Source organism: Rosa rugosa, chromosome 5 (assembly GCF_958449725.1).
Source record: "Rosa rugosa chromosome 5, drRosRugo1.1, whole genome shotgun sequence".
Classification (NCBI taxonomy): Eukaryota; Viridiplantae; Streptophyta; class Magnoliopsida; order Rosales; family Rosaceae; genus Rosa; species Rosa rugosa.
Window position 1 is genome coordinate 17,396,016 of NC_084824.1, and position 72,089 is coordinate 17,468,104.

The 72,089-nt window shown below is 39.0% G+C and overlaps 3 protein-coding genes and 1 long non-coding RNA gene across 7 annotated transcripts in view; 1 reads left to right on the forward strand and 3 right to left on the reverse strand.

The window, feature by feature from the left end:
* Positions 1–3,252: 3,252 nt before the first annotated feature.
* LOC133710096 (uncharacterized) lies at positions 3,253–42,352 on the reverse strand. The gene is given in 14 exon segments (XM_062136081.1): positions 3,253–4,075; positions 4,310–4,342; positions 4,344–4,488; positions 4,567–4,865; positions 4,959–5,046; positions 5,143–5,249; positions 5,709–5,816; positions 5,818–6,037; positions 7,539–7,582; positions 34,292–34,420; positions 35,008–35,235; positions 35,237–35,684; positions 37,441–38,153; positions 41,529–42,352. Coding segments are annotated over 14 exon segments (4,065 nt in total). The 5' UTR covers positions 42,330–42,352; the 3' UTR covers positions 3,253–3,373.
* Positions 38,848–41,150, reverse strand: LOC133710097 (uncharacterized). Its single transcript, XR_009846515.1, has 3 exons — positions 40,856–41,150; positions 40,332–40,703; positions 38,848–39,227 (listed from the first exon to the last, which is right to left on the reverse strand). It is a non-coding gene; the product is annotated as an uncharacterized LOC133710097 (long non-coding RNA).
* A 3,009-nt stretch (positions 42,353–45,361) lies between the features above and the next one.
* On the reverse strand, positions 45,362–60,246 carry LOC133708281 (uncharacterized). 4 transcript variants are annotated; one of them, XM_062133738.1, is made up of 7 exons: positions 59,810–60,246; positions 55,840–58,576; positions 53,338–53,501; positions 46,810–46,838; positions 46,270–46,295; positions 45,871–46,174; positions 45,362–45,690 (listed from the first exon to the last, which is right to left on the reverse strand). In XM_062133738.1, exons 2-7 carry the CDS (start codon positions 55,940–55,942, stop codon positions 45,573–45,575), a joined length of 744 nt encoding a protein of 247 aa, XP_061989722.1. In that variant the 5' UTR covers positions 55,943–58,576; positions 59,810–60,246; the 3' UTR covers positions 45,362–45,572. The 4 variants fall into 4 exon arrangements, with proteins under 4 accessions (XP_061989722.1, XP_061989723.1, XP_061989721.1 ...); XM_062133739.1 differs by lacking the exon at positions 55,840–58,576; XM_062133737.1 differs by lacking the exons at positions 55,840–58,576; positions 59,810–60,246 and adding an exon at positions 53,652–54,562.
* Positions 60,247–70,659: 10,413 nt separating this feature from the next.
* The window catches only part of LOC133712025 (translationally-controlled tumor protein homolog), a 1,909-nt gene continuing 479 nt past the window's right edge, over positions 70,660–72,089 (forward strand). Inside the window, exons 1-4 of the mRNA XM_062138106.1 lie at positions 70,660–70,817; positions 71,464–71,537; positions 71,756–71,884; positions 71,995–72,089. The exon at positions 71,995–72,089 is cut by the window's right edge and continues 63 nt beyond it. Of these exons, the coding sequence (XP_061994090.1) occupies positions 70,790–70,817; positions 71,464–71,537; positions 71,756–71,884; positions 71,995–72,089 (326 nt within the window). The 5' untranslated portion in view covers positions 70,660–70,789. The remainder of the gene's footprint in view (positions 70,818–71,463; positions 71,538–71,755; positions 71,885–71,994) is intronic.

Genomic DNA, 72,089 nt, shown 5'->3' on the forward strand with positions numbered 1-72,089 from the left:
AAAATGCCTAGGACTTCAATACCATGATTTTTTCAGTTAGAAATATCTTTAAAAACGTAATTAAATAAAACCCAAAACTTACTTCCCAAAAACGGACTCCCGATGGAACTGACTACTGACTCAAGGATTGCAACATGTGTTGCAATCCCATGCTTATGCAGATGCATTTACCTGAGATTCTCCGAGATCAGTAAATGAATTTTGTCACAGATTTGTATGGGAATGCCAACACGACATGTACCTACAAAGTCAGACCGAAAAAAAAAAAAAAAAAAAAAAAAGAAGAAGAAGAAGAAGAAGAAGAGAGAGAGAGACAACTGAGAAGAGACCCTGCAACAGAACCAATCGAAAAGTTAATTATGTGAGGTGGCAATATGAAAAACAATGAAACTTCTCCAGACAGTAGAAGAACTCTTGGAAAGAGCAAAGAAAAACAAAAAAAAATCTGTTCTTCTTAATTACGTAAAGAATCCGTCCAGTAATTTAGGAGCCAATCTTTTCAAAAGAAGTGCGTATAATGCTTTTGTGTTTACAAGCTAAAATTTTAACACAGGAAAGCCGAAGTATATATTTTATTCGATACAAACTCTTTGATCCAAAAATGTCTGCAATCAAGTCAATAGCTCTACGAACGAATGGATTGGATAGAATCGGAAAATGAAAAGATTTGAACAAGTTATACCTTTCATCGCCAGTTTGCGGAAAATCGTTAGGTATAAATATGTTAAGACACATGTAACTCAATTGGTGAAATAGTGTCTCTCTCCAAACTAGCATTTTATTTATTATTTTTTTTTTTTACCGTTGTGCAAAGTAAATATTTTGTTGCGAATGAACAAGATATTGAGGAATATGGACGAGTAATCAATGGAATTACAAATCGGAGTAGGTATTGCGAATTTTTTCATTACAAAGGATATCAAATATATAGGGGACTAAGGGGAGGTCAAATTTCTTCTTATCAAAAAAATGTTAACCGAAAAAATCTCCACAACTCTGGTTTATTGCATTAAAATACATGAATTTAACCCCTCCACTTGTTTTTTTTTTTTCTTTTTTTTTGGATGAGAAATGTGAAAGACCGTTCTGATTTCAACTTGATCACTGCGAGTACGGGCTAGTGTTTTAGGATGATTGTGTTACTCTTTACGTTTAGCCTACTTCCATTCTTTTTACTTAATAATTGGATACTGTGAGCTGTATCCCCGGATGGAGGGGGCTAAAATCATGTATACAGCCCCTTTCAATCTTTATGGCTCCGAGCTTGGAATGTAAATAAATTGATACTGTGTGCTCTAGCTCAGGGTGATCTATGCATAGCTCCACCAATATTGTAAGAATAGAAGTCAATACGTAGACTCGGAGGTAGTGGCAGACTAGCTTTGGTTTTTAAAGTCATTGCAACTGAAATATCAGAAATTTCAAAAATTTCTTATGATATTATCTTGGTAAGTCAAAAATATATCGAGATCCTAAAAAAACGAAAATATCGCCTAAGGGCAACTCCAACCATTGGGTGCCAAACAAAATTTTTGCCAATTATAAGACTTTACTTCTCCAACCATGGGTTTTTGGTGGCTCTGGTCCTATAAATATGAGACTTGGGCTCATTTGTAGTCTCATATTTGAGACAATTCCAAGACCAAGACTCGGCACAGTGGCCCGGGACCACACTTTCTGCTTACCCAGCCCAACATCGACAGGGACGCGCTGGAGGAGTTCGGTGGGCAGCACGCGCAGAAGGGAGAACGGGGGAGGAGGAAGACACGCCCAATTGCACTGGAGAGAGAAAAAGCAGCTGCAGTGGTCTGCTCCAGTGGGCCCCGCAAGGCTGGGTTTGTCTGCTGCCGACCGTTGGGACACGCAACGGTCACATAATCCACGGCTGAGATCGCTCCATTTTGAATATGGATGGTCCGATGTGCCTTTATTATTATTTTATTTTTTACTCAAACTTATCTATTTTCAATGTGATGGCTCAGATTTGAGGGAAAAAAAAAACTTATCAACGGCTCTTATTAAATGAAGGGTTATTATTTCCTTTTTGTTCCAAAAAAAAATTAAAAAATTACCGGAAAATTGAGGGAAAAAAATATACCCGTTGGAACAGTAAATTGTAGGAAATTCTATAAATATCAACCCATTCTTTTCTATTTCCTCACACCAAATATTTAATTAAATTAACATATTTTTAATATAATATTTATCAACATTATACTCATATTATATTTTAATCAGGAATGATTTTCACTACCCCCATATAGCACCTCATTGTTGGAGATGAGAATTGAGTATTATATGAATAGCGCAACAAGGGGGTGCTAAAATGAGAATAGCACCCCCAAATAGAGCCAATGGTTGGAGTTGCCTTAAATTTCAGGGATATTTTCAATTTTTCAGTCCTTGATTTAGGGTTTAGAGACAAAATAACTGTAATCCGCTCCCGCAATCTCAGGGAAGGAATGTTCTTCTGTCGTCTAAAATTCGAGCCCAATGGCTATGATGAACGTCTGAGCTCCTTCCTCCAGGCACATGTATCGTAATATTAATGACATTAACCTCAAATGTAACAAAATAAAGACCAAAAGAAAGTGAGCATAATTCAACAAGAACTATTAACAATATTTACTTGTTAATCCAATTCAGTATGTTTACATATGACATAATCACCACTGGAACCTCCTTCATGACTGATGATTCCTATGTATTGGTCAAAAACTAGGCAGCCGCCTAAGCAATAAATATTAGGTCTCTCCCCACCGCCCGTCTACCACCTAGCAACTTTAGAACATTGTTAAAAATTGATAATCAAAAGGTATAAAGTGATAATTATGTGTTATATGAGTTATTAATCAATCAGATCTTAGTTTATATTAACATTAAGGTGTAAATTAATGAACAAGCTAGTACACAAAATCAGCTTGTTTCATGAAGTAGGAAACCTAAACCACTGCAAGTGGCCTAGTGGTTCTTGCCTAGTTGGGTGTGCTCCCCAACCTAGGTTCGAACCCCGAAGCTGTCAAAGTGGCCAGGCACTGTGCTGCAATGCACAGTTGGAGCATTTCACATGCGCCGAAGGGGTTTATCTTGGGCCTAGGAAGCCTTTGGGTTCCCCTTGACAAAGTCAAAAAAAAAAAAAAATGAAGTAGGAAACCTTTTTCTGTTTCCGAGTTTATTTTAGTTCTCATCAACAAAGTCAAAATTCTGTCTCCTTACAGATTCAAAGTGATAATTATGTGTTATATATGAGTTATTAATCAATCAGATCTTAGTTTATATTTATATTACGGTGTAAATAAACACCAAACAAGCATACAAAATCAGCTTGTTTCACGGTGAAGCTAGGAAACTTTTTTCTGTTTCCGGCTTTATTTTAGTTCTCCTCAACAAAGTCAAAATTCTGTCTTCTTCTTACAGATTCCAATACATCCAAGGGCACACCACTTCGAGAGCTCTGCCCTCCCTCGCAGGTCTTGAGCTTAGGCACGCTTAAAGAGCTGAGAGGTGGTGTCTGTCTCCCCTTGTTCATGTCCTTGAGCACTGACCTTGCTATGGCTTCAGCAGCTACATCTCCCATTGCCGAAGCTAATCTCACGTCGCCTTGCAATCTGCCAATGGATTTGTTATGCGCCTGTCTCACGCTTGCAATCTTGGATATACCGGGAGAGTTGAAGCTAACTGTTCTTTGATGGTTGGCAACAGTCTCGGCAGCTGTAGACTTGACCTTTGCCTTTTCATACTTCTGCATGTCATATATCAGCTCTTTCTGGAGCTGCTTATCAGCAACTAATATGTCTTCGATCTCATTTTTGTAATCCTTGAGGATGATGCGGAGGCATTCCATGAGGGAGCCTACAAGGGGGCTGTTTTTGCTTTCCAATAGCCGCTTCAGCTCTATAAAGATGGGTATTGTGCTTTGGATGAGGCCCTTTTTGAGTGCTTGAGTTATTGCCCTTCCCTTAGCAGCTGCTCCACCATTATCACCACCTTCTTCATCAATATCTCCAGTGTCAGATGATAACCCACGGTTGGATGGTATTCGGATTTCTTTGCAGGCAATAATTTGGAAAGCATCCTGCAACACGTACAATCATGAATAACATATTTCAATAAGGCAAGTAGCAAACAGAAACTCAAAAATAACTAGCCAAGAAACATGCTATAAACACTGAAAAAGAAATATGAATGAAAGGCACAGATATCTAAAAATAAGTTCTATAGGGTACACAAACTTGTCAATTTAATGGACAGTAGTTCTGCAAACAGACAGAAACAATACGGTATTTGTGAACATCATGAGGCAAATTACCTGCAGAACAGCCTGCCCAGTAATATCATCGATCTATATTGAGCATGCCATCAGATGCTGCAGCAAGGATCTCTGTACATAACTTTACAAACGTTTGCAATAAGTGCTCTGGAGCCATTTGTTTCAGCAAAGAAACATAGATGTACATTCTTCTAGACCTCGAAGCTTCATCATTTCCCCTGGAGACACGATAAACTAGATATAAAAGCTGGTCCCATTTGCAAAGCTGCTTAACCTTTCACGGTAGACACACCTACCTAATGGAAAAAAGGCGGCTCTCTGCTCGTGAACCCTGAGCACCAGTATGTCCCTTGTGGGCACGGCAGTCATTCAGAACAAAAATTGCTTCTACAAAAAAAAAAAAAAGATTCACGGTCACATATCGAAGACAAAAACCAACTTCACAATATTAAATGCGATAGCAAGAGAAAAGCTTGTAACCTTTCAAGATATTGCTGAAAAGAAAGGTGGCGAGCTGCTTTATCTTTTCTGACTCATCAACAAGTGACAAGAGAAATCTCAGGAAAAGAACTCCTCTCCACTTCACATAATCCCTCTGAAAATGATAGATTAGATTGAAAGATAGAATTAGTTGTCTGCCTGGTTTGAACATCAAAATGGAAATGTATCGTGTTAGACCAACATATACCTGCAACAATCTTGAGAGCAGTATAAATGTCTGCCTTCTTACAAGTTCGCATGGATCACGGAGGCATTTTGTGATCCTTGGTATATAACTGTTGACATTGACAGAAGCTATTTAGAAACTTATAAAGCAAAGAGTATAATTCACCTTGATTCTTCGTTCTAAATTACAGTATTACTATTCTTACCTATCAACTAAAGAAGTATGACGAATGCAAAAATCTGCCATCACAACTACCAGATTGTTGCGAAGGGCTGCACAATCACTCTTTTCAAGTTAATTCCTATAAAAATCCTGAAAGATTAGGAACTCAAATAGTAACTAGACACAAGAAGCAAAGTATTTAAAGAACAAATAAATAAATAAATTTGAACCGGCTGACATGCAAGTGTCACAGATGTAAAACTAGCTTCCTCTTAATGATCTTTGATTTTTTATTTTCCAATTTTAACTTTGGATTTGATACTCTAATCCTTAAGGTGAGTATTATATGAAAAACATTTGCAAAGCTGGTCCAATGTGTGAAAGTTTTGTGGACCATTTTGTCAAGTGCAGTGACAATGCGTATGAAAAACATTTATAAAAGTGAACATTGTTAGAGAAAATCACTCTCCTATATTGATTTCCTCTCCACAATCAAAACTGATTGTGTAACTGTAGATTAGTTTTGAATATTTGTAACTGGAGAGGAAATCAATATAGGAGAGTGATTTTCACTAACAAACATGATAAATGCCAAGTCCAAGACCAAACCTGCACAAAGAGAGGATTAATATACGTCTTTGCAATTTTTTCATCTGTAAGGCAAATCTTCCCCATAGTCAACCATGCTGGAATGTACAAAGAAGGTGCTGTCTGCTTTAGAGATCCTATATATAGAGCCTGCTAGTTTATTGACTTTTGGATCAGAATTCCCAGAAGTGATGATGGTATATAGTAGTGGAATGGTGGTGCTCATATCAGCAGATGGACAAATAATAACCAAAGACCCAATTGTATAGACTGCTGTTACTACTTTTGACAAAGACTTGGACATGGTTATGGCTCTCTTGCCCATTCTACTCCCACTTATAGGTGGCGTAAAGAAGTGTTGTGAAATTTTAATTAAAACTCGCAAGCGCACGAATCGTCGTTAGTATAGTGTGCAAGTACGAGGTCGTTCTAATTGAGGATTGATAATCAATTTAAATCCAAACTCAATTAATCCAAACACAAAAACACATAAACAATCAAACTAAAGAAGATATGGTTTTAATGTTTTTGACTAAACAAATAATGTGAAAATTAAAGAAAGAAAGAAAGAAACAAATAACGATAAAACCTAGGGTTTCGGAATCAACCACTAACAATCCTATTTATGTTTCAATGCAATTAACGATTCTTTTGTTTCTCTAGATGATAATTCTCGTATCTAAGTCATTCTCAGGTACTCTAGACCATAGTTTTCCTTAAGTGTATGATGCTCTCCCTCTCGGGTAAAGATCTTATATCCTAACTATGCAGTTTATCCTTCTCAGGTATAAATTTAACATGCAAGACTCATTACGCTTTAGAAAATAAGGGAATCAAGCAAACCATTAGTCTTTCTCAAGTAATAATGTAATTTACCACACTTAATCACAAGAAGCTAATCAAATTATATTGCATCTCTGCTTCAAATTTGTCTTCCAATTACTATATGCAAAGCCCTAAGGTGATCAATCAAAGAACTTAAACATAAAGCATCAATTCAAATAGTGATTAAGCATTCATCATAAAGAAACTATAAATCCATCAATAAAACATCAAAGTGCATAAACAATCATGATAAGACATCATCCTAACCCTAGAAAAGGTTTAACAAAAGATAACTAAGAAAACCATAAAAAAAAAACATAAAAAGAATGGAAGGGAAAAAGAAGGGGAAAGATGGATGAGTCGTCTCTGCTCCTTAGGCGTCTACATTGTGCTCTCGAGACTCTCCTTCATGTAAAATTCGTGCTCCCTTATATAGGGAAGATTTCTGCTCATCTTTGGCTTCATGTTTCCTTGTAAAACTTGGGTTTAGATTCCTTTTTTCATTTGGAATGGGAAAACCTTGAAATATCTCTTGTAGAAGTAGGAATAAGTTCATCAATGAATCTTCATCTGAATTAACTTCTTTGAAACATTAGGATTGACGATCTTATGCTACGGAACTTGAGTTCTCCACGAATGGTTGTAAATTCCCGAGCAGATTTCCTGTCCGACCTATCTTCACTCAAATAATCATAACTTTCTCCATAAGTATCGAAATCGAGATCCGTAAAATTCTACAGAAAATAGACATCCGCAGCTTTCCATGCATATAAGGCTCATTGTCTGATTCGATCCGAGCATTTCTCAGTAATTCGGCGAAGTTGAATGTTCTGCACAGACAGATTCTGGAACTTGAGATTGCAGAGCATGTTTCAATCTTAGTTAGCTTATTTTAGCTTCTTTTCTTCTCTTTATGAGACAAACCTACAAAAACACTATAACAACATAAATGACTCGAAATAAGGAGGGCTAAGCATAAATACTAAGATTAAGAGGCAAAGAAATATAGGAAAATATGAGCACATCAAGAAGCCACCTTTTCGGGTTGTATTTGACTCCTTGGATATATACTTATCTGTTGTAAAACTAACATAGAAAGTGTTTCAGAAAATGGAGAGAGCTTTGCTTCTAAGAACTTGAGAGAGAGAGAGTTTAGATGCAGATAATAAGTGTAGTATTTTCTGTTTTTCTCCTCATAACATGGATGAGAAATGGACTACATATAGTGGAAGATAGGGAACATGTAGCCTAAAGTCCTCCATAAAACAAGGACCCCTAAAGTCCTCCATAAAACAAGGATTCCTAAAGTCATCCATAAAACATGGAAAGGGTAAGCCTATAACAACATAATGATTTACCCTATATCTATTTACATGATATAGCCATAATGATTTACAACACTCCCCCTTGGATATTTCATGTCAATAGTGTTGCATGGGTTGTGCGCTTCTAAGTTGTCTCATCAAAAACCTTGCCAAGTAATAAAAACCCTGTGGGAAAAAAACTGTCACGCCCCGGATTTTGAATGATAAATTCAAATCCGAAACCTGAATAATTACAATCACAAAAAAACCAAATCTCGAAACTTCGAGTTCATTATTACAATTCAATCTCACAATATATTATAAAGCTCAAATGAGCATAACACACCTCACAACTTACAATTGTTGTAAAACTCTAACAATTGCTCTAACCGCACGATCACCGTCCTGGTTCTCCTGTCCTGTAGGATTACCCGCTACACAATTTGAATAGTGTACCGGGAGTTGCAACAACACAAAACCCGGTAAGCTTTTTACAGCCAGTATGAGTAAACAAGAAAGAACTGTTGATTTATTAGATTTCAAGACTACCACAAACCCACGTTACTTTCTCACTCTCATATATATATATAGACACTTATGAGTTACTCTCAATTTAGCTCATAAGATCACTCACTCTCATATATATATGTAGACACTTATGAGTTACTCTCAATTTAGCTCATAAGATCCCTCACTCTCATATATATATATAGACACTTATGAGTTACTCTCAAATTCGCTCATAAGATTTCCCAACATTTGGTAGACAGACTCATATATATATATAGACCCTTATGAGTTACTCTCAATTTCCCTCATAAGGTTACCATATATATATTGACACTTATGAGTTACTCTCAATTTCACTCATAAGGTCACTCCACATTTGGCAGACAGACTAGAGCTCTAACTGAACGTAACCACTCGTCCGGCCACAGACGTGATTACGATTTAATACTATTAATAACCACCAGCCCGGTACGAGAGCGTGATTCACTAATAGATGCCATGGTCACCTCGTGACCTAGTGATCTCCACAGATCACAACAATTTATTGTTCCTCAACAATAAAACTCAACACCTCTCACAATATATTGTTTCTCAACAATAAACTCAATACCTCTCACAATATATTGTTTCTCAACAATAAACTCAACACAACTCCAACAATACATATTATTTCACGTAATAATATATATACAGACATTCACACAGGAATGTCTAGTAATACCAACAATAGTTCATATGATTGCAACAAAATAAGCAATTAATTGTATTGGGTTCGTAATATGAACCACGTGAGGTTTACTCACCTCGATAATCCCGCTGCGTCTTCAATTCAGCTCAAAATACGATCCACAATCGTCCACCAACTCAAACCGTCAATCACCTAGTCAGATACGATCTTAACTTAGCAATCATTCATAAACAACACATATACGGAAATCCAACGGTCGGATTCTAATTTAATGATGATCCAACGGTCAGATCGAATTTATACGATGATCCAACGGTCGGATCCTAATTATACGATGATCCAACGGTCGGATCCTCACGGATCGCCCTTAGGATCATCCTCCAAAATTATCACAAAGATCCAATGGTCAGATCTTCTTGAATCACTCTAACAAACATCTCCATAAAATTATACGAAAATCTGACGGTCGGATTCTCACGAATCGCCTTCCGAATCATTGTTTTACATTTATACGAAGATCCAACGGTCGGATCTTCGCCCATGACCACACAAAGCCACTGGGACAGTCATAAGATCATCATATCCAAATTTGAAGTAAAACCGATGGTCAGATCCTCACAGATCGTAAACCGAAGATAAAACGTAAAAACGTTAAATAGTAACGTCAAAACATAAATTCACTATTTATCAACGTTTTCTAAAATGACCTTGTAATATATCAAAACGCTCGTAAGGATGCGTAGATCATCACCTAGATAATAAAAACTCAAAATATGGTCGAATACGCCGCCACAAGCGGCGGTCAGTGGGCGGTCAACGGCGGTCAACGCGGCGGTCAACCACCTCCTCTGGCCACCAAATTTCATCCACAGCATCATCTCAACATTTCCAATCACTTTCTCAACTGTGACAAAGTCAGAAAATACCTTGAAGTAGCCGAACAATTAAGCACTCCGATGTACAGTGAAATTTTCCAATTATGCTTTCTTCCTCCATGCTTCGATCTGGGTTATGAGACTTGGCGAGCATGAAGAGCGGCTTAAGGCGCTTCTAATGGACCTGGGTTTATGACTGGAGGTGGCCGGAAATCGGCGTTGACTAATTTGCTACAGTAAAAATGTTGGCTTCGATCTCCACATTTCCGGCCAAATCGTCGTAAACAACTCCCACATGCGTGATAAGGAGGAAGAGACGAGTCTATCGATGCTCGCAGCTCGCCATTTGGTGGTCTAGAGGTGGTGAAAGAGGAGGTTGCAGAAGAGAGAAAGAGAGAGTTGCAGAAGAGAGAGACTGAGAGAGCACGGGGGAAGGATTTAGAAAAGAAAGAAAAGTTACCTGGCTACAGTAACATTTCAAATTTATACCAATCTACCATAAACAGTAACTTTCATATTTTGCTTATAACTTTCGCATACGAACTCCGATTTTTACGTACCACATATGCACGCACTCGGTTTAATGTCCTCTACAACTTTCATGAAGGAAGTTTTCCCAAATTCCCAATGTATAAAAAGTCACTTTTTGAGACCCCCTAAATAACGTTCGTTTTTCGAAAATTAATCGTTCGAACTAATTCCACAATTCCTCCGAGCCTCGTACTCGCTCCCACTATCGTGAAATCATTTCTAAAAATCCACAGAATTTAATTTGGATTTTCCAGGGTATTACAGTCTACCCTCCTTAAAGAAATTTCGTCCCGAAATTTGAGCGTAAGTCAATTCCTCTCGATTAAGGTTGACCTAACCATCGAATCTCCATCTTTCCCAAAGCTGTAGTAATCTACAAAGCCTCAACCCTTGTATAAAAATACATTCCTATGGCCACTAAATCCTTTCATCACAAACTTAAACTCACAACACAACTGCTCAACATCACTCCACATCAATTACACAAAATCATCACATGGATCATCACATAGATCATTACTTAGATCTTCACAGAGATTATCTCATAGATCCTCACATAGATCTTCACCCTGTACTGGCATACAAGCACAGTAAACACTCCCACAAAGCGTTTCGCTACTCAATTAGCATCACTCAAAACAAATCATTCTCCAAAGCACGCCAATAAAACATGTGACCCAGTGATGATGACTTGGGCTTGCTCAATCCTTGGGCTAAGCATTAAGGCTGGCCAATTGAGCCGAAGAAACCGAACCATCCACATTTCGAACCGGCCCAAACCACTTTGGGTTTAACATTTGGGCCTACTATTCGGGCCGAACGATTGGGCTTAACATTTGGGCCTACCATTTGGGCCTACCATTCGGGCCGAACAATTGGGCCTACCAATCGGGCCGAACAATTGGGCTTACTATTTGGGCCTACCAATCGGCCCACCAACTTCCAGCTCGGCTACGGTATGAAATTGTACATACCGTATATACGTATGCATACCGTACAGACCGTATATACGTATGCATACCGTACAACTGTATATACGTATGTATACCGTACAGACCGTATATACGTATGCATACTGTACAACTGTATATACGTATACATACCGTACAGACCGTATATACGTATGTATACCGTACATACCGTATACACGTCCGTATATCAAGCATATACGAGATCCAAAAATATTTGTAAGAGGTAAGGTTCGAACTCCCGACCTCGAACACGAAGGTTTGGCTCCCAACCACTGAAGCAAGAGCTGCCTTCATTAATATATGCTCACGTGTTATATTTATTATGTCATAAGCGACATAAATAAAATAACGGGGAAGGCAAGGTTCGAAACCTCAACCTGCCGCACGAAACCTTTGTCCCCCAACCACTAGAGCACAAGCTGTGCTTAATATAATGTGTACAAATTTTATACTTATTATGTCATAACGAACATAATAAAAATAAACGAGAGGCGAGGTTCGAACCTCAGACCTCTTGTACACGAACTGTACACTCAACCACTCGAGCACGGCTGCTCACGTTATTATCCATACAAATCCTTTTATTTAAACCAACTGTTTCAACTGTTTAAACAATTCGGCCCAAAACATCCAAGACTGTTGCAGAAACCCAGCCCAACGTATCCAAAACTGTTACAGAAATCCGGCCCAACTCATCCAAAACTGTTTCAGAAACTCGGCCCATCATGTCCAAAACTGTTTCTGAAACTCGGCCCATCAGGCCTCCACCCACAGCTACAGTGATGCCTTGATCCGAGACAGGCCCAAGTACGGCCCACTTGTGTCACGGCTTATCCCTTCCGTGATTTACGGCAGTCAAATCTGCTTTCGGCTACAGCTGTCTGCCACAGCGCCTCGAGATTCCCTCGGTCCCCTTACACGCTCTCCACGCGCCAACAGCTTTTCCGGGTTTCGGGGCGACTTTAATCCAACGCGTGGATTGAATCTCAGAGATCGTCCATCCAACGGTGGAGATCTGCTCACCTCGTTCTATAAATAGGTGCATCCTGGAGAAAAACTGTTCACACCAAAGAAAAGAAATTTTCCCCAGCCATTCTCTCTCAAACTCTGCAGCCTTCCTCTCGAAACTCAAATCCTTTCTTCATCAATCTCAATCCTTCTCTTCTGATCTTCTCTCCCATCTAGTTGATTCAATCCCATCTTTCCTCTGAACTTTCAGATCTTCAATCTTTTCCTCCAAATCTTCAATCCTTCTTTCTCAGATCTTTTCTTCCATTTGAAGATTCGATCTCATCTTTCCTCTGAGAATCTCAGATCTCCAATCACCAGTTCAACAACTCCAATCCTTCTAACAAAATCTCCCTCAAACACTAAACCATGTATTCCTCGATTTCCACATCCTCTCACCCCATGACCCAAGAGCCACGAACTCTGCAACTAATGGAGCTCCAAACCCCGCAACAAATGGAACCACAACAACAGCAACCAACAGAGGAGGGAGGAAACACCCAAGCAGCTGGAAGTAGTGCCAACATGGATTTCTGGCGAAGCCGTACCAGGTGGATTCCTACTCCAGAACAAATAAGAATCCTCAAGGATCTTTACTATGTCAAGGGATTTAAGTGCCCAACTACAGAGCAGATTCACGAGATCTGTCTCCAGCTGAACCAGTATGGGTATGTTGAGGGTAAGAACATTTACTTTTGGTTCCAGAACGTCAGGGCTCGAGAGAAGCAGATGAATAGGTGTAATCAGGCTGCTCCAGTGCCCATGAGAACTAGTTCTCTTGGTACTGGTAGATCCATTGATCTCAATTTTGGGTCCACTGGTTCTACTGGTGCTGGTGGATCCATCGACATCAATTTTGGGCCAGCTGGTGGATCCATTGACATCAATTTTGGGTCCACTAGTTCTACTGATGATGGTAGATCCATTGATCTCAACTTTGGTTCCACCTATTCTACTGGTAATGAAGGATTTCTTGATTTAAATTCTGTTTCATATTCTTCCTCACACTTCAACACTAATACTAGTACAACTCTTTTGGCACAACAGGAGGACAAACATCCCTGCAACAACGAGGAGGAGATCACCAGGAGGTTCAAACTCTTCCTCTGTTCCCCGTGCACGGCGAGGACGTCTTTGGTAACCTGAAGGCTACTTCCGAGGAAGGTAGCGCTTTTGGTTACTATTCTGGTGGCTCAGGCGGTTACCACAGTGGCTCAAACGTTTCTCTTGAGCTCAGCCTAAATCCATCCGGAGCTGCTGACTAGGCTTAGTATAGCATAGTCCTCGTTTTTTTTTTTTTTTTTTTTGTAATATAAAATCAATAAGATGGTGTGCATGTTTTCTTTTCTTTTTGTTAAACCAACAACAGCACCAAGGATCGAACCTTGGTCACCCAATACTATTTTCAAAACCATAAACAACTCTACTGCACACATCTTTCATAATGATGCAATAAAAACAATCACTCAAAAAGAATCCAACAATCAAATAAGTCGCATCGAGGTCTAGCTAGTATCCTCTGAGTCAAACCAAACACAAACAATTTCGTCGTTAGAATTAGGGTTTAATAAAGCTAAACACATCCTGAGTTAGCTAGGAAAAACCCACATCCTTAGAGTTACCCATACAAATCTTATAAAATCTCAACCATTTCCTCTATTAATTGCTCCATTAAACTTACCACAATTCATACCCTATGAATTTACGATTTAGAAACCGAATCAAACTCCATATCACATAGTAATTCACTTGAACCACTATGGATATACCTAACAAAGTCACTAAAATCAATATCCGAAATTGCGTTTAACTATATCACCTAAGATCAATCACCAAAGGCACACACTCTCATCCAACATCATTCACAAGAACTGATTCTAACTCTCCCAATTAATTACACCAAAATCAACTCCATTGCAAAACTTTAAGTGTCCCGCCTACTTAAACTTAAAACACACAACAACTTCACATTCACTGCAGCCCATCTCCATACTACGATCCAAAACTTAAGAAAACTAGTTCACCACACAAAGGCCACAAAATTCAATTTCATTCACTTGAACAAACTATATTCACAAGTCACGGTCAGGTCATCAACCCATGGTGTTCAAATGAATAAATTTCAAATCCAGTTTTCCTTGTGAATCGTAACGTATCGTTCCAAAATGATGCAAGTAACATCAACCACGTATATAAGACACATATCGCGAACTCAATTCAAATTCAGAATCACCAAAACTACTACTAATTCCAATTCTACCAACAATCCTGATTCTGAAGGAATTATAGTACTCAACGACAACCCAAAACAATGGTCTCTCCTCTCTAACCATCGAGCACAAAATAAAATTCTTGTCTCGCACCTTAAACCCTGCTTAACAACTTACAAGCACAAGGAAGAAGTAACCGCAATAATTCCTTCCCTAACCGCAACACTACTCACAACTCCACATGAGTCAAGAATCTATTCAAGAACATTAGTATATCCAACTTAAAAAGGCAAAATTACCATCGATTAATACTCGTATCCACATTACAGACGAGCATAGGTCCAGACCATGCCTTCAACCAAACACTTCAACAATCAAAAGAACCTCATTTCCATAAAACAATCCTCGTTGACTTAACAGAGTTGAATCAAGAGGTTCCTATTCCTCAAGGATTGTAACTCGCGGCCACTGAACTTATTCTCATACGAACCTACAAGACAACTGTAAGGTTCTAAGTACAACCCCTTCGAATATCCATCACCTAAGGAGTATAGTATGCTTGGCTAATACTTGTATAACACTTAAAACACAGTATAAGTCAAATACAAATTCATATTAACCAAGTCAATACTATAGGGAATGTATTCACGTTCCCTAAACGACCTAGCGGCCTAAACAACTCCCAACACTCACGCATACCCAATGACTTAGCCAATACCAAAGAGCACACGATGGGGATCCGCTGCAGACGGGCCATCACTCGGAAGGTATTGACACATCACCAAATATGCACCTTACGCTCTGATACCAAACTGTCACGCCCCGGATTTTGAATGATAAATTCAAATCCGAAACCTGAATAATTACAATCACAAAAAAACCAAATCTCGAAACTTCGAGTTCATTATTACAATTCAATCTCACAATATATTATAAAGCTCAAATGAGCATAACACACCTCACAACTTACAATTGTTGTAAAACTCTAACAATTGCTCTAACCGCACGATCACCGTCCTGGTTCTCCTGTCCTGTAGGATTACCCGCTACACAATTTGAATAGTGTACCGGGAGTTGCAACAACACAAAACCCGGTAAGCTTTTTACAGCCAGTATGAGTAAACAAGAAAGAACTGTTGATTTATTAGATTTCAAGACTACCACAAACCCACGTTACTTTCTCACTCTCATATATATATATAGACACTTATGAGTTACTCTCAATTTAGCTCATAAGATCACTCACTCTCATATATATATGTAGACACTTATGAGTTACTCTCAATTTAGCTCATAAGATCCCTCACTCTCATATATATATATAGACACTTATGAGTTACTCTCAAATTCGCTCATAAGATTTCCCAACATTTGGTAGACAGACTCATATATATATATAGACCCTTATGAGTTACTCTCAATTTCCCTCATAAGGTTACCATATATATATTGACACTTATGAGTTACTCTCAATTTCACTCATAAGGTCACTCCACATTTGGCAGACAGACTAGAGCTCTAACTGAACGTAACCACTCGTCCGGCCACAGACGTGATTACGATTTAATACTATTAATAACCACCAGCCCGGTACGAGAGCGTGATTCACTAATAGATGCCATGGTCACCTCGTGACCTAGTGATCTCCACAGATCACAACAATTTATTGTTCCTCAACAATAAAACTCAACACCTCTCACAATATATTGTTTCTCAACAATAAACTCAATACCTCTCACAATATATTGTTTCTCAACAATAAACTCAACACAACTCCAACAATACATATTATTTCACGTAATAATATATATACAGACATTCACACAGGAATGTCTAGTAATACCAACAATAGTTCATATGATTGCAACAAAATAAGCAATTAATTGTATTGGGTTCGTAATATGAACCACGTGAGGTTTACTCACCTCGATAATCCCGCTGCGTCTTCAATTCAGCTCAAAATACGATCCACAATCGTCCACCAACTCAAACCGTCAATCACCTAGTCAGATACGATCTTAACTTAGCAATCATTCATAAACAACACATATACGGAAATCCAACGGTCGGATTCTAATTTAATGATGATCCAACGGTCAGATCGAATTTATACGATGATCCAACGGTCGGATCCTAATTATACGATGATCCAACGGTCGGATCCTCACGGATCGCCCTTAGGATCATCCTCCAAAATTATCACAAAGATCCAATGGTCAGATCTTCTTGAATCACTCTAACAAACATCTCCATAAAATTATACGAAAATCTGACGGTCGGATTCTCACGAATCGCCTTCCGAATCATTGTTTTACATTTATACGAAGATCCAACGGTCGGATCTTCGCCCATGACCACACAAAGCCACTGGGACAGTCATAAGATCATCATATCCAAATTTGAAGTAAAACCGATGGTCAGATCCTCACAGATCGTAAACCGAAGATAAAACGTAAAAACGTTAAATAGTAACGTCAAAACATAAATTCACTATTTATCAACGTTTTCTAAAATGACCTTGTAATATATCAAAACGCTCGTAAGGATGCGTAGATCATCACCTAGATAATAAAAACTCAAAATATGGTCGAATACGCCGCCACAAGCGGCGGTCAGTGGGCGGTCAACGGCGGTCAACGCGGCGGTCAACCACCTCCTCTGGCCACCAAATTTCATCCACAGCATCATCTCAACATTTCCAATCACTTTCTCAACTGTGACAAAGTCAGAAAATACCTTGAAGTAGCCGAACAATTAAGCACTCCGATGTACAGTGAAATTTTCCAATTATGCTTTCTTCCTCCATGCTTCGATCTGGGTTATGAGACTTGGCGAGCATGAAGAGCGGCTTAAGGCGCTTCTAATGGACCTGGGTTTATGACTGGAGGTGGCCGGAAATCGGCGTTGACTAATTTGCTACAGTAAAAATGTTGGCTTCGATCTCCACATTTCCGGCCAAATCGTCGTAAACAACTCCCACATGCGTGATAAGGAGGAAGAGACGAGTCTATCGATGCTCGCAGCTCGCCATTTGGTGGTCTAGAGGTGGTGAAAGAGGAGGTTGCAGAAGAGAGAAAGAGAGAGTTGCAGAAGAGAGAGACTGAGAGAGCACGGGGGAAGGATTTAGAAAAGAAAGAAAAGTTACCTGGCTACAGTAACATTTCAAATTTATACCAATCTACCATAAACAGTAACTTTCATATTTTGCTTATAACTTTCGCATACGAACTCCGATTTTTACGTACCACATATGCACGCACTCGGTTTAATGTCCTCTACAACTTTCATGAAGGAAGTTTTCCCAAATTCCCAATGTATAAAAAGTCACTTTTTGAGACCCCCTAAATAACGTTCGTTTTTCGAAAATTAATCGTTCGAACTAATTCCACAATTCCTCCGAGCCTCGTACTCGCTCCCACTATCGTGAAATCATTTCTAAAAATCCACAGAATTTAATTTGGATTTTCCAGGGTATTACAAAAACAACCTTGGTCGAAGGAGAAAAAGAGCACAACGCGTATGAGTGTGGAGTAGTAATATCACAGCTTCGGAGATAAGTGGAGTCTTCTTATTAGCATCATAAGTAGGTAGTATGTCTACGAGAGGGATGCATTTAGATTTGCTACACCAAAACCTTGCCCGGTAAACCCAGTGGGAGAAACCCGTGGTCGAAGGGAAAAGATGAGCAAATGCATATATGTCAAATCAAAGCATCTTCAGGATGTAGTATAAGTGGGGTGACCATTCTAAAGATGTGCCTCGTTAAAACCTTGCCAGGTAACAAAACCCAGTGGGACAAAATAACCCTGGACGAAGGACGAAAAGAGTACACGATGGTCAAGTGTATATGCTTCGGGATACTCCCCCTGATTTCGACTCCCCCTGAAAATTACATGTTAGGTAATTCAGATAGTTTACGTAGACCAATACCTTGAACATGCTTCTGGAATGTAGACTTTGGTAGTGACTTGGTAAAGAGGTCTGCACGATTATCTTCAGATCGAATCTGCTTGACTTCAATCTTCTGATTCTCCTGTTGTTGCTGATTGAAGAAGAACTTCGGTGCAATATGTTTGGTGTTGTCTCCTTTGATGAAACCCGTCTTCATCTGCTCTATGTAAGCAGCATTATCCTCGTAGATAATGGTTGGTTCATCAGTGGTGGAATGCAGTCCACATGTGCTTCGAACATGCTTTGTAACGGCTCTTAGCCATGTACATTCACATACTGCTTCTTGAAGAGCTAGTATCTCAGCATGATTCGAAGAGGTAGCAACAAGTGTCTATTTCGTAGACCTCCAAGAAATTGCAGTATTCCCAATGGTAAAGACATAACCAGTTTGGGAACGTGCCTTGTGCGGGTCTGATAGATAGTCTATATCAGCATATCCAACAAGGCGAGCATCATTCTGAGGATCAAGGGGGTTTGATCCATTCCTTGATGCGTAGGGATAGAATAAGCCCATATCCGTTGTACCTCTAAGGTAGCGGGAAAATGTCTTTCATGCCATTCCAGTGGCGGCGTGTTGGCGCAGAGCTATATCTAGCTAACAAGTTCACATCGAATGAGATGTCCTATCTAGGGCATTGAGCCAAGTACAATAATGCGCCTATTGCACTTAGATATGAGACTTCTGGTACCAATATCTCTTCGTTATCATCTGCAGGACGATACGGTTCTCTCTAGACTTCAGACGACCATGGGTGTGCTTGCTTTTATCCTCATTAAAGCATCTTAACATCTTCTGGATGTAATTTGGTTGATGGACCAAAATTTCATCTGCACTGTGCTCGGGCTCCAGGTCGAGACAATAATTTGTTCTCCCAAGGCCTTTCATCTCAAATTCCAACTTCAGGTGCTTTGCGGTTTCCTTGATCTCTTCAGGAGTATCGATCAAATTCATGTCATTGACATAGACCGCCACAATTCTAAACTAGGAACTTGTTTCCTTAATAAACACGCATGGGCATAGTTTATTATTCACATATCCCATCCTGATTAAATATTCACTTAGACGGTTATACCACCTCCGTCTGGATTGTTTCAATCCATAAAGTGAACGCCTCAAAACTAATGGAGAGCGTGTTCCGTGGTCTAGAACTATTTGCATCGGGTATATTAAGTTCTTCAGGAACTTTCAGGTATATTTCTGTATTATGATCCCCCTAGAGATAAGTTATGACCACATTCATAAGCTGCATATTCAGTTTTTCGGAAACTACCAAATTGATAAGGTAGTGGAACGTTATGACGTTCATTACGGGAGAATACGCGTCCTCGTAATCAATCACAGGGCGTTGAGAAAATTCTTGCGCCACTAGACGAGCTTTGTGTATCACAATCTCATTTTTCTCATTACGCTTCCTTATAAATACCCATTTAAATTCTACAGGTTTAACATGGGGAGGTGTAGGAACAACAGGTCCAAAACACCTTTCTCTTTGTCAAGCTAGGAATCTAATTTGACCTGGATTGCTTCTTTCCATTTTGGCCAGTCGTCTCTACGTTGACATTATCAACGGAGCGAGGTTCGATGTCATCGCTAGTTATAATTTCGGTAGCTACCGCGAATACAAATATATCATCGATGATAATCTCATTTCGATTCCAAATCTCACTTAAGCATGCATAATTTATCGAGATTTCTCTATTCTCGAGAGTGGGTTCAAACGTTGGAGCGTCCCCCAACGTTGTCTCTTCTAGGACGGACCCATAATCTGGAATTATCTCGTGAGATGGATCAGTTGAGATCGCGATGTCTAGTGGATTCGTTTGTGCTGGTTTTACCCTCTTCCGGGGATAGGAATCCTTCGAACCTAGTGGTCTACCTCACTTCTGGGCAGGGACATATGACTGGTTAGCCGCTATGGTCGTACCTCGTCCATCTGGGACAACGCGTGTAATACCCCGAAAAATCCAAATTAAATTCTGTGGATTTTTAGAAATGATTTCACGATAGTGGGAGCGAGTACGAGGCTCGGAGGAATTGTGGAATTAGTTCGAACGATTAATTTTCGAAAAAACGAACGTTATTTAGGGGGTCTCAAAAAGTGACTTTTTATACATTGGGAATTTGGGAAAACTTCATTCATGAAAGTTGTAGAGGACATTAAACCGAGTGCGTGCATATGTGGTACGTAAAAATCGGAGTTCGTATGCGAAAGTTATAAGCAAAATATGAAAGTTACTGTTTATGGTAGATTGGTATAAATTTGAAATGTTACTGTAGCCAGGTAACTTTTCTTTCTTTTCTCTCTCCTTCCCCCGTGCTCTCTCAGTCTCTCTCTTCTGCAACTCTCTCTTTCTCTCTTCTGCAACCTCCTCTTTCACCACCTCTAGACCACCAAATGGCGAGCTGCGAGCATCGATAGACTCGTCTCTTCCTCCTTATCACGCATGTGGGAGTTGTTTACGACGATTTGGCCGGAAATGTGGAGATCGAAGCCAACATTTTTACTGTAGCAAATTAGTCAACGCCGATTTCCGGCCACCTCCAGTCATAAACCCAGGTCCATTAGAAGCGCCTTAAGCCGCTCTTCATGCTCGCCAAGTCTCATAACCCAGATCGAAGCATGGAGGAAGAAAGCATAATTGGAAAATTTCACTGTACATCGGAGTGCTTAATTGTTCGGCTACTTCAAGGTATTTTCTGACTTTGTCACAGTTGAGAAAGTGATTGGAAATGTTGAGATGATGCTGTGGATGAAATTTGGTGGCCAGAGGAGGTGGTTGACCGCCGCGTTGACCGCCGTTGACCGCCCACTGACCGCCGCTTGTGGCGGCGTATTCGACCATATTTTGAGTTTTTATTATCTAGGTGATGATCTACGCATCCTTACGAGCGTTTTGATATATTACAAGGTCATTTTAGAAAACGTTGATAAATAGTGAATTTATGTTTTGACGTTACTATTTAACGTTTTTACGTTTTATCTTCGGTTTACGATCTGTGAGGATCTGACCATCGGTTTTACTTCAAATTTGGATATGATGATCTTATGACTGTCCCAGTGGCTTTGTGTGGTCATGGGCGAAGATCCGACCGTTGGATCTTCGTATAAATGTAAAACAATGATTCGGAAGGCGATTCGTGAGAATCCGACCGTCAGATTTTCGTATAATTTTATGGAGATGTTTGTTAGAGTGATTCAAGAAGATCTGACCATTGGATCTTTGTGATAATTTTGGAGGATGATCCTAAGGGCGATCCGTGAGGATCCGACCGTTGGATCATCGTATAATTTTGATCCGACCGTTGGATCATCGTATAATTTTGATCCGACCGTTGGATCATCGTATAATTAGGATCCGACCGTTGGATCATCGTATAAATTCGATCTGACCGTTGGATCATCATTAAATTAGAATCCGACCGTTGGATTTCCGTATATGTGTGGTTTATGAATGATTGCTAAGTTAAGATCGTATCTGACTAGGTGATTGACGGTTTGAGTTGGTGGACGATTGTGGATCGTATTTTGAGCTGAATTGAAGACGCAGCGGGATTATCGAGGTGAGTAAACCTCACGTGGTTCATATTACGAACCCAATACAATTAATTGCTTTATTTTGTTGCAATCATATGAACTATTGTTGGTGTTACTAGACATTCCTGTGTGAATGTCTGTATATATATTATTACGTGAAATAATATGTATTGTTGGAGTTGTGTTGAGTTATTGTTGAGAAACAATATATTGTGAGAGATATTGAGTTTATTGTTGAGAAACAATATATTGTGAGAGGTGTTGAGTTTTATTGTTGAGGAACAATAAATTGTTGTGATCTGTGGAGATCACTAGGTCACGAGGTGACCATGGCATCTATTAGTGAATCACGCTCTCGTACCGGGCTGGTGGTTATTAATAGTATTAAATCGTAATCACGTCTGTGGCCGGACGAGTGGTTACGTTCAGTTAGAGCTCTAGTCTGTCTGCCAAATGTGGAGTGAACTTATGAGTGAAATTGAGAGTAACTCATAAGTGTCAATATATATATGGTAACCTTATGAGGGAAATTGAGAGTAACTCATAAGGGTCTATATATATATATGAGTCTGTCTACCAAATGTTGGGAAATCTTATGAGCGAATTTGAGAGTAACTCATAAGTGTCTATATATATATATGAGAGTGAGTGATCTTATGAGCTAAATTGAGAGTAACTCATAAGTGTCTATATATATATATGAGAGTGAGTGATCTTATGAGCTAAATTGAGAGTAACTCATAAGTGGCTATATATATATATGAGAGTGAGAAAGTAACGTGGGTTTGTGGTAGTCTTGAAATCTAATAAATCAACAGTTCTTTCTTGTTTACTCATACTGGCTGTAAAAAGCTTACCGGGTTTTGTGTTGTTGCAACTCCCGGTACACTATTCAAATTGTGTAGCGGGTAATCCTACAGGACAGGAGAACCAGGACGGTGATCGTGCGGTTAGAGCAATTGTTAGAGTTTTACAACAATTGTAAGTTGTGAGGTGTGTTATGCTCATTTGAGCTTTATAATATATTGTGAGAGTGAATTGTAATAATGAACTCGAAGTTTCGAGATTTGGTTTTTTGTAATTGTAATTATTCAGGTTTCGGATTTGAATTTATTATTCAAAATTCGGGGCGTGACAGTTTGGTATCAGAGCGTAAGGTGCATATTTGGTGATGTGTCAATACCTTCCGAGTGATGGCCCGTCTGCAGCGGATCCCCATCGTGTGCTCTTCGGTATTGGCTAAGTCATTGGGTATGCGTGAGTGTTGGGAGTTGTTTAGGCCGCTAGGTCGTTTAGGGAACGTGAATACCTTCCCTATAGTATTGACTTGGTTAATATGAATTTGTATTTGACTTATACTGTGTTTTAAGTGTTATACATGTCTTAGCCAAGCATACTATACTCCTTAGGTGATGGAGATTCGAAGGGGTTGTACTTAGAACCTTACAGTTGTCTTGTAGGTTCGTATTGGAATAAGTTCAGTGGCCGCGAGTTACAATCCTTGAGGAATAGGAACCTCTTGATTCAACTCTGTTAAGTCAACGAGGATTGTTTTATGGAAATGAGGTTCTTTTGATTGTTGAAGTGTTTGGTTGAAGACATGGTGTGGACCTATGCACGTACCTAGTGTGGATACGAGTATGAATTGTTATAAATTTTGTCTTCTTAAGTTGGACGTACAGATGTTTAGATGAGGTGTACGTATCAAGGATTAGATATCTTGTTTTATAAAGAGACGTCTTAGTGGAGTTTTGGTAATTGACATGTGATACGTGATTAAAGTGACTCTGAGGCAATTATGCTGACCTTGTGTGAGATTGAATTCTTAGTGTAGACTAAGAAGGTTGTGTGGTGATTTTATATACACTACGTGATGAACTTTTAGAAGGAAAAGTTATGAGTAAAAGTATGGGTTTTTCCCTGATGTCTATAGCAGACTTGTGAATATAGTTTTGTTCAAGTGAATGAAATTGAATTTTGAGGCCTATGTATGGTGCAGGAAGAAGCATGGAGGACATGTTAGAGTCAGGCAAGGGTTTGCCTTTGGTGATTGATTTTAGGTGATATAGTTAAACGCAATTTCAGATATTGATTTTAGTGACTTTGTTAGGTATCCATAGTGGTTCAAGTGAATTACTATGTGATATGGAGTTTGATTCGATTTCTGAATCGCTAAATGTTAGGGATTGAATTGTGGTGAGTTTTTGTTGAAGCAATTGATAGATGGAATTATCGAGATTCTATAAGAGTTGTAAGAGTAACTCTAAAAACGTGGGTTTTTCCTAGCTAACTCAGGATGTGTTTAGCTTTATAAATCCCTAATCCTATCGATGAAATTGTTGTGTTTGGTTTGACTCAGAGGATACTAGCTAGACCTCGATGCGACTTAATTGATTGTTGGATTCTTTTTGAGTGATTGTTTTTATTGCATCATTATGAAAGATGTGTGCAGTAGAGTTGTTTATGGTTTTGAAAATAGTATTGGGTGACCAAGGTTCGATCCTTGGTGTTGTTGTTGGTTAAACAAACAGGAAAGAAAACATGCACACCATCTTATTGAGTTTATATTACAAAAAAAAAAAGAAAAAAAAAAGAAAAAGAAAAAGGAAAACGAGGACTATGCTGTACTAAGCCTAGTCAGCAGCTCCGGATGGGTTGAGGCTGAGCTCAAGAGAAACTGGAGATCCACGGTTGTAACCGCCTGAGCCACCGAAATAGTAATCATGTGCACTACCTTCCTCGGAAGTAGTCTTCAGGTTACCAAAGACGTCCTCGCCGTGCACGGGGAACAGAGGAAGAGTTTGAACCTCCTGGTGATCTCCTCCTCGTTGTTGCAGGGATGTTTGTCCTCCTGTTGTGCCAAAAGAGTTGGACTGGTATTAGTGTTGAAGTGTGAGGAAGAATATGAAACAAAATTTAAATCAAGAAATCCTTCATTACCAGTAGAATAGGTGGAACCAAAGTTGAGATCAATGGATCTACCATCATCAGTAGAACTAGTGGACCCAAAATTGATGTCAATGGATCCACCAGCTGGCCCAAAATTGATGTCGATGGATCCACTAGCACCAGTAGAACCAGTGGACCCAAAATTGAGATCAATGGATCTACCAGTACCAAGAGAACTAGTTCCCATGGGCACTGGAGCAGCCTGATTACACCTATTCATCTGCTTCTCTCGAGCCCTGACGTTCTGGAACCAAAAGTAAATGTTCTTACCCTCAACATACCCATACTGGTTCAGCTGGAGACAGATCTCGTGAATCTGCTCTGTAGTTGGGCACTTAAATCCCTTGACATAGTAAAGATCCTTGAGGATTCTTATTTGTTCTGGAGTAGGAATCCACCTGGTACGGCTTCGCCAGAAATCCATGTTGGCACTACTTCCAGCTGCTTGGGTGTTTCCTCCCTCCTCTGTTGGTTGCTGTTGTTGTGGTTCCATTTGTTGCGGGGTTTGGAGCTCCATTAGTTGCAGAGTTCGTGGCTCTTGGGTCATGGGGTGAGAGGATGTGGAAATCGAGGAATACATGGTTTAGTGTTTGAGGGAGATTTTGTTAGAAGGATTGGAGTTGTTGAACTGGTGATTGGAGATCTGAGATTCTCAGAGGAAAGATGAGATCGAATCTTCAAATGGAAGAAAAGATCTGAGAAAGAAGGATTGAAGATTTGGAGGAAAAGATTGAAGATCTGAAAGTTCAGAGGAAAGATGGGATTGAATCAACTAGATGGGAGAGAAGATCAGAAGAGAAGGATTGAAATTGATGAAGAAAGGATTTGAGAAGAGAAAGGCTGAAGAGTTGAGAGAGAAAGGCTTGAGCTCGGAAGAAAATTTCTTTTCTTTTGGAGTGAACAGTTTTTCCCCAGAATGCACCTATTTATAGAACAAGGTGAGCAGATCTCCACCGTTGGATGAACGATCTCAGAATTTGAATCCACGCGTTGGATTAAAGTCATCCGAAAACCCGGAAAAGTTGTTGGCGCGTGGAGAGCGTGTAAGGGGACAGGCCGAACCTCGAGATGCTGTGGCAGACAGCTTTAGCCGAAAGCAGATTTGACTGCCGTAAATCACGGAAGGGATAAGCCGTGACACAAGTGGGCCGTACTTGGGCCTGTCTCGGATCAAGGCATCACTGTAGCTGTGGGTGGAGGCCTGATGGGCCGAGTTTCAGAAACAGTTTTGGACATGATGGGCCGAGTTTCTGAAACAGTTTTGGATGAGTTGGGCCGAATTGTTGAAACAGTTGAAACAGTTGGTTTAAATAAAAGGATTGGTATGGATAATAACGTGAGCAGCCGTGCTCGAGTGGTTGAGTGTACAGTTCGTGTACAAGAGGTCTGAGGTTCGAACCTCGCCTCTCGTTTATTTTTATTATGTTCGTTTATGACATAATAAGTATAAAATTTGTACACATTATATTAAGCACAGCTTGTGCTCCAGTGGTTGGGGGACAAAGGTTTCGTGCGGCAGGTTGAGGTTTCGAACCTTGCCTTCCCCGTTATTTTATTTATGTCACTTATGACATAATAAATATAACACGTGAGCATATATTAATGAAGGCAGCTCTTGCTTCAGTGGTTGGGAGCAAAACCTTCGTGTTCGAGGTCGGGAGTTCGAACCTTACCTCTTACAAATATTTTTGGATCTCGTATATGCTTGATATACGGACGTATATACGATATGTACGGTATACATAAGTATATACGGTCTGTACGGTATGCATACGTATATACAGTTGTACGGTATGCATACGTATATACGGTCTGTATGGTATGTATACGTATATACGGTATGTACAATTTCATACCGTAGCCGAGCTGGAAGTTGGTGGGCCGATTGGTAGGCCCAAATAGTAAGCCCAAATAGTAAGCCCAATTGTTCGGCCCGATTGGTAGGCCCAAATGGTAGGCCCAAATGTTAAGCCCAATCGTTCGGCCCGAATAGTAGGCCCAAATGTTAAACCCAAAGTGGTTTGGGCCGGTTCGAAATGTGGATGGTCCGATTTCTTCAGGCCCAATTGGCCAGCCCTAGTGCTTAGCCCAAGGATTGAGCAAGCCCAAGTCATCATCATTGGGTGACATAATTTATTGGCGTACTTTTGGGGATGATTTGTTTTGAGTGATGCATCTCTATGGTTGTGAAGAGTGGTGCATGCTTAAGTTTTACTATGGAGATTTACCGTGATGCTAATTGAGTAGCGAAACACTTTGTGGGAGTGATTACTGTGCTTGTATGCCAGTACAGAGTGATGATCTATGTGAAGATCTATGTGATGATCTATGTGAAGATCTATGTGAGGATCTATGAGATGATCCATGTGACGATTTTGTGTATGTGATGTGGAGTGTTGTTGAACAGTTGTTTTGTGAATTTACATTGTGATGAAGGGATTTAGTGGCCATAGGAATGTATTTTTATACAAAGGATTGTGGCTTTGTAGATTACTACAGATTTGGAAAAGATGGAGATTCTATGATTAGGTCAACCTTAATCGAGAGGAATTGACTTACGCTTAAATTTCGGGACGAAATTTCTTTAAGGAGGGTAGATTGTAATACCCCGAAAAATCCAAATTAAATTCTGTGGATTTTTAGAAATGATTTCACGATAGTGGGAGCGAGTACGAGGCTCGGAGGAATTGTGGAATTAGTTCGAACGATTAATTTTCGAAAAAACGAACGTTATTTAGGGGGTCTCAAAAAGTGACTTTTTATACATTGGGAATTTGGGAAAACTTCATTCATGAAAGTTGTAGAGGACATTAAACCGAGTGCGTGCATATGTGGTACGTAAAAATCGGAGTTCGTATGCGAAAGTTATAAGCAAAATATGAAAGTTACTGTTTATGGTAGATTGGTATAAATTTGAAATGTTACTGTAGCCAGGTAACTTTTCTTTCTTTTCTCTCTCCTTCCCCCGTGCTCTCTCAGTCTCTCTCTTCTGCAACTCTCTCTTTCTCTCTTCTGCAACCTCCTCTTTCACCACCTCTAGACCACCAAATGGCGAGCTGCGAGCATCGATAGACTCGTCTCTTCCTCCTTATCACGCATGTGGGAGTTGTTTACGACGATTTGGCCGGAAATGTGGAGATCGAAGCCAACATTTTTACTGTAGCAAATTAGTCAACGCCGATTTCCGGCCACCTCCAGTCATAAACCCAGGTCCATTAGAAGCGCCTTAAGCCGCTCTTCATGCTCGCCAAGTCTCATAACCCAGATCGAAGCATGGAGGAAGAAAGCATAATTGGAAAATTTCACTGTACATCGGAGTGCTTAATTGTTCGGCTACTTCAAGGTATTTTCTGACTTTGTCACAGTTGAGAAAGTGATTGGAAATGTTGAGATGATGCTGTGGATGAAATTTGGTGGCCAGAGGAGGTGGTTGACCGCCGCGTTGACCGCCGTTGACCGCCCACTGACCGCCGCTTGTGGCGGCGTATTCGACCATATTTTGAGTTTTTATTATCTAGGTGATGATCTACGCATCCTTACGAGCGTTTTGATATATTACAAGGTCATTTTAGAAAACGTTGATAAATAGTGAATTTATGTTTTGACGTTACTATTTAACGTTTTTACGTTTTATCTTCGGTTTACGATCTGTGAGGATCTGACCATCGGTTTTACTTCAAATTTGGATATGATGATCTTATGACTGTCCCAGTGGCTTTGTGTGGTCATGGGCGAAGATCCGACCGTTGGATCTTCGTATAAATGTAAAACAATGATTCGGAAGGCGATTCGTGAGAATCCGACCGTCAGATTTTCGTATAATTTTATGGAGATGTTTGTTAGAGTGATTCAAGAAGATCTGACCATTGGATCTTTGTGATAATTTTGGAGGATGATCCTAAGGGCGATCCGTGAGGATCCGACCGTTGGATCATCGTATAATTTTGATCCGACCGTTGGATCATCGTATAATTTTGATCCGACCGTTGGATCATCGTATAATTAGGATCCGACCGTTGGATCATCGTATAAATTCGATCTGACCGTTGGATCATCATTAAATTAGAATCCGACCGTTGGATTTCCGTATATGTGTGGTTTATGAATGATTGCTAAGTTAAGATCGTATCTGACTAGGTGATTGACGGTTTGAGTTGGTGGACGATTGTGGATCGTATTTTGAGCTGAATTGAAGACGCAGCGGGATTATCGAGGTGAGTAAACCTCACGTGGTTCATATTACGAACCCAATACAATTAATTGCTTTATTTTGTTGCAATCATATGAACTATTGTTGGTGTTACTAGACATTCCTGTGTGAATGTCTGTATATATATTATTACGTGAAATAATATGTATTGTTGGAGTTGTGTTGAGTTATTGTTGAGAAACAATATATTGTGAGAGATATTGAGTTTATTGTTGAGAAACAATATATTGTGAGAGGTGTTGAGTTTTATTGTTGAGGAACAATAAATTGTTGTGATCTGTGGAGATCACTAGGTCACGAGGTGACCATGGCATCTATTAGTGAATCACGCTCTCGTACCGGGCTGGTGGTTATTAATAGTATTAAATCGTAATCACGTCTGTGGCCGGACGAGTGGTTACGTTCAGTTAGAGCTCTAGTCTGTCTGCCAAATGTGGAGTGAACTTATGAGTGAAATTGAGAGTAACTCATAAGTGTCAATATATATATGGTAACCTTATGAGGGAAATTGAGAGTAACTCATAAGGGTCTATATATATATATGAGTCTGTCTACCAAATGTTGGGAAATCTTATGAGCGAATTTGAGAGTAACTCATAAGTGTCTATATATATATATGAGAGTGAGTGATCTTATGAGCTAAATTGAGAGTAACTCATAAGTGTCTATATATATATATGAGAGTGAGTGATCTTATGAGCTAAATTGAGAGTAACTCATAAGTGGCTATATATATATATGAGAGTGAGAAAGTAACGTGGGTTTGTGGTAGTCTTGAAATCTAATAAATCAACAGTTCTTTCTTGTTTACTCATACTGGCTGTAAAAAGCTTACCGGGTTTTGTGTTGTTGCAACTCCCGGTACACTATTCAAATTGTGTAGCGGGTAATCCTACAGGACAGGAGAACCAGGACGGTGATCGTGCGGTTAGAGCAATTGTTAGAGTTTTACAACAATTGTAAGTTGTGAGGTGTGTTATGCTCATTTGAGCTTTATAATATATTGTGAGAGTGAATTGTAATAATGAACTCGAAGTTTCGAGATTTGGTTTTTTGTAATTGTAATTATTCAGGTTTCGGATTTGAATTTATTATTCAAAATTCGGGGCGTGACAACGCGTCCTACAGGGACATCTATTCTTGCAGGCACATTTGCAGCAGGTATATGTGATCTCGTCACTTTAGCTAGATCAGAGAAAGCGTCTGGCATATTTTGGGCTACACTTTGTAGATCTAGAATTCTCCGCACTTCACTATCGCATTGTGCGGTTCGGGGATCGAGATGAGACATAGTGGGGACATTCCACGTCAATTCACGTCGTTCATCAGGAACAGTAACGTTCTTATCTCCCCCTAACGGCGGGAAGACTGTCTCATCAAAGTGACAATCTGTAAACTCTCCGGCATTATCAGGTCTTATGGACTTTATGGGATAATCCGAGTGGTGATCCACAATTTCATGATCTGGGCGAGAGTTTAGCAAAAGCAGCATTTTCTTGTGGACAATAGTGTAACATGTGATCACTTTGTCGATACATCAACCACAACCATGAAATATTTAAATTGTCCGCATGGTGGTTGGAAAGGTCCACAAATTTTCCTTGCATTCTGTGCAGAAAAATGGTGTGTGTATATACTAGTCTTTGCACATGATGGTCTAGAGTTTAACATTCCTAACGAGCAAGTTTGGCGTAATGTGTTACTAAACACAGGACCCTTATTCAGAAGGGGATGCCCGTGTGATAAGTTGAGGATACGGTGCATCATACTTTGACCTGGGTGTCCCAAATGGTCATGCCATAGCAAGTAGTTGCTCGAATTGGTTAGCTTCTGGCTAACAAATTTCAATTTCTCCAATATACGCTTCTGGCCGCACATTCAGAGGTTATGCAAAGATATTACACTCATTTTTCTTAGGGGTTTCAACGTGATAAATGTTGGTTCGAATATCCTTAATACTCAATAACGTTCTTCTGGAACGTGGAGAATATAAGGCCTCATTAATGGTAAATTCAGTACCATTGGACAACATAAAGTGGGCTTTGCCATAGCCCTCTATCAGGTTGGATTGGCCTGATATGGTTGTCACAGAGGTATGCATGGGCAATAAGTTTGAAACATATCTCCGATCTCGGAGTATGGTGTGCGTAATAGCACTTTTAACCGGGCAACAAACTTCCCCACAGAATATGCCTATTCATTTATTTAATTCAATGGATCACATGTATGAATAAGTTTATTGAATTAAATATATTCGAACATAACCACATTTCTATAATCCAAAATAATTGAAAACATAAATCACCAAAATCCGAAGATGTTTCATTCATTAAGATGAAATAGATATGGCACAAGGGGCCAATTATACCCATGTCTTCGAGTTCTAATCCTCGGTATGTTCAATAACTGCCTGAAAATCCATGATCTCTAGTGTGGAATCGATAGAAAATGACCCTTTAATAAAGTTGGTATTTCGAGTTCTGCGACTGGCGTAATACTCATCTACTGCTTAGGCTATCGCACAACAGGTGCGGGACCAGCAGTCAATTCCTCCACATTGATAACAAAGATCATGCTGATCGATTCTGGTGGCAGCGGGCCGGACCAGTGTTCCTTTCAACTCGGGCTTGCTGAGTTATGGCATCATGGTTCCTACCACGTGGGCCTTGGCCACGTGGAGCCTGATTACATGGCCTCTTGGGCTTTGGCCAAGTGGCAGACGGTCATATGGGCTAATTTCGTTCTGCCAATCATGTCTTGCTTCAAGCAAGAAAATGGTCATTTGATGGTGAAAGTGCTCTTCTAGAGCGACCCAAAGAATATGTGTATCCTCTTCATCGGATACTCAACTTGGAGTGTTTTCTCCATATGTTTCCTTTGAAAATTATGGCACTCATATTAAAAGCCTCAATGACGACATTGTTAGCATTGATTGTTGATCTCATCTTCTTTGCAGTTAGATGAATTATCACATCTTGAACCACTTTAGATAGTTTCTTCCGGAAACCTCCAAAGAAACAAAGTCAAGTTTGTTGAGATTTGGTATTTCTTACAGGAAAGGAACAAATAATCTTAGTGCTTTGGGTAATATCGTCCATAAGCAACTAATAGGAACTTCAGGTTCTATAACATGGTATGAAAAATCGGATTAAACATGTAAAATCTACTGGTTTTATCATGTGTGGTGAATTTATGAAGGAAACTTCAAGTTTCTTAAATGGATTATCGAAACTACAAGTTCGATATGTGTATGAACTACTGGTTCATTTAGAACTTCTAGTTCATTAGGTACCTGCATTTTCTACACATATATTCTAGTGCGAAAATTTAGACAAGTAACACAATAATATTGAATAGAGCAAATTGAAATAATATCTCACAAATTGAATAAATGGAAATCACAAATCAATTGAGATATTAATTGCATGCTAGTAATATAACATATTAATTGTCACACAATTATGTGAATAAATGTTTCTGGCAATTAATTACACATATGAAATATGGTGAATTTATTTGCAATAGCCATAATGACATGTACATTGTCTGGGTTCAAATCTCAGTAGAATCAAATCATTTTTCCTTTTATTTGATTCTGCTGGACCAAAGGAATGGGCTTGATAGTGAAGCCTATCAGGCTTAGTCTGCGGGCTTGTGACCCGGCCTTTCATGCGTAATTTAAATGGTGTGTGAGGCCTGCTGGGCTGCTAGGTCCCGCAGAGGGAGAGTGGGCCTGCTGGGCTCCAGCTGGTCTGCCAAGGAATGAAAAGTTATTACTCAACCCTTTTGGTAACTCCAATTAAATACGACCAGGTAAGAGTATGAGGTTTGGGTGGAGCGAGGCTCTCTTAAGTACACAGCCTCATTGTATCTTGCCTAGACATCACATCGAATTGGGTGAGCCTACTTGGAAAGATTCATAATATTTCAGTGTTGTCAAAACTACAGGTTCGATACTATATGTGAACTTCTGGTTCAATATTTATGTATGAAATTTTGGTTCAATGTTTATGTGTGTGACTGTGTGTGAACTTCCGGTTCGTTAAGTACCTGCATTCCGCACATATATATTCTAATGCAAAGAATTTAAGCGGGTAAAATATTTAAATTTAATATGAGCAGGTAACACCACAAAACATTATCATAATAAATAATGAAGGAAAGATGTATCATTATCACAAAGTCCAAACAAGTATTTATAGATATTTGTCACAATATACATGAATTAATAGCTAAATTAAAAAGCTATTGATTTTCCTTTTACTCATTCCATTATGCCAATTATAGTGCAAGAGAAATAAGTGTCTCTCATAGAGGATTAAGTTAAACTAGATGCTTCAATAAAAGTCATAAATCGTGATTGCAGCTTCTACTGAATAGCAGTCGAAAAACAAACCAAAATCCCAACCAAAACAACCCAGAAAAATATGAAAAATTATAGAGATGCAGTAAACACACAGAGGCTCTAGCATACAAAATTTGGTGAATTTTGGAGTTGAATTACTAGTTTAAATAAATACGGGAACACAGAGGACAGAAGGTAAACTGAAACAGTAAAATCTGTTTTTGCTTGGAAAAACATACTTGGTTGTAGAGCTGGTAGATTGATGTTGATTGAATGATGAACCTCTTCTTTTCTGCAACCCAAGAGTTATTCACCTCTTCTCTTGTCGATCGGCAATCCGAATCCTAGAGCTAGTCGTGCTGATAACGTGTTGTAAAACTAACATAGAAAGTGTTTCAGAAAATGGAGAGAGCTTTGCTTCTAAGAACTTGAGAGAGAGAGAGTTTAGATGCAGATAATAAGTGTAGTATTTTCTGTTTTTCTCCTCATAACATGGATGAGAAATGGACTACATATAGTGGAAGATAGGGAACATGTAGCCTAAAGTCCTCCATAAAACAAGGACCCCTAAAGTCCTCCATAAAACAAGGATTCCTAAAGTCATCCATAAAACATGGAAAGGGTAAGCCTATAACAACATAATGATTTACCCTATATCTATTTACATGATATAGCCATAATGATTTACAACATTATCTAATATCTTGGAAGCTTTTGAGGCAATCTGATGTACACATCTTTTAACAAGTGTATCAGCCTGCTCTGGATCTGAAACCTTCCGCTTGCACAATGTTCAGAGTGCTTTTACATGAGCATTAACCTGTCATCAAATACAGTAACTGATTTATAAAAAATAAAAATAAAAAGTCCTATGAAATAATAGAAACGTGGGAAGAGGAGGGGGAGGGGGAGGACTATGATTAACCAGTTGGCATCACTAAGCATACGTTACCACACGAAAATTTGTATTTATCTCAAGCTATTTGGCATTTCCACAAGTTCTTTGCCAACTGAGTCTTCCATTGAAATGTAAAAACATCAGCGGTTTGCAATTCATAAGGTGAAATGCAATTTCATCTAATGGAGCAATATATTTGCTATCCACCCTTCTAATCAGTCATGCAACAAGGAGCAACCTTGCCTGGAGTTAAAAGCACAGTTGATTCTAGGTTCATTAATAAATTGGAGGTTTAAAAAATCCAATTCATTTTACTATAAGTGAATGCCTATATGAAAGAGTGAATAAACATCTTGAGCATGTTCATCTCTCACTCCAGATAGGCCCAATTTGATCAATACATACTTCATCCCTCCAGGCATGCTAAAGGCAAACTGAAGTACTAAATCCAGAAGCATCAAAAAAAAAAAATTTATAAGGACAAATTGCTGAAACCAAAGAATGAGTACCTCTGTTGAATGCATGTTAAAATTTTCAATTCTTTTAAGCAAGTCATGAGCTAACTCTGCACCAACTTCAGAAGGCAGCTCAACAGATACATTAGAAATAGTCTGTAAGAGAAAAACAAGATCCCCAGCCCAAGCAACAGAACTGGATTCTATACCCCCTCCCTCTTCATGTGCATATCCCTGTGGAAGTGGACTCTGAATCTCCCCTCCCATTCCATGCTTGTCAAAAAAGCTGCCAATGATGACAGAGAAACTCCCAGTCAACTGCTTTTGCAAGGTATGCTGACACCTCTGACAGAAGAAACCAAGAACCCGGTGGGGCTGTCCATTTCTCTATAGGCATGGATTGACTGAGCCAGAGAGACTCAGATGTCCTTATGATACTCTGAAGTGCAGTAGCAAATTTGTGCTTCAGTCGACTCTTCTTTCCCAAGTTTGTTAAAATTTTCTTCACCCAAGGTGCCACTTCTCCATTGCAAATCTCTTTCAAAAGGCTTAAAATGCCTTCAGGAAGTACTGAGTCAGTATTGATTTCAGAACCAACTGCAGATACCCTTTCCAATACCAGCTCTACAAACAAGTTTTCACATTCTTCTTGAATGCTAGACTCATTATCAGTTATTAAAGCTGGAACAGAATGTAGCCACTCAGTAGCCACGCTATCATCCAGGAATGTTCTAAAAGCCAACAAAGTCAATGCAAATAATATAAGATCCAGAATTGCAAATAATGAACTCAGTTACAGTCACAAGTCAAAAAGGGAAAATAAACTGATCAAGAGCAGAAAGACTAACTTGGAGGCATTCATCTTTTTGATAACTTAAATATTAGGAAAACATAATCAAGTTTGTATTTCATTATATCGGGTTGAAACCATCAAATCTCAGAGCCTAGTGCACTATCTGTCGCATCAGCGGAAAGTGTCGACACTAAAAGAATGTTAAAAACAGATTTAAATTCACAAACAATGCAGATGTGCAGAATGTAATCGAATATTTTCTATAAAACATAATCATTCTGAAACTGTTTCTGACAAAAAAAAAAACACTGTGGATTAGGATTTGTGTTCCAGGTGGTTGGACTGTAAAAGACTATTCTTAGCGTGGAATGAGGGGAGGAAGTTAGCAGGGTGACTTGTTATTACTTAATTAGTCCTAAAATCAAGATGAATGGCAAATATCATACAATGTCAGAATGTTTATTTAAGTGTAATTAAAAGCCATAGATACCATAATATTACAAGCCATAGATACCATAATATCCGACATATACAAACCCATTAGAATTCAAAATTACTAACTGTAATTAAAACAACAGTTTGAAGAACCATTAGATGAAAAGGAAATAATTATTACAACGCGCTACACGCGCCCTAACTACAGAAGGTTTTTTTTTCCCCTGTTTCTATCGCGCTCGTCCGGCGGCGCGCGGAGGCTGGACTGGCCTCTGGCCTTCCTGTCGTCTGTTCCGCTGCCGGACGGGTGATGAGTTTAAGGCTTGGGACAGCGTCCTAGGGGCTATGGCTACTCAAGGCTTGGCAGATGGTTCGGTGGTTTTTCTGTCCCACTCCCTTTCACATACGGTGGCCGGTGTTCCGATCTTGGTGATGTGGGCGACGGATTGGGATGGGAGGCAGTGGGATCCCAATCTGCTTTCCTTCCAGGCGGTGTTGCCGTCCTCTTCTTGGTGGCTTCGATCTGGTTGTTCGGGTGACCCTTGTCGGGTTTGCTGGGTTTCTAGTTTGGGGCTCTTGGTGGGTGGTGACGCTCCGTTGACGTCATCTGAGATCGACTTTGACGTGTTTCGAGTGGTGCGACGTGGTTCTGGCGGTGCTGGTTCGGCGGCGACGGCGCTCGGTTGTGCACGTAAAGCTGCTGTACGAAGGATTGGGGCGGGGCCTGTTGGGCCGATCTGCTGGGTCTTCTTTAGTTGGGCTCTTTTAGTTTTTTTAGTTTTTTTCCTTTTTACCTTGGTCTAGAACCCTAGGTTTGTACTCTCTACGTTTGTTAGGGAATTACGCACTTTCGTGCCTCTAGCAAATCCTCTAGAGTGGTAACGACAGAGGATTCTCGAGCTAAGGTATGGGCAATGGGAACTCTTGATTTCCCGGTCCTGTTCTGTGCCTAATATTTGCTTTCTAGAGTCTAGTGCTATGTAAGTTAGCTTCTCTAATTGTACACCAATTGAGGTCTCTAGGCGATTAGGGTTGTTATAACAAGAAGCTTAGATAGTTTTGGGGTTTGGGCATTTAGCTAGGTACTGTAATAAGTGAGCGCATTTGTCTACAGTGAGGGTCCCCTGTCATTTGCTTGGCAGCTCGTGCCAGCTAGAACTGTTGGTATGAGGCAGCTTGTGATGTATGTGCTTTCTGGCCATGGATAAGTTAATGAAATTATCTATTTTCTCTAAAAAAAAATTAGATGAAAAGGAAACATGAAACTTACCACTGAAAGAGCTGAAATTGCCGCTTTGCGTATGCTAACAAGTGGATCAGAACAAGCCATGCTCATAGTCTTGATCAAGTCTCTATCAAAGCCACTACCAAGAATGGCCATCAACTTGGTAACCAAAAGAAGTGCAGCCCTCCTTACAGCTGCCTTCTCATCCATACACCTTGCCCTCAAAATCTCATTCATCCAGCCCTCCTGCCTTTCATCCATTGCATCACCAAACCCCATAACTTCTTTCAACACTTCCCGGCTCCTATCATCACCAGACAAGAAGCCAACCAGCTGTGACAAATTCAACAAAGCACGAGCTCGAATCCCAGCCATTGCATCCGAACAGAGCTGAATCAAAGCCTCCAAGCATTTCCAACCCAACGACTCCCTCACTTCACTCTCCGAATCCAAATCCATCACATCTCTCAAGGACGTAACCAGCACCAGAATAAGGTCAACAGCTAAAAGCCTCAACCTGGCCTTCCCTTGAGTCATCTTCACCACATACTCCACAAACACAACTTGCTCCTGAACCTCCATAACTCTAACAATCTCCATTATAGACTCGACAGCCAAAGCCCGAGGCTCAGACTTATCCGGAGCCTTGTGGACCAAGTACCACAGAAAATTCACCATTGCTTTCTTCACCCCCTCAAGATTCTTAGCCACACCCATCATCTGATTCCCCACAAAACTCAACGCACACTACCAGAAAAATGGTCTTTTACGGCCCGCAAAGAGCGCCGTAAAAGATATTTTACGGCACACAAAAATGCGCCGTAAATGGACATGCCGTAAAAGATAACTATCATTTACGGCGTGCATGAAATGCGCCGTAAATGAGTCCCAATGTGCGTCGTAAATGAGTCAAAAGTGTGTCGTAAAAGAGGGGTATATTTATGGCACACATACCATGCACGCCGTAAATGATTTAAATGTGTGCCGTAAAAGATGCCACATTTACGGCACACATCCCATGCACGCCGTAAATGAGGGTTGAAAAACAAAAAAAAATTAAAAGCCAAAAATCAGCAATTTATATATTATTTCATGTTTCTATATTTTTGGGAAAATTCTACAATGTGTTAACGTATGACATGCATACAATTGCCTTAAAAGTTGTAAAATGAGTCCTCAAAATAGTAATATTAGTCCTCAAAGTGGTAACATGAGTCCTTAAAGTGGTAAATTTTCTTAGTTACCACATGAGTCCTAAAAATAGTAATATTAGTCATCAAAGTGGTAACATGAGTCCTTAAAGTGGTAAATTTTCTTAGTTTACCATATGAGTCCTCAAAATAGTAATATTAGTCCTCAAAGTGGTAACATGAGTCCTTAAAGTGGTAAAAATAGTTGATGTATGAGAAATGTTAACATACCATAGCTTTACCCATATTTTTGTTGGTAAATAAACTTCATTTATATAATTATTGTACATCATATAAAATAGGCTTACAAGAGCAAAGAAAAATCCATAGAAGCAAAAAAGAAACTTTTACAACGCTACTTTACATCTATTTCCTACACCACTTTATCTTCATTTCTCTCATCCACTATGCAAGATAAGCATGTACTACACCGGCTGAAAGGGGCTTATTTGAATTACCTTCTTGTGTTTGATCACAATAATTTCATATACCATCTGCCCTTACTTAGCACTTTTCTTAACCACGAACCAGTTTCTTCTCTTGCCCTCAGAAAGCTTGTCCTATATTTCTCTTATAGATTACTGTCCATCATCCTCTTGTTCTCCAGCTAGAGTTGTCACACCCAAAAATTCTACACATAATAAATTCCAGCTTATAAATGATACATAATCTTAACAGGAAATTGGAACAGCTAACTTAATTATGTGCTTGAACCAATATATAATCATTACAATCCCTTGACTGCATGCTCAGGAACCATCTTCCATGTTGGAGTCAAATAATTAAATCTAGATTGTATGTTCTTTGCAGAGTGTATATGTGGCTTTTGAACCAAGCATTCTATGAAGTGCAAACTATTCTTAAAAGAGCCAAAAAAACCTAGACTGAACTGAAGTCATCGATTTCTTACAAGTATAATTCATCTTCATATACACTACATCTTGCAACTAATCATCACAACAAAGAGCAACTCGAAGCTATACAAAAAGCTTAATCAGAACTCTAACTCTTTTCCCTTACTGATTCATAATTAAACTTGAACTTCAGACCCTCCATTTAATAACACATATGATAAGCTGAGCTTGAACCACTAACTCATTTTTATCATTCATACTTCAGTACAAGTGCATCACGTACATGATCTCAATTCAGTTTACAGTACTGGAAGTAATAGTTTAGCATCTGTAGTGTTTAGACTCCAGAAAAAGCATTTGGAAAATGGTAAAAATCATGTGTTTGGCAATGCTTTCAGAAACTGCCAGAAGTGCGTAGACAATTAAAGACGCATTTGGTAGCATTTAGCAGAATTAACTTAAACTTGCTTTGCATTTTGGAAACACTTGTATCATTTAACAATGATATGTGTTTCTAACAGAAACGATTCCAGCTTAATTACTACCTAGTAAAAGTGCTTGAACTGAGTATACGAGAAAAACAACTAATTGATCAATGAACCTAATTGGTACATCTCATATATCACACACATTATTAGAGACTCAAATTGACCAACCAAAAAAAAAAATAGAAATTGATCAACCCTGTTAAGCAATTAACAAAACTGGGATTGAAGTACTAAGTTATTGAATGATCATGAGAAATGAAAGCCAAAGCGGGTTTCTTTTACTTTTCAGTTTGTGTTTGACTTTGATTCTAACTTGCAATTTACTTATCAAAGCTCTAAAATTTAAGAAAATTAAAGCAAATACGAAAAATAGAGAGAACCCAAATTACATACATATCCAAGTCTCTGAGGCTGTAAGCATAGCAAAGCAGACGAGCGGTGGAGTCATCATCCATCTTCCAACCAGCAAAGTTCAATCTCTCTATTCGTCCCAGACTTTGCTTCACCCCCTGTTTCCATTTTCTACACACACCGCTTGCTTTTCACAAATTCACCAAAACCCAAATTAGCAGCAACAAAAACAAACCACCAAAAAACCCAGAAAGAAAATTCAAAGACAATAATCAGATGATGATGAAATGAATTTGAAAACCCAGGAAGTGTCCATATCTAGGTTCCCAGAGCTCAGGAAATTTTCAGTTTCTGGAATTTTCAGTTCAAGATGGGATGGGTTTCGGCGGCATAGAAACAGTATAATCACAAACCCTGAAAACCCAAAAAGAAAACCGAAACAAAACTAGATCTTGAGCTCTTTACAGACACAATCTGACTATCAATCACAATGAAACCATTCAATTATCGTTCTGAAATTCAATTTCATCTGTCTATATGTATATATTGGGAGTTTAGGGGCTTACACTGAACAGTGGATTAAGTGGCATGAGAGAGAATTAGAACTCCAAAGATGCCGACCAAGAATCCTAAACTGAAACCCATCTTAGCTCCGATCTCCAGCCAGCTAGAACTCCCCAGAATCGGACTCGCCGACGTCGTTTACGATATGCGACCCAATTGACTCTTTTGCAGGTGAGGGATCTAGATCTGAACGATACCCCCAAAAGATTTCCCCAAACTGGTTTGCCGATAAAGGAAGAGCTTAGACAGAAGTATTGGAGAGAGAGGGAGGACAAGAGAGACGAAGAGATTGGCCTCCGTTTTGAGAGAGTTTTTTTTTTCGTTTTGAGCAGAGGGCGACTGTCGTGGTTTTCATAGCAAACTTCAAAGAGGGAAATTAGAATCTGAGCCCAAAAATAATAGCGGGGCTCTTAAATTTTTTTGCCATTGTCGACGCACACAAAAAAAGTGCCGTAAAAGATTAAATTGAAAAGTCTTTTACGGCGCACATAAAAGAACGCCGTAAATATAACGTATCATTTACAGCACATATGAAAAGCACACCGTAAAAGAGCAGAAAGGAAAGTCTTTTACGGCGCACATGAAAGCACGCCGTAAAAGACAATCTTTTACGGCGCGCAAAAAATGCAAGCCGTAATTTGCGCGTCGTAAAAGACAGATTTTCTGGTAGTGCGCAAATATCCTCACCTGCGATTTATGCAGAAGAATCATCGGCGCCAATGACTTGAACACCTCAGCTGCAATGCTGGCATGGTCTCCATGCTCAGGCTTGAACACCTTAAGCAAAACCCTAGAGCACAAATCAGTCAATTTGTTATAATTACCAGAATTGCCACACACCTCAAACCCCATGACTGGAATTTCAGCCACGGTTTGAACCAACGACTTCAAACTATCCGGAAACCGATCCAAATGAATCAAATCCATCACAAGTTCCAATTTTTCAAGCACCGAAAACAAAACCCTAACATCAAACTCCCTCTCTTCGCCTTCGCAATCCTCACTGTTCTTCAAACCCTTACCTTTGCCTCTTCCCTTCCGCTTCCTAGCTGCCGCGTTACCGGACCCCGTGCCGGGCTCGCCGTGACCCGATTCGGCGCGGCGGTGCTTCAGCGACCGGCGAATCGACTGGAGGAGAGAGAAGAACGCCATAGGGGTGAAGAGAGTGCAGACCGGGGAATTGGGGGAGAGGAGGAGAGAGAGGTAGAGCTTGGAGGCGGAGAGGGTGAAATGGGCCGGGCCGGAATCCATGGCGGCGGCGATGGGGCGGACCAGATTGGAGAGGGAGAGGGACTTGGCGGCGAGCTCGTCGGAGAAGCGGTCCATGGGGTCCGGGTCATTGTCGGCGGCGTCGAAGAGGGTTTGGAGATCGGAGAGAGTGGAATTGGAGATGGGTTGGGATTGGGTGTTGGTGGGGTTTTCGAGGTGGCGGAGGTCTTCGAGCTCTGTGACTATTCGGGTTATGGTTTCTTCCATACCTGATTTGGGTTTGAGGTCGTTGTGAGACTGTTCGGGTAGAAATGGCTCCCTCTATCTGGATTTTTGAAATTTTGGTTTTCCCGCTTTTTGGAATTTAATTATATTTTTGCCCCTAATGGTATTTACTTTTTCTTTGGGGTTTTGTCCATTTACTTCATTTTTAAGGATTTTTTTCCCACTTATCCCATTAAGTATTTTTAATTCGCTCTTACCTAAAACACTCTAAATGAGGTCTTCCCTAATATCCCATTAAGTTTTTTTTTTTTTTTAAATTTTTTTTAATACCATTTTACTCTCACCCCTTTATTACTTAGAGAGAGAGAAAAAAAATGGAAGAGAGAGAAACCATAGGAGACTTCGCCGGAGCCGATCACCGGTCGCCGGATTCCGGTCACCGGCTGTCGCCCACCGGAATTTGCTGGAAATCTCACCGGAAATATCTTTTTTACCCCAATAGACATCTATTGCCCCCTAATAGAGTGGCATTAGAGGTCTATTGCCCCCCAATAGATGACTATCAGCCATGTATTGCTCCCCAATAGACGTCTATCAGCCATGTATTGCCCCCAATAGAAGTCTATTTCCCTCCAATAGATGTCTATTGCCCCCCAATAGAATTTTCGGTCGCCGGAATGGAAACTAATCTTTCTAAAATTAGACAAATAAAACTTTGATTAAAGAAAAAAACGAAGAGATTATATAAATTCAAAACGTCTATTGCCCCCCAATAGACATTCAAAATTTTTTTTCTTTCCTACTATCCCATTACTCAAAAAAAAAAAAAAAAAATGGTTTGGGCACCCAGAAAATGCTCTGGGCACCCCAATCAATAATCGGACCAAAACCACCGGATCGAATCAGGACGCCGACCTCTCTCACCTCTCCGAACCTCCAATCCTCATCGGAGTAGCCACCGACGCTTTTCTCTTCCTTGCCGACCTCAATACGAAGCTCGAGGAAGCTCGACAGAGAGAGAGATAAAGACGCCAGAGATAGTAACCCTTCCACGGTTCCATTTCGCAAAGCTTCAACAAAACAGTTTCTGCAAAATTCAGACCTCGATCCGATAGTGTGGCCGGAGAATGAGGGCGAATTCGACGAAGAAGTCGCGGTTATCGGGAAATCCTTGCCGGAGGAGAAGGCGGCCCTGTGAGAGAGAATGCACCGACAATGATCTGCAATCCGAGCCCATCTCTGTCGTTGTAGCTCTGAAGCAGCTCGCCGGAGAAGGTGGCGACGTAGATTCAGGCGAAGGGAGGAGATGCAGCAGGTCGCCGGCGTCGATATGGAGAGAGAGACTGGTCTAGAGAGAGAGAAAGAGGAGAGAGGAGAGAATAGAGAAGAGAGAGAGATCGTGATGAGAGAGAGTGGCATGGCATGTAATTCATTAATTAGATTGAGGGCAGAATAGTTATTTCGTTTTAAATTGGGTTAGTGGGAATAAAAATCTCTTGCTGGGGTAAGTAGGATAACTTTAGCTCATTTTGGGGCTTTTGGTCAAGGACCCTTTTTATCAACTTTTTTGGGTCAGATTGCAGTCAACTGTAATTCGGAGAAACTTGTAACATAAATCAGTCCCAAACTGTCACACTTATGCTAAACTGAAACTGTCACATTTCCGATTTTAGGTCGTGGGAGCTCGGTGTCGAAAAGTAGAGTTACGAGATTTTTAGGAAAGTTGGAATGAGAAATTTGGATTCTAAATTGATAGAGATTGCAACATACTTTGACTTTAATTTTTCAAGATTTGTAGCACTTTTTATAATGAGCAAAATCACTCTTAACTTATTGGGGAAGCCGAATGTATACATTGGTAAAGAACATATTAAAGCAATAAGGTTTCTTTATCTTGGTTCGGAGGTATTTGTCTATTGCAATGACTTATCGATTTGCTCAGCTTTACAGATATTTTCAGGTTTTAGTACTTGGTGCCATGACCATCATCACATCAGGAAAGGTTCTTCTGATTGTTCACCCCTTAGAGCAAGTCCACCGGTTCCTCTTTGACCGGCCAAAGCATGGATTTGCTGAGGTGGTGACCGGGCAAGAAAAAAAACTCTCTTCCACCAACAGAAGCTTGACCGGGCAAAGGATGAACTTTCTTGACTTCGGTCAAGAAAAAAGGCAAGAGGATGACATTTTCCTTGCCCAGCCAAGGACTGTGCCAGCTCGGCCCACACCCAAACGTGGGTGACGTCTGCGGAGAGAGAAGAGAAACAGACGCGCTGATGAAGAGACTGAAGCAGGAGAAGCTGACGCGTGGCGCCGCAGCAAGCAGAAACTGAAGCCCAGTCTGGGGTTGCTTCTATCTCGGCCTGGGGGCAGCGTCTGGGCCGCTGACGCCACGGAGCGGCCGGAAGAGGTAAGGCGACCTCGGGGGTGCCGGGTCCGTGGACGGAGGACGCCGGAGGAGGGAGAAACAGGCGGGTCGGGTCAGACGAAACCCGCCAGGTTTGGGGGCGCGCGAGAGAGAGAACCAGAGGGGGAAAATGAAAAAATGAAAAAATTTCGTCCTTTGAAACAAAACATAATTTTTTTTTTGCTATTTATAGAAAATTTTCAGATTTCAAAAATTCATAATAAATTCATACAAACTCCGAATATTGCATTCCATATATGCACGAGATCGTATCGACGAGCTCTACAACTTTCATGAAGAAAGTTTTCCCAAATTCCTAACGTATAAAAAGTCAATTTTCACGACTCTCTAAATAACGTTTGTTTCGAAAATAAAAATCGATTAGAAACCGAATTTCTCGTACAACAACTAAATAACGTTGTATTGTACTTATTCCTAGTTTTTCATTTATGTAAGAAAAAATCGATGAACAGTGAAAGATGAACAGTCTTGACCAGTCAAGAAAAACAACGGGTGTAAACCCATGTCCAGTGGCAGTGAACAGTATCTTGACTGGTCGAATTCTTGACTTCTCGACCTTGACATTTCTTGACTACAGGTGAACTTGCTCTTATACCAACCAGTTGGTTAAAATTGTAGATGAAAGAATTTCAAAATTCAAACTGGAAATTAATATTTTCTCTCAAACGAAAAGAGGCCAGTAAAATCCATAACACAGATAAATTGAAAAAACGATCCTTACAAAAGTTTTAGGATGAAACAAACTGTCCCATATCAGATGGCATTATCTAACCAGCCAGACTTATTGGTAAGGCAAAGAAGAAACTACTTCTTTTTATTAAATAGTTCTGCAATTATATATGGTTTCTGAATTCTTGATATCAAATGGTGTGAGCCTGAGATACTTCCTCTTCATCTTGAACCTCAGAAGCCACCTGGTTCTCCGGGACAGATGAAGCAGCCCGCTGTTGTGGATAATAATGGTGCACGACGATGATCCTACAAAGAAAAGGTGCATATATGTAAGATATCAAAGATGCGATGTCAAAGATGCGATGTAAAATCTGAAAGACTGAACTACAGACAATGAAGGGCAAGTTTCAGAAATGTCAATGTCCACACTATCAATTAAATTAACTCCAGGGAGGTCACTATTGAACCAAGTTTATCAAAACTTACTCCTGCTCATTTGTATAGGTGGCCGTTGGCATTCTTATGTCATTCTGTACACCATTAAAACCGGCAGGAGGAATTATGAAATCACTGGGAATGGCATTAACATCAGCGCTAGGAATTCCCAGGTTTCCAGCTGGAACTGAAACCCCATTACTATGACCAGCATGGCCACTTGAAAGGTGGTGGTTGATACAATCATCACAAATTCCATAACGTAGAGGACTCTCTGTTGGTTCGGATACTTCAGAAGGGTCATTCGGTTGATGATTATTAGGAATACCACCATTGGGGTCTACAGCAAATCTATCTGCATAATCAAAATATTGTTTCAAGTCTACTGTGAACAAAGTGAATTAATTGGTAAGTTAGATCAAAGGTGATATGGAAAGAAAATGAACTTACAGTCCGACAATATTGGATCCCACTGCCTGCAAGTTTCAAAGCATCCATATGTGAGATGAAGACCAAAAGGATACTAATCATCACGTCTAGAATAGTTATTATTATCTAACCTCAATAATTATCCTGAAAGAGGTCATGCAATTGTAAGAAATTCTTATTCTCTTTTTACCAAGATATTTCATCTGTCAAATTTACTTTTCTTTTTATTATGGTGATGTGGAAGCAATCTATATAAAGCCAAGCAAATCATGGCACAGAAAATCAATGTCTAAGACAATTAAAGACCAAAGAAATAATGATCATGACATGATTGACATCTATAACAATTATTATTAATGTAGATATCTGCCAGGAAAATGTTGTGTGTTCAATGATTCATCACTACATGGCATGATTAGTAAAGTAAATTTTTGCTGTGAACTCTTCATCCATACAAAGATCAAAACAGAAACTTATCACTTTCAGGCAAGACCTAGTAAATCTACATAATTAAATCGAGTCCATGACTGACTGGAAAAAACTTTAAAAAATAATGCTTACCAAATAGATTGAGGATCTCCCGGTGGAATCTGGAAATGAATCATAGAAAGAGTTAAAAATAAAATAATTAATAGAAAGAAAGAAAGAAACGCAAAACATTCAGGTAAGGCATGCCAACAATAAACATCCAGCAAAAGAATCAAACTTTTGAGCGAACAATTTTATACGTATTCATCCTCTGTTAAAATTTTAGCTTCAGATAATCCAACTACATATGTTGTTAGCAAAAGAAATAGTGCTTTAGATATTTAGATTTCTTAACATAATACCGTAAATGAATAACTTTAAATGTCAAATTTCTAACTGTAATATCTATTGACCTTTTATCAGCCAAATAAGGTTGCATCATCTATGTTTTAGTACTTCAGCCCACATGATTGTTGGCTGTCTATTTCACAGTTTTCATCACTCATAATTACTCTACAAGAGAAGCTGCATTCTTACCAGAAAAAAACACTATAATCCAATAACGTACAATCTAAAGTGTACTCATTCATTTATACAATTCCTCATATACTCAGTTAGGAGATCCAAACCCAGATAACCACATACATTACACACACCTACTAGTCTTAGATATAGATGCTTTCAGCTCCTTCCGCTAATAGGAATCAACTTATATTTCTTTGATTGATGTGCAATAAAAGGGTATAAGAAACCACACTAGCTACCTCAAGGAGAGTTAGCGGAGAACTCAGATCTAATGAGATGAAAAACAGTGTATAATGACATGACAGGATGAAAGATGACAGATTCAAAGGACATATATACATTGTTGGAGAGGAAAGATCTCACATTGGAAAAGTGACAAATAAAATATAACTTATAAGTGGGTGGATCTCACCCAATTGCACCGAGGCCTTTTGTGATTAAAAAACCCAACACCTAACGGGTGGTTAAGTTGGGACAGTATCGGTACAATGGTGGGCCACGGGCCACGCTTGTCGCTGTTTAACATGGTATCAGAGCGGGTCTCTCTCCAATTGCGTCTCCAATTGTCATGGGCCCGAATTTGGATTCCTTATATTGCCATCGGAAAATTTCGATTGGATTGTTACCAAGTGTCCGGTGTGGGCCTTGGATTGTTATATTGGCCAAGTCTCTAATATGAGACTTGTGTCCCAATTTCCAATGTGGGAATTGGATTGTTAATTAATTTCACGTGCAGACCTAGAACATAACGTTGAATTTGAATTGGGATCATATATAGGTTATATGTTATTTGCCTATTACAAGTTATAATGTAATAAGGTGGTTCATTTCTCTTCGTAGCAAACCTAGATAGTCGCTTCACAAAGGAAAGTTAAGAGTTAGAACTAAAAGTACAAAGCCGACATAGTAGATTGAAACAAAATTATGCATGTTTTAAATTGACAGTGGGAATTGCAGGTAGCTAAAGTTTTGAGTGTTAGGCAGTTAGGCTTATCAACGAATGACCGAGTTTTTTTTTGTGAACCTTTGAAATCACCGGGTTTGTGGTAAGTCGCACTAGTACATGCTTATGTACTGAAAAAAGTGTGCATACTAATTAGATAATATTATTAAAGCCATTCCGCATGCATATTTTCTTGTACAATTTTTCCTATAAGAATTTAAGTTAGCTGAACATAGTTTTCAATGTCAACCACACTCATCTATCCTAATGAAATATTATTTGTTCTTCTGACCTAGTGCTCTGCCGCCTAGGGTTTCCTTTCTAGGTTTCTAGAAAGTGACGATCGATCGTTCATGAGCATGGACGTGCTTAGTTGGAATTGCAGAGGCATCTGCAGTACTACCACTACGAGGGCTTTGAAGGATCTAATCTCCCAGAATAGGCCCCAAATCGTTTTCCTCTGTGAGACCAAGATTTCCCGTCGGGAAGATTTTCAAACTCTGCATCGTGCTTTAGGGTTTCCGTACTGTAAGGAAGTGTTAAGCAATGGTCAATCAGGTGGCCTTTCTATGTTCTGGAATGAGGACGTTCGTGTGCAGGTCCGAACTGTTTCAGACCATCACATTGACCTGCAGATTGGAAGGGGGCCGGGTGAACCGCTTTGGCGCTTAACTGGTTTTTATGGTTACGCACGTACTACAGAGAGAGATCGTTCATGGCAGCTCCTTAGGGATTTGAGTGATTTGGATTCGTTACCATGGTTAGTGATTGGGGATTTCAATGAAATTTTTAAATAGCAGTGAGAAGGTTGACGGACCGATTCGACAGGAAAGACAAATGAGGGGCTTTCGTGAGGCTCTCGGGTACGGGGATCTGTTGGATCTTGGCTTTGTTGGTTCTATGTCAACCTGGTGGAATTCGGTCACACAACTACGTTTGGATAGGGCCGTCTGCACCCCATCTTGGTGTGATATCTTTGGGCATTCCAGACTTCGGCATTTACCGCCGTCGGACTCTGACCACGTTCCAATCTTCTTACAAGCTAGTACGGTGCCTTTGGCGGCTAAGCCTCGCCATCATCGATTCAAATTTGAAGCCTATTGGCTTCAGTATAATGAGTGTGACGATGTGGTCAAGGAGGGATGGAGCACGGATGTTACTGGAACTCCTATGTTTTGTGTCACTAAGAAAGTGGCGTTTACCCGTATGAAATTAGACAAGTGGCAGAAGCAAGCTTTCCGAGGGCGTCAACAACAAATGTTGGGAGTGAGAGCTCGATTGGAAGAATTGATGGATAAGAACATCTCTGCGGAGGTGCAAGTTGAGAAGCAAGGGTTGATGGAGCGGCTACAAAGGTTGTTGTCCCAAGAGGAATTGTTTTGGAAGCAGCGATCTCGAGTCACTTGGCTAAAGGAGGGTGATCGAAATACTGGTTTTTTCCATAAAAAGGCTTCTAATAGGAAAAGAAAGAATTCTCTGACTGGATTGTATGATGAGACAGGGACGTGGCGAGATGATGATTCTGGAATGGAGAGGGTGGTGACTTCTTATTTTTCTAGAATGTTCACGGCATCAGAGGTTGATTATGTAGCTATGGAAACCACTTTGAATGTGATCCAGCCTTCTGTAACTCCTCGTATGAATGAGGTTCTGTGTGCTCAATATTCTAAAGAGGAGGTTAAAGTAGCGCTTTTTCAGATGTTTCCTACGAAATCTCCCGGGCCTAATGGGATGCCTCCACTCTTTTTCCAACATTACTGGGATGTGATTGGGGATGATATCACAGCAGCAGTTCATAGTTTTCTGCATTCTGGCCAGTTACTTCGTCAGATCAACTTTACACATATTTGCCTCATTCCGAAGGTTAGTAACCCGGAACATATGTCGGATTTGCGGCCCATCGCCCTTTGTAATGTTATTTATAAGCTTTGTTCCAAAGTAATAGCTAACAGGCTGAAGTTGATCTTGCCTGAGTTGATTTCACCATTCCAAAGTGACTTCGTGCCGGGGCGGTTGATTACGGATAATATTTTGGTTGCCAACGAAATTGCACATTTTGTGCATAATAAGCGGGATGGAGGTGAAGGTTGTATGGCTTTGAAACTTGATTTTAGCAAAGCGTATGATCGAATGGAATGGATTTTTCTCCGCAAGGTGATGATCCGGTTAGGTTTTGCTCCGGGTTGGATTGAGGTGGTGATGCAGTGTGTAACCTCTGTCCGATACTCTTTTTTGATGAGAGTTAAACCCCGTGGGTTGGTAATTCCGAGTAGGGGTTTGAGGCAAAGGGACCCTCTGTCCCCCTATTTGTTCTTGATTGGTGCAGAAGGTTTCTCTGCACTATTACAACAGAAGCAGGAGTTGGGGTTATTGCCTGGGATTGAGGTATGTATTGATGCTCCTTCGGTGAATCATTTGTTGTTTGCTGATGATAGTATGATTTATGCTCAGGCTTCCTTTGAGGCGTGTTATGAGCTACAGGAGGTAATTGAGACGTATGGTAGAGCCTCGGGTCAGCTCGTCAATTTTGAGAAGAGTTCGGTTGTGTTCAGTAAGAATGTTCCGGATTCGATGAAAGAAGAAGTGTCGAGTCTGTTGGGGGTTGAAGTAGTTGCCTCACATGAAAAATATCTTGGTCTTCCGACCTATGTAGGACGGAAGAAGACTTCTACTTTTCACTATATTAAGGAGAACTTGTCTAAAAAGATTTCTCACTGGCAAGGTAAATTTCTCAACGGTGCGGGTAAAGATATTCTAATTAGGGTAGTTGCTCAGGCTCTACCTACTTATGCAATGAGTGTTTTCCAATTAACTGCGGGCTTCTGTGAAGATTTGGAACAAATGTGTGCAAGATTTTGGTGGGGAAGCACAACTGATAAAAGGAAGATTCATTGGAAGACTTGGAAGGCTTTATGCAACCCCAAGAGAGCAGGAGGACTTGGGTTTCGGAGTTTGTCTACTTTTAACTCCGCAATGCTTGCAAAACAGGCTTGGAGGGTAGTTTCCAATCCAGATTCTCTAGTGGCTCGTATTTATAAAGCCAAATATTTTACAGGTAGTACTTTTTGGGAAGCACCAACTCATGCTTGTCCATCTTATTCCTGGCGTAGTATTGCTTCAACTAGAGATGTGTTGAAAGCTCAATCCTACTGGCAGATTGGGGATGGTTCACAGGTGAGAGTTTTTTCGGATTGTTGGGTACCAGAGCTAGCAACTGGAAGACCTAGTGAAAGTACAGCATCAATGGGAGCAGTACATTTGGTAAAGGATCTAATAACTGCTACTGGTTATTGGGATGTGCCGCTTCTTCATCAGTTGTTCACTTTGGAGGAGGTGGAGGTTATTTTGCGGATTCCATTGAGTAACCGAGCTGTGGAGGATCGTTTAGTTTGGAAGTTGGCTAAGGATGGTCACTTCTCAGTCAAGTCTGCTTATAATAATTTGGTGCAGGCCTCTCCTAATTAATATAGTTCCGTTTGATCTTCCTGTGAATGAGCGGTTTTGGCAGAAGCTTTGGAGGGTGAATGTTCCAAATTCAGCCAAGATATATATTTGGAAGGTCAGTCATGATATTCTTCCCTCAATGGAAAGTCTACATTCACGACGGGTTCTAATGGAGTCACAAACATGTGTACTGTGTGAGCAGAGTCAAGAAACCACTTTTCATCTTTGCCAACAGTGTCCCTATTCTAAACAAGTCCTCCAATCTCATGGGGTGCTTGGCCAGCTTTGCTACAGTTCTCAAGTTGAGGGTTTGGATATTATTAGATGGTTACAGTTCTGTGTGCAGGAACTTTCATTACAAGATTTGGGGATCCTAATTTGCTTGCTCTGGGAGATTTGGAGGGAGAGAAACCACAGAGTGTGGGAACAAAAGAAGAGTGCAGCTTGTGATGTCGTTTTGAAAGCTATGTCACGCTTACATGAGTTTGCTTTCCACAACTCAAAACCGGTTAATTCGAATGCTAGAAGGTCCAGAGGAGTGAGGTGGTCTGCTCCACCAGTAGGAGTCACTAAAGTGAATGTGGATGGGGCATTTAATCTTACTACCAGAAAAGGAGGGATAGGTTTTGTCGTCCGAAACTCGGAGGGACAAATGTTAGCTGGTGGTGGCCGGCCTTTATCCGGATTGGTATCAGCGAAGCATGCTGAATTATTGGCCTGTCGAATGGCTATTGAATTCATACTGCAACAGGGGATTAGTCCTGCAGTAGTGGAGACTAATGCATTGGTGGTGCAACGTCAAATTGTGGAGCATGGTGGGAATAATACATCGGTTCTGGGTCGTTTATATGAAGATTTGGCTGCATGTTTGGCAGCACATACAGATTTATCGATTACGTACAAGGGTAGAGCGGCTAATATGGCAGCTCATACTTTGGCTGCACATGCGTGTGCTGCATCTCAAGTTTTTTTCTTTTTTTCTACTCCGTCTTTTCTTCAAGCTGCTATTGCAGCTGATCTTTCATTGATGTAAGTTTCTGTTATTAATAAAGGGCTGACCTACTTTCCTAAAAAAAAAAAAATCTATCCTAATGAAATAATCCAGGTCAGTGAATTGACTGAAACTTGAAAATCATCATAAACAGGTTGCAAACACTTTACCGTATGTGTGTTGATGATGAAATTCCAAACGAATAAGAAAATATCAAAGAGTGTAAGGTTCGCAATCGTGCACACATTTCTTGATCCTTCAAGGCAGAATCAAGAATTGTGTAAAGGACAGAGTCCTAACTTGGTTTAACAAACGGGTAAATCCTTCAACCAATTATATAACTCCTTCCTAATAAATCAAGTCAAAATGAAAAAGAAAAATGGAATTTACAACCTTGATTTTTTGAAATAGAAGTTGAATGCATTAGATCAACATCCAAAGGCTAGAGTCTACAAGAACTTAAATAAGAAATCTGACAAGAAAAGCCGAACTACCAACCTAAGTTAGAGCAGATCATTAAAATCTCTGGGACGCTCACATTTAAGCTACCCTATACAAGAATGAAAAAACCTCACCTCCTACGGAAAAGAAATCATTCAACTAGCCCTCTCTTGTCAATCACACAATTGTGGTATAAGTAAGATACTAGAAACGTCATAGAAGACTCATAAGAGTTGATAAAAAGTATTGATTGGTAAAAACATAAATCAAGTTTTACCATAGAAATAGGCTCTGGAAAGTAGTCCTCATGTTGATTCTCAAAATGCAAGTTCTGTTCAAAACCGTGATTCTCAGAATACCTCCTCCATGTGCCATTTTCATTCGCCCGGCAAATGGGGCATTCCATTGCACCCCTCGCATTAAATGCAGAACCAATGCAATCTGAAGAAATGAAAGAGAAGGAGATCAAAAAATATATATATATATATATATATTCCATGAAAAAAAACAAATATTCCATTAAAAGCTTAAATTTTGATATCAATCTAGATAATATAACACCCACAAGGGTAGGCAGGCTTAGCCGCTTACTATAAACACAATTTATCTTTGCTATAACGAGAGAGCGAAAATAGCCGTTTGAGAGAGCAAGAGTCGATTTTTCATCCTTGTCCGGCGGCGTGCCCTCTCGCCATCGTTGGATAGGCCTCGTCGGCCCCGTGTGGGTCTGGAGCGAGCCTGATTCGATTGACATCCTTGTCCGTATCGGGGGGGGGGGGGGTCTTTAGTGGTAGTTTGCAGGTTGGGGCAAGAGGAAATCACAGTGGCTATTGAGACTTGGTATGTTCATCGCTGGCCTCGTTAGCAGAGGGGATGGGCGGCGCGATTTCGGAGGCTACTGGGTGTTGGAGGGCTCGTGGTGACGCGGTGTTGCTCTGATCGGTTTGTTCCGATCTGGATCCGATCTCTTGGATCTGATATGGGGACGGGGTTGGTTGAAAGTAGTGTGCATCCATGGCGCAAGGGTGATTCGGGCATGATGGTGGTGGCAGTCTGGCGTTTCAGGCGAGGAGGCGTTAGTGGTGATTCGTCAGCGGAGGTCGGTGTTGGATTGGGCCAGGCTTGGCTGACAGCATGCAATTCTCTTGCTTCCTGTATTAAGGCTTGGGCTTGGGCTCTTCTTTTGGGCCCGGCCTGGGCTGGCTTCACTTTTTGTTTTATTTTAATTTGAATTATGTTAGTTGGTTAATGTTGTTGCGCCTTTGGCGCATAATAAATCCTTGCATATATTTTACAGGGTAGTCGGACTGAATGCCTGTGTATGCACTCTAAGTGCCTTGCCTGCTCTAGGTAGGCGGCGAGTCAAATGGTTGCTACCACCTAGTGGCAGGGTGAAGCTAAGTGTCGGCGGATTTAACCTCAGGCGGCAACATAGTAGGAAAGCTATGTTTATGGTAATTATGCTACGTTGTAATCGGGTTACATATCGAGTTAGCTTTCCGTTATGTCACCGCTATGTCATAAAAATTCAATGTTTATAATTATTAAAAAGGGACGTAAATACTGAAAATATCACTAAAAAAAAAAAATCTGTTCGTCTATTTTTTTTCTTTTTTCTAGATTTTTTTTACCTTTAGAGTTCATATATGAGACCCAAAAAAACGAAAGAAAGAGCAAGAGTTCTATTTCAAATCAATACGTTTCTATGCGCTATCTGTAAGGGGGTTCTTTTGTTTCTTCTTTGATGGGTTGCTCCTAAATTGGGGATTTTGTGTTGGGTATTTGAGATTTTTTTACTTGATGTTCTGGGTGGAGCACTACTTCATTTGTGCGGTTGTCTTTTGAAAGTTGAATTTTGCAAGATTTCATCAATTTTAGAGATGGGTAGTTTTGTTTTTGCAATTCAAATGATGGGTCTTCGGTGATTTGAAAAACTTAGTGGTATCTCGGAGTGTTCGAAGTGATGTTCAGCTACAAAGCCTCCATCTTCATAGCAGAAAAGTGAGTGTGTTTGTGGAATTAGGTGTGTTATTTATGCTCTTACGTACACTAATTGTTTCTCTGAGAATTCTGAGGCGGCTTTTCTGGGTTTCAAATTCGATGTTGATGAGCTCTTAAGGTATGGGATGGGTCTAGCTTTGCTGATTGATTTTGAGAGTTCATGATGAGGATAATTGATGATGAACTGACCATAGAGAGGGAAGGAGGAGAAGGTAATCATTAATAGTTCCGTGTTTTTCAGTTCCCTTCCGCAAAAGCCATTTTCAAAAGCTACTGAAAGTAGCTTCTGATTTCCTGCTACGCGCAGAAGCGCTTCTGCCCAAAAGCTAAAATTTTGGACTTTACCACACAGCCTCAGTTTGCACCAGAAGCGCTTTTCGACCAAAAGCAGGCTCCAAAAGCAATGCCAAACTAGGCCTTATGCCACTAGACCAAATGGTGCTAGGAAGCAAATTAATTGTTCTTTCCAAAAATTTACCACCAAAATAATAACATCAATAATCATAACCATTGCACCTTGTAAACTGCAAATTGTACAAGCATAATGATTGTGGACAAACAATGATTTTCTATAATCATTTACACCAATCAATATAAACAAATCTATAGATAAAAACCTAAAAACATATATACATAATCATATCCATTATAAATTTATACACACCTTGTAAACATAAGCATATAGATTGTGAAACAAATCATAATTTTCACTAATTATTCATATCAATCAATACACATACTTATCAATATGCAACACACAGTTTTACTATTTACTCACCCAAATGAAAAGTATGCGAGCATTGAAGCGTCACGACCGTCCGGCCACAGCCACTTGAGAGGTCGTTGAGACATATAGAGCACTCAGAGGAAGACGAGGCCATTTGAAATGGAGAAAAAGAGCGACTGAGAGTAAGGGTGAGAGTGAGGAGTACAGAGACGGCGGCAGAGGGAAGGGCAAAGAGAAAGGGAGGGGTTCACATTTATAGTGCCCGTGAACCATTGTGCTCGTCCTTATCTGAGATGAGTGCATCTGCTACTTTTGGGAATTTCAAACCTAGGAAGCACCCAAATTCTATAGATGGTATTACACCGACGACTCCATTTACGAGCCTGGTTAATTCGTATCTAACGCAAATGGCCAAAACTGTTCCAATGCGGTCAAGTCTATGTTAGGGGATTTGGAGTGTCCAGTGAACGTTGAACGCGTGGAGGAGCTTTTCCATAAGCTTGCATGGAATTTAAGACTCTGGTGAGAGGTTTATTTTATTATTATTATTATTATTATTATTATTATTTATATCAAATAGCGGCCATCACCCCACCTATTAAAGTTCCTCATCTATATGAGAAAATTAGATATAAACCCAAAAAATAAAAAACTTATATTACGAAAAACTCACTCATATATTTTTTTTCTTTTTAATCTACACCAAATTCACATAATTGAACATTCCTTATAGGGTATATGTCTATGATTAAAAAATTTCTCCTTTTTTAACTTGACTATTTTGTTTTTCTGATTAAATAGGACGTAATCTAAATAAAATATTCCTTAATTGTAGCAAAATGTTTACTATTTATTGAATTTGAATTATGACCACAAATTTAAAATTCATTACAATCAATTCAATCCTTGATTTCACAAATACCTATTGAGGATGAATTAACCTATACTATACTGAATCATATATGCATACATATACCTCCTATCAAAATATCAAATTCACATAATTGAACCTTCCTTATAGGGTATATGTCTATAATTAAGATTTTTCTCATGTTTTAACTTGGCTATTTTGTCCTTCTGATTAAATAGGATGTAATCTAAATAAAATCTTCCTTAATTGTAGCTGGATATTCACTATTTATTGAATTTGAATTATGACCACAAATTTGAAATTGGATTAAATTCTGCTTACTATCTCGTACTTTCAAGGGTTCATCAGTTTAGTCCCTGCACTTCTAATTTAATCAGAAAAGTCCTTGCACTCTCCAATTTCATCTAATCGATCCAATCTGTCATTATTCCGTCAATTTTTGTTGTTAAAATGCTGACGTAGGACCTTTTTACAGGGAAAATTCTCAAACTACCCATCGCTAGGCAGCCCGCCGACGCGTTAGTGTTGTGAATGCAGATGGGTAGTTTGGAAATTTTTCCCGAAAATTGACGGAGTGGTAACGGATTGGATCGATTTGATGAAATTGGAGAGTGCATGCAATGACTTTTCTGATTAAATTAGAAGTGCATGGACTGAACTGATGAACCCTTGAAAATATAGGGTAGTAAGCATAATTTAGTCCTTTGAAATTTATTACAATCAATTTAATCCTTGATTTTGTTTCTTCCTTATTTAAAACAACTAATTGTCCTTTATTTCTTCATTTCTGATGTGAGACATATATTTGCTCTTTTTTTTTTGTTAGTTTATATGTGTGTTTATCATCAGAGTGTGTTATATTCCTTTTATGTAGATATTTATCTTTTTCGACGTAGTTAGATATTCTCTCACTAAGGGGGGTGTATTCAATTCAGATTTTAAAAGATTTTGTTTGAGTTTTTATAATCAATAGATTTACTTAATCCACGGATTGTTTAAATTCTATATGGACTCTGATTGATTCTAATGGATTGATTTCTTGGTATTTGTTTTGATTTTACAAGTCCTAATGATATTTTTGGTAGGTTAATTTTTCTTCTTCTTCTTTAAAAGCAATGGATGTATGGATCCAACTATAATGCTATATCAATGACAAAAAAGTGTGTGTGTGTGTGTGTGTGTATGGCAATGTACCATTCTTTATGTTGTGTGTAATGATATATGAATAAGAAGAGAAAACTAATCAGCCAAAATGTTACACAAAAAATAAAGTAATAAACTAAAAGTTATTTCATATCTAATTTACAAAAGAAACATGTGTGTATGTATCATCTTAACAATTCCATTGAAAGTGAGCTTAATTAGCTAGAAGGATTAAAAATAAAAAAATTATTAGATGAAAGCAGAGGTAGAGGAGGATATTGGGAAGATAGGTCTAAGACAAAATGGATGAGTGTCACCTATTGAGAGCTGTTTTTTTTTTTTTTGGTGAATAGCTTCTTCATTTTTTGAGTGAGAAAGAATACATCAAAATCTCTTGGAAAGTGGTTGGATTGTTTTTGAGTTTTGATATGTATAAAAAGCACTATAAAATCCTTCAAAATCCAGCATTTAATGAAATCCTTAAAAATCCGTATACTTTTGAATATCTGCAGATTTGAATGGATAATTCTAAATCTTAATTGAATACATCAAGATTTTAAAGGATTATTTAAAATCTCAATTGAATACCCATAGACTTTCAAAATACAAAAAAATCTTGTAGACTCTTAAATGAATACACCCCCCTAAGATTGCACCTAAACTCTAGGTGGGAGTACTTTTTAGCCATTTAAGGACTTGTAGAATCTATTCAGAATGAAGAAAAAATAAATAAAACGCCAGCCATGTGGGAACCCATATTCATTAGCATAAGCCCTGAAAAAACAAAATATGAATCACAAATACCTATTGAGGAGGAATTAACCTACACTAAAATCAGATATGCATACTTATTTGGATGCCTATAATTTGGGTATCTACATAACAATTGGGTATTATAAATAACATCATATCTAGCATAAACCCTAAAAAATAAAACACAAATCACAAATACTTATTGAGGATGAATTAACCTACACTAAATCATATATGCATACATATTCAGATACCTGTAATTTAGGTATCTACCTAACCTAACAATTAGGCATTACAATTGGATATTATAAATAACCTCTTATGTGGGTATTGATTCATACTGCTTAAATCAAAGGTCTAATTATGTTATGTGAGATGTCTGTGGGCGTCAATATATATTTAGGGCATGTGGCATCTTTTGTAATTTTTAACAAAAACAAGTTTTATTATTTATTCTAATTAATGAGTTTTTTTTATTTTGAGATGAACCTAATTAATTGGTTTGGGTGTATTTTAAAAGAATCTTATAGGTGGGTTTAATCTAATATGTGAGTAGGAAATTGGGTGTAATAAAAATTCCTCTATTTTGACAAAATATCAACAAACTAAAGTTATAAATGTTTGATTCAAAGATGAGAGAGAATGATATGTCAATGAATCTAATAACAATACTAAGATTGGGTTTCTAACGTAAAATCAAATTGACCAGAACCTGCTAAAATGTATTGGTGCTTTATAGATCTTTAGACACAATGTTGAAGCGCCTAAAAAATTGTACAAATACAAAATGTTATTGACAAACACCAAGAGGAACATTCGATTATTCTCAGCTAAGGTTAATCGGACTTTTAAAATTTTGCGCACCCCCTCACTTAAAATACATAAAGTATGAGGATCAAGACTACTTTTCTTTAACGTATATGATTTGTGAAAATTTCAATCAAATCGGAAACCATTTGACTATTTAATTATTCATTTTTATAATTTTAATTCTATTAGACGTTCGGTGTTTTTCTATAATGTTTCACTATTTGGATGACCAAATATTTGAAATTTTGTAAATTTACTTACCAGAGATGAAACTAAAATTATCAGTGATACTAGTTGTTAAAATTGATTGTGTTATTATCAAATTAAGGACGTCCGCAATATTTTAAACGTGCAATTAACCGTGGATAAGGGCATAAGCTAGGCTTATATAGACACTATCAATGAAATTTAAAATGCTTGAGTAGAAGAGCAAGGATACCATACCTTCTTTTTACATCTCTCGAGCTGCTTTTTCTCATGATCAATCTTTATGATATTTCTAGGCCATAGCCATCGGAGATGTCTTTGAGGCATATTGAGCCTAAATTTTTCTTAAAACTTAACTTCGGAGAAGACATGTATAAACACTATTTCTTGAACTTAAGAATCATCTGGGCTACTACTTCTCATTGGATCGTGGAGGAAGAAGAAGAAGCCATTAAAATGAAATAAACAATACTAAAGAGACACTAATTGTGAGTGCAGAGACGGTGATTTAGCGTAGAAAATGATAAAGAGACAGGGACGCGTTCACATTTATAGCATTAGGGATTCATTCTCATCCTTATTTGGATGAGCGTTTCTCTCATATTTTGATAATTACTCACTGAGGATGCGCTCAAATTCTACAAATGGTAGCTCATTTATACGGCTCGTGTCAAAGCATATGTCAAAACCCTACCATGTCTAGGACTACCAGACCCAGAGTCCTTTAAGATAGTCGAGACAGATGCGTCTGACATCGGATATGGTGGAATATTAAAACAAAAATTAGCCTCATACTATAATTATCTCATCTAGATAAGTTTCTACTACTTTTGGAAATTTCAAACCCAGGAAACGCTCAAATTCTATAGATGGTATTACATTGGCCCCCATTTATGAGGCTGGTAAATTCGTATCTGGCGCAAATGGCGATAGGTGTTCCAGTGTGGTCGAGTTTATGTTAGGGGGTTTGGGGTGGAAGGTGAACGCTGAACGTGTGGAGGAGATTTTCCATGAGCTTGCCTTGGATTTGGGCCTTTGGTCATAAGTTTTTTTTTTTTTTTTTAATATATCAAATAGAAATTCATTTCAATAAAATGCAAAATATAAACTCTCATGCAAAATATAAATTCATTTCTATTTGATACATTGACTCTTTGCAATCATTCTCGTTAAGGGATTATATACACAACGATAAAATATCAACAAACTAAAGTTACAAATGTTCACTTGAAAGATGAATGAATGACATGTCTAGATTCTCTAATAACAATACTAAGATTGGGTTATTGACACAAAATCAAATTTACCAGGGACTGCTAAAATGTATTGATCTTTAGAGATGCTAATTTAGACACGAGGTTGAAGTGCCTACAAAACTGTACAAATGCAAGATATTATTGACAGACAACAATAAGTACATTCGGTCTTTCAACTAAGGTTATATGCACTCTTATAATTTTGTGGACACCCTCACTTAAAATACATAAAGTATGAGGCTTAAGACCGCTTATTTTTAACATACATGATTTCTACAAAATTTCAATCAAATCGGAATCCATTTGACTGTTCTATTATTCATTTTTACTATTTTCATTCTATTGGACGCTCTGTGTTTTTCTATAATGTTTCATTATCTGGATGACCAAACATTACCAACATGGTTGAAATTTTGCAAATTTACTTAGCAAAGATGAAACTAAAATGATCAATGATTCGAATTGTTGAAATTCTTCGTGTGATTATCAAATTAAGGATGTTCGCAATATTCTAAACGTGCAATTATCCTTGAAAATGCAGTTAACTTTGGTGGAGAAGACGTACATGTATAAACACTAGCTATTTCTTGAACTTAAGAATCATGTCAGTGTTACTAGTTTCTTCTCAAATAGCTACTTCTCATTGTACCAGGGAGGAAGAAATAGCCATCAAAAGGAAACAAAATATACTAAAGAGACAGTAATTGTGAGTACAAAATAGTAAAGAGATATAAGATCTTATCCGGATAAGGATGACAATAAATCCCTAATGCTAGAGTTTCTCTCCTCTTTTAGTAATTAATCACTCGTCTTCGTCAGCATAATTTATAACTCAACTCAAGCTCCACAAAACCCGGACTGTTTCTTGGTCTAGGGTTTGTAATTTTCTTCTTGTCCAGCGGCGTGCTTGGTCGGCATTGGCTCGCCTCGCCTGCCGGACGGGAATTTGAAAACTTGAGGTCTGGCAGTTTCTGGAGAGGGGTTATGGCTCGAGTCCGGCTCTGGGTAGTTTTGGCGACGAGCACAGGAAGAAATCTTGGGCTCAGTGGGCGGCAGTACAAAGCGGGTCGAGGCATCTCCTTGATCTCCATGATCAGCAACGTGATGGAGGGGCTGGATGGTGGTGGCGGCGTGCTGGACCAGACTGCATCGGGCTAGTTCCGACGTGGTTCGGTCGGGTTTCGATGTGGGTTGAGGCAACGAGGTTGAGTTTTGTGTTGCGGCGGCGAAGCTAGCGTCGGTGGCAGTGGCGAGGGCTGGTGTCGATTGCGGCGGCGGGATCTGGTATCGGGTGGCAGCGGTCGACCATTGAGGCTGAAGATGGATTGTGGGCTTGGGTCAAGCTGTTCTTTGTTGGGTTGTTGGGCTGGATTGTTTGACCTAGACCTTATTTATTTTGTTTAGTCACTTTGTTTCAATAATTCCCTACTTTCAGGGACAGTCTAGGCACTTGTGTGCATCTAGTTTTAGCTATTGGGTTTGGTCTTGTCGACTTAATTCTCAGTGTCTCTAGTTGTACACCAATTGAGGTCTCTAGGCGACTAGATTTGCTGGGTTATAGTTAGGTTGGGAAGGCCGGATCCTTCTAGCGCCTCCGGCGTAGTACCAAAGGAGGATCCCGCTATATCTAGGTATTTGATTGTACAATGGATATGTCTATTTTCTATGTACCACTGTGGGTACTACCACTATCTTCTTGTCTGTCTAGATGGCAGCGGAAGGGTATGTAACGGCCTATTCTGGCTTATGAATATATTGTTTCGCCCGCGGGCACTTCAAAAAAAAAAAAATTCACTCATGATGCGTCCAAATCCTACAAATGGTAGCTCATTTATGAGTATGGTAATTCGTATCTTGTGCAAACATAGTACATATGTTAGAGCGTGGTCGAGTCAATGTTAAGAATTTAGGATGACAACTAAATGGTGAACGCGCGGAGATTTTTCTAACCTTTCTTTTTTTGGTATACTAATTTGGGTCATTAACAATATTGGGTTTGTCTGAGTTTTTGTGTTTGGGTTTCGGCCTAGATCTTAGTTTGTCATTTCTTAATTTTTATGCTTTGGCCTCTTTCGTGTGGGGAGATGTCGCAAATTAATATTGAGATTCCAAACTTGAATTTTTAGAAATTTGTATTAGCGAAATGCAGATCAAATTGTTTCTTTTGTGGTGCTGTGATCGTGAGTTAACACCAGTTGCAGTGGTGCATGAAGTAGCACCGCACAAGTCTTGTTATGAGAGGTCATCTCAATCATTGACCGGTGCTTTCCCTTTTAGTGGAGGTTCCATGGCTGGCACTAGCACTCTATTGGTGGTGACCTAAAACAAAGGTAGGAGAAGATGGGGTGCTTGATTTGGGCATCTGGGCCTGAATTTAAGTATAATCATACTTTATGCTACTTTTACTCATGGAGCTCAAGACATGATATGTAAGATCAAATATGGACATAACACATATCATCATAAAGTGATTGATGATTAGCTTAATATCAATCCTAGTTTAACATGGATACAAACAGTAAATCAATACTAGTGACTTAATGAAGTAGTGTATCAATTCATTAAGGATAGTAATCCATTGCTTAGTCGACAAGAAATGCTACAAGTTGTGATACATTAGGAATCTAACCGTGAAACCTAAACCGACAAGGAATGCTTTAATGGGAAGCTTCTTGAGGTTTAAGTCTCATATATATACAGATGAATTGGTCCCTGATTACTACCACGACTATTGCATATTGTTCTGTCCATTGAGAAGCAAGTTGGTAAGTAACAGAAGACCATATTCAGTGATCGTGTTAAGCAGTTGCATAAGATGGAATCCATGTCTGTTATTGCTGAAGGTAAGCCTTAATCATTTTATGATTGTTGTGCATATGTTGTGAGCATGTAACTATGGTTTTACAATTGGTATCAGAGCATAGGCTCACAAATATGAAAAATCGTTTTAGGGTTTTGCAAAACAAACATAAATTTTTTTTTTAAGGGTTTTTGCTTTACGGGTCAAGTAATTGATCAGGTTACTGACCAAGTCACTGGTCATGTAACTGGTCAGGTACCTGACCAAGTAACTGGTCAGGTACCTGATCAAGGTAAGTTACTTAAGTCGACTGCTGCATCTGGTTAATTATAAAATTCACGCTTCCGCTATGATTTTTTTTTAAGCAGCAGATTGGGGAAAAAGCAAAAACAGGTTTTTCTGTGAAAATTGTTTTCGATTCATAGCATGATAATTAAGTTTTGATTGTGCCCAAGAACCCTAGTTGCATTCCCGGCGTGCGTTAGGCTAGAGTAGATGGTGACCGGATGAAATTTACAATTTCTTGATTGTTCTGTGGTTTCTTGGAATCGAATCAATTTTGGTTATGCTTGAGTATGCATGTTGAATTGATTGATGATATGGTATTGTATCTGTGATTGTGTAAAATTGTATGAAGAACAGAAATCTCCCAGATTTTGTTTACACTTTGTTAAAGTTGACAGATACAAGAGCTTAATTTTCTTACAAGGATGAATCTGGATAGAATGTAAAGTAAAAGAGCTCATATGTTTTGTGGTTTTCTGTTGGCATAAGTGATTATGATGCACAAAGCATCCTTCATTGATGTTGGCAGAAAACATTGATCAGGTACGTGTAACTGGTCAAGTAACTGACTAAGCAACTGACCAAGTAACTGTACCTGATCGAGTAACAAAACTGAAATTGTGTTTTGTGTTTTAAAACTATGCTTCAGTTTTATCTTCCAAAGAAGTGGTTAAGTATGGTTTTAGAATACAAAACAGCAGTATGCATGCTTGATGAAAATAAATACGGATACTTAGAAATTTTTCTTCTGTCTAAAGATGTGGATAAATTTCTTTGGATAACTTGTTTTCATTGAACATGGCATATTGATAAAGAACTCCAGGATATTAAGTTTCTGCTCAAAAGTGATGCTTAATATTGTTTTTGTTATGGACTGACATGAATGCAAGTATGGTTGTTTAGGTTTTCTGTATGTTCTTGTTTTGGTTGCTTAAAGCTAAATAAAACACAGAAAACTTAAAATTAATTTTCTTTACAAAATTGAGAACTCACATGAATTTTGTTTTGCTCCTTAGGTAACTCTTACATGAACTTGAACAGTGTCTTGATGTTAACTGGAAAAAATTATAGAGCTTGGCTAGACTCCGTAGAAAACTACATGGGAATGCATGAGAACATAGACTACTGCTTTACTGAGAATAAGCCTGAAGAGTTAAATGAAAAGAGCACCAAGAAAGATACTGACCTTTACAAGAAGTGGCATAGATCCAATAGAATGGCTAAGAACCTCATCAGAACATCTATGTCTAAGACTGTCAGGGGAAGTATAGAAGAGCCTGAGCTAGCATCAGATTTTCTGGAACTCATAGGTGCTAAGTTTAAAGAAAGTGAAAAAGCAGAAGCAGCTAGGCTGACTAAGGAGTTTCATGATTTGAAGTACATGGGTTCAGGGGGAGTTAGAGAGCATATTATGAAGATGATCAATATAAATGGCAGACTCAGGGAACTCTTAATGGGGGTTAGGGATGAGCAAGTAGTGCATTATGCACTACATTCCTTGCCTAACAGTTTTAGTCATCTTAGGACCAGTTACAACTCTCAAAAGGGAAACTGGACTCTAGATGAACTTATATCCATCTGTGTGGATGAGGAATCTAGGATCAAGGAAGAAAAGGAACCTGCTACAACCATTAACCTCATTGAGAAGCCTAAAAGGAAAAAGCCCCAGAACAAGCTCAAGCCTACCAAAGCCATAACTAAGAGTTCAACAGCTGCAGTGGCCAAGGAAAACAGGCCATTCAAGTTCAAGTGCTACTTTTGCAAAAGAGTAGGACACATGAAAAAGGACTGCACTGGCTATAAGAATTGGTTAGCCAAAAAGGGTAAGATTTTTTCTAATACAGTTTTTTCCTTAGAAATTAATCTTATAAATGTTGAACCACAGTCTTGGTGGATAGATTCAGGCTCACCTATTCATATTACTAATTCTTTGCAGGGATTCATAAGGAGGAGAATCCCAAAAAGTGATGAAGTGAACCTGTGTGTAGGCAACGACATGAGAGTGGCAGTCAAGGCTATTGGAACCTTAAAGCTCGATTTAGGATTAGGAAAATTATTAGTTCTGGACAATGTTTTTTATGTACCTTCCATGAGAAGGAATTTGGTTTCAGTTTCTCTTTTAGTAAAATCTGGTTGTAGACTTGTTATGGATAGTAATGGAATTCTTATTTCTAAAAATTCTGTTCAAATTGGTTCTGGTGTTATTATGAATGATTATTTACAGTTAAATTGTTCAATGGCTCAACAAGAAATTTTACTTGTTGAAAATAACACTAACAGTACTAGCACTTTAACAGGTGTTAAAAGAACCAAACTAAATGAAAAGTCTGCATTTTTATGGCATAGAAGACTCGGTCATGTTTCAAAAGAGAGACTGAAAATTTTGGTGAAAAACAACATCCTAAATGAACTTGATTTTTCTGATCTAACAGACTGTGTTGAATGCTTTAAGGGAAAAATAACTAATACTAGAAAGAAGACTGCATATAGAAGCCAAAATTTATTAGAACTCATACACACCGATATATGTGGACCATTTAGGCATCAAACTATCTGTGGGAATGTGTATTTTATCACATTCATTGATGACTTTTCTAGATACAGTTATATTTATCTACTTTCAGAAAAGGCACAAGCATTGAAAGCCTTTAAAATCTTTAAGTCTGAGGTAGAAAATCAACTAGAAAAGAAAATCAAAACAGTAAGATCAGATAGAGGGGGTGAGTTCTATGGCAAGTACACTGAATCCGGCCAACAAAAGGGTCCATTTGCCTTGTTTTTGCAAGACAATGGAATTAAAGCTCAATATACAACACCCTATAACCCACAACAGAATGGTGTTGCAGAGAGAAAGAATAGGACTCTTTTGAACATGGTTAGATGTATGATGTGTACAACAGGTTTGCCTAAATTTCTGTGGGGTGAGGCTTTAAAAACTGCAAATTATATTTGCAACAGAACACCTAGCAAAGCCATAGAAAATACTGCTTTTGAGCTTTGGTGTGGCAGAAAACCTAGTCTTCATCACTGCCATGTTTGGGGATGTCATGCAGAAGCTAGGATTTATAATCCAAGCTTGAATAAACTTGATCCTAAGACAGTTAGTTGCTATTTTATAGGTTATCCAGATAAATCTAAAGGCTATAAATTATATTCTGCTCATCATTCACCTAGAATTTTTGAAACACATCAAGTAAAGTTTCTAAGTGAAAAAGTTCACAATACAAACCTTGAGGATTTAACCTCAGATTTTGAGGAAATTGTGTCGGATGAGAATATAAGTGTTGTATTGCCTTTAGAACAAGATGTAACTGATCGAGTAACTGACCACGTAACTGTCCCTGATCAAGTAACCGGTCATGTAACTGGTCATGTCACTGACCATGTCACTGACCAAGTAACTGTACCTGGTCATGTAACTGACCATGTAACTGGTCAAGTACCTGTCACTGGTCAAGTCACTGACCAAGTAACTGTCGCTGGACAAGTAACTGAACATGTCACTGGTCAAGTAACTAACCAAGTAACTGTCACTGGTCAAGTAACAGATCAAGTCCCTGTCAACCCTCAGCCTAGAAGATCACAGAGAGCAAGAAAACCAACTTATGGGGGGGAAGATAGTGACTACATTGTTTATCTGCAAGAAGCAGAAATTGAAATGGACTGTGCAGATGACAATGATCCAACTACATTTAACCAGGCTATTGAAAGTAATGAATCTCACCAATGGCAGCTAGCAATGGAAGCAGAAATTGATTCCATGAGCCAAAATGCAGTTTGGAAATTAGTTGAACCTGACCCTAATCAGAAACCTATAGGTTGTAAATGGGTTTTCAAAACCAAAAGAGATGCAAATGGCAATGTAGAGAGACATAAAGCAAGATTAGTTGCCAAGGGTTTTACACAGAAGGAGGGCATTGATTTTACTGAGACTTTTTCTCCAGTTTCTACAAAAGACTCGTTTAGGATAATCATGGCTTTAGTGGCTCGCTTTGATATGGAGCTACACCAAATGGATGTTAAGACAGCCTTCTTGAATGGTGAACTAGATGAAGTGATTTATATGAGGCAGCCAGAAGGTTTTGTGCAAGCTGGAAGTGAAAACTTAGTATGCAGGTTAAGAAAATCAATTTATGGCCTTAAACAAGCTTCTAGACAGTGGTACAAGAAATTTGATTCTGTGATTTCTACTTTTGGATTTACAGAGAATCTTGTTGATGAGTGTGTTTACTTGAAGACAGTTGGGAACAATTTTATTTTCCTAGTACTCTATGTCGATGATATACTTTTGGCTAGCAGTAACTTTAAACTGCTTAAAGACACCAAGAGCTTTCTGTCAAAGAATTTTGACATGAAAGACTTAGGAGAAGCATCCTATGTCCTAGGCATTGAGATTAAAAGAGATAGAGCACAGAGACTACTTGGTTTGTCTCAACAGAATTATATTACCAAAGTTTTGAAGAGATTTGGTATGGAGAAGTGTGCAGCTGGAGAAGTTCCCATGTCCAAAGGTGATAAGTTAACCAAGAAGCAGAGTCCTAATAGTGATGTTGAGAAAGAAATTATGGAGTCAAAGCCTTATGCTAGACTTGTAGGAAGTCTCATGTATGCACAAGTCTGCACTAGGCCAGACTTGTCTTTTGCAGTAGGGATTTTATCGAGATTCCAGTCTAATCCAGGCCATGAACATTGGGTAGCTGGGAAGAAAGTGTTGAGGTACCTGCAGAAAACAAAGAATTACATGCTAGTTTATAGGCAAGTGGAAGATCTGAAACTCGCTGGATTTTCAGATTCTGATTTCGCAGGGAACTATCCAGACTCCAAGAAGTTAACTTGTGGATATGTGTACATGCTAGCAGGAGGTGCAGTTGCTTGGAAAACCATGAAGCAAACACTAGTTTCAACCTCCACCATGCAAGCTGAATTTATTGCAGTATATGAAACTGTGTGTGAAGGACTTTGGATCAGGAATTTCTTGATGCAGACCAAAGTGTTAAGTCACATTGTGGCAGGCACACTTGTGATTTATTGTGATAATGAAGCAGCTGTTTTCTTCAGTAAGAACAGTAAAAGGTCAAATAATTCTAAACACATTGATTTAAAGTATTACAGTGTTAGAGAAAGGGTTAAGCATGGTGAGATAGCTGTTTTGAGCATTGACACGAATTCACAGCTAGCAGACCCCTTCACCAAGGCCTTGTCAGTAGCAGCATTCCAGAAACATACAGCCAGCATTGGAGTTTTAGCTAATCTAGATGCTTAGGTTCAGTATAGAGTTAATCCAGTTGGAGCAATTTAAATTTCTAAGGTTTTTGAGTTCTTGTATTTTTAGTTGTGATCTTTTGACTTTATTTATCACAACTTATTTGTAATGACAGATTTTATTATTAATAAATTTTGAGGTATTTTCAGATTTTGGTTATTGCTGCAATTTTTTTTTTTGTTGAATGTTCTGAAAATTATCGATTTTGTGTTTAAAGTTATACTTGCTATCAGATGGCTTAAATCATGTGAAGCATGATGATAAGGTTCAAGCAATATTTTTAAGCCATCAGTGTTCAGTGAATTTGCTTGAGTTTCTAGTTTTAGAAACATAAAGTAGGACCTAATATATGTTTACTTGTTGATACACATTAACATATATTGTATCACTTCTAGTTGAAAATATGTGGATTGCAGAAGCTTGTGTTAGTGGTTTTGAAACTCTGCATTTTTGTTAAAATGTATACTGTTTCTTGCTCTGCATAAGTAACTGTGATCTGACCATGTTGGAATGGATTTTCGATTTGAGTTTGTTATCTGGCGCGCACTTCAGTAAGTTAAGTAGGTTTTGATGTTCTCTGGTGCAAATCATCGAGCATGATATGTGTGAGTCCAAGGGGGAGATTGTAAGATCAAATATGGACATAACACATATCATCATAAAGTGATTGATGATTAGCTTAATATCAATCCTAGTTTAACATGGATACAAATAGTAAATCAATACTAGTGACTTAATGAAGTAGTGTATCAATTCATTAAGGATAGTAATCCATTGCTTAGTCGACAAGAAATGCTACAAGTTGTGATACATTAGGAATCTAACCGTGAAACCTAAACCGACAAGGAATGCTTTAATGGGAAGCTTCTTGAGGTTTAAGTCTCATATATATACAGATGAATTGGTCCCTGATTACTACCACGACTATTGCATATTGTTCTGTCCATTGAGAAGCAAGTTGGTAAGTAACAGAAGACCATATTCAGTGATCGTGTTAAGCAGTTGCATAAGATGGAATCCATGTCTGTTATTGCTGAAGGTAAGCCTTAATCCTTTTATGATTGTTGTGCATATGTTGTGAGCATGTAACTATGGTTTTACATGATAGTCTCATTTATTGGTACTTCTAGCGATTTATTTTCATCTGCTTCGTAGTAAGCTCTCTCAGAATTCATTTGATATATCATACCAAAACTGCGTTTAAAATGGTTGAAATATTAGAGATAATTTCTCATTTAACAATTTCTTATCATCAGAAATATGGGTCAATTCGTTAAAGTTAACCAAAACATTAAAGCAAATTCATTACATAATATGGGCCTGGATTTTTTTTCTTCTTAAGCCCGCCAACTAGGCCTACACCAACATGAATTCGGAAAATTAATCAGAAGGGTTTTTATTGGGAAATTCAAAGAAAAAGTTAGTCCTTTCTCGTAATTACACAGCTGCATAGTTCCTTAGTTCCAAGCCAAAACCCTCGCCTATATATTCCACTTGTCCACAACCACCGAATCCCTCTCTCGCTCTCTCGTCCCTGCGTCGCTAGCTCTCTCTCTCCTCCTCCTCAAACCCCTAATAATCCCTTTTTGGGCGATCCGAGAGCCACTGCAATCATGTTGGTTTACCAGGACCTCCTCACCGGTATGTCTTATCCGATTCTTCCCTTAATTCCTGATTCATAGTTTTCAATTAGGGTTTTAGAGGCGGTTTGAGGCCTAAGTTGTAGAGTTATAGGGTAAATAGAGTTAGATCCATGTGTTATGTTTGGGTGAGGATCTGGCGCCTAATATTCAAGTTAAATTTCAATATTTTTCGACGATTTGATCTGTTTCTGCCGTGTTTATTTTGATTTACTTGATGTGTGATTGTGTTTATATGTTTTTTGATATAGTTTTGTAGTGAATATTTTGTTGTCGATTTGGTGAGGCTGGTGGACTATCGTATGAGACTAGAAAAGGCGAATTTGTAGGATAATTTGTATGTGATGCGTAATTCTGTGTCTCGAAACTGGCTTCATGTAATTGGTAGAATTCTTTTGGACTGAGTGTTTGTTTTTAATTGTGACGGAACTGAATCGTAATATTGAACTTTATCATGATGGAACTGTATCCCGATGTGTTGGCTAATCAATGAATGTATCGAGCTCGATGTGTTGGCTAATCAATGAATGTATCGAGCTATAGGAAGTTCTTTTTCATGTTCTGTTTAGATCTGCTTGGATATTTAACTTTCTTGTATTTGAGTTACTCTTTCTGAGTTATTGACCAAATTTATGTGATTATACTAGGTGATGAGCTTCTCTCGGACTCGTTTCCATACAAAGAGATCCACAATGGAGTATTGTGGGAAGTTGACGGAAAGGTATGTGGTTAATTCTCATACTATGTATGTAGTTTGATTGCTTCTTCTCATATGCTTTCGCTGTATATTCCTAGCTTGAAGTTTATTGTTTCATGTACAAAATTGTGTGAAAATAGAAGAAGAAAATTATTGGGGTTTTGTTCGGGTATTTGATGGTAGTTGTGTGTTCTTTTGAATAATAATGATTGATGGTGTGGTTCGAATTATTTGGCTTCCAGTGGGTTGTTCAAGGAGCAGTTGATGTAGACATCGGTGCAAATCCTTCTGCTGAAGGTGCAGATGCTGATGAGGGTGTTGATGATCAAACTGCTAAGGTGGTTGACATTGTCGACACTTTCAGACTTCAGGTATGTGGTGCCCAAAGTCACTATTAGTTTTCATCTATATCTTCGAAAAAAAAAAAAATTGTCGTTCTTTGATTTGAAAGATTTTAATAGTCATTCATTGATTCTTCCAGGAGCAACCTCCTTTTGATAAGAAGCAGTTTGTCACATGGGTGAAGAGGTACATCAAATTGTTGACCCCAAAGCTTGAGGGAGAGCATCAGGAGAC

Excerpts from the sequence above, each read along its gene's own strand:
- LOC133708281 (XM_062133737.1), bottom strand. The coding sequence starts at position 53,814 with ATGTCAATCGAATCAGGCTCGCTCCAGACCCACACGGGGCCGACGAGG. Across the intron at positions 53,502-53,651 it reads AAAGATAAATTGTGTTTATA|ATTGCATTGGTTCTGCATTT; the intron begins GTAAGCGGCTAA and ends TCATTTCTTCAG. Across the intron at positions 46,296-46,809 it reads GGAGATCCTCAATCTATTTG|GCAGTGGGATCCAATATTGT; the intron begins GTAAGCATTATT and ends TGAAACTTGCAG.